The sequence below is a fragment of the Neopelma chrysocephalum genome, unplaced genomic scaffold (assembly GCF_003984885.1).
Source record: "Neopelma chrysocephalum unplaced genomic scaffold, ASM398488v2 Primary Assembly neopelma1_44, whole genome shotgun sequence".
NCBI classification, from domain to species: domain Eukaryota; kingdom Metazoa; phylum Chordata; class Aves; order Passeriformes; family Pipridae; genus Neopelma; species Neopelma chrysocephalum.
Window position 1 is genome coordinate 3,758,838 of NW_020897703.1, and position 62,840 is coordinate 3,821,677.

The following is a 62,840-nucleotide window of genomic DNA, read 5'->3' on the forward strand; positions in this document are numbered from 1 at the left end:
GATCTCCATTTCTCTCTTTCTTCCTTTCTTTCTCTTTCCCCCTCTTTAATTAATCTCTCTCTTTCTCTTTCCCTTTCACCCTATCCCTTTATCTAAAGCCTACTGCCGTGTGCTTATATAGGAGGTCAGGGACTATTGTACCAGTTTCCATGCCAAGTGTGTAATTTAGTAAAAAAACTTCGTAAGCTTTTGTGGACCCTCTGACTTCTGTTGTTCTTTTCGATCACGAGAACCTGTGAATCTGGGGTGCTCCCTTCCCCCGAGGGTGGGACATCACAGGAGTGCAGTTAATGTTCTTGGAACCAAGGTGACAATCTGGCTGCGAAAGCAAAATGATACCCCTCATCTCCTGCAGTTGTTGCTTTTCTCTTGGGACTCTGCAGATCCAGGGTAGCCAGGTTTGATCTGGCACTGGTATGGCAGTGTGTCTGTCCAAAGGCTTCTCTTTTCATCCCTTCACCTCCTGACATTCCCAGGAATTCTGTGTGACCAGGCAGCTGAGAAAGCTCCTTCATCCTTTAATAGGAAAGTACAATGAATACAGGTAATGTAGGTAAAACTGTACATTTAAATTATCTGCAGTCAAGAAGTGAAATACATTCATCCCTTCTGGCACTCTCGCTAATTTATATTTAAAGCAATATGAATTTCATGAGCATTTTAAAAAATCATATTTTAAATTCAATCTGCTGTCAAGTCATCTGATGTTTTGTGTAAAGTCATTTCCCATAAACAGGTTATTGAATATCAAAAGACTTGTCTCATACATGATTTTTGTAAAGAAACAATATTATAATAAAGATGAGAATCTGACCCTCATGTGAGTTGGTGAGCACTTTTTGGATCACTGCAGTTCTTTGATGCTTGCTTTATCCCAGTCAAGGTGGTGATGTGGACAAGGAACATTAAAGAAACAGTCAACAATAATAATACTGTTTTCTAGGCTACAGTAGGTTATTCTGCAATTAACTATTGATATATAAAGAAAGAAATCAGTGTAATTTTTTCCAAACATAAAAGAGAGGCTTGGAAAAAAATGGATTAAAATACCTCAAATCTGTCAGACCTTTTCAGTTGTAGAGCTCATGCAGAGTAATGGACTGGGTAATATAATAAATATGTTGTAAAGCTAAGACATGTTTGTTCAAAACTGTTGAAGAAATAACTGCTATATTTTCTTGGCATGATGTTCTTACCTGTGCTTGAAGATTGCTGTCATTTGGCAGATGCTGCACTATGTAAAACTGAGCATCAAAGCTCGTATGAAGCTGAATCTTTTGCAAAAAGAAATAAATTGGCCTCTGGATGCCACCAATTTCTCTTCCAAGTGCTGACTAATATACCTGGGTTGTAAGTATATAAAATACGCAAGTAAGCTGCTTGAGGTCTCTCAAAGATTTGATGGATCATAGTAGATCAGGCCAGCAAGGTTGAAATAGCTTTTTATTTAATAATTTATTTATTCATTTATTTGAACAATCTCTGTTGTGAAGGAGTGTTTCTCCATCTGTCTATGAAAACTGCCAGAAAAAGTAGTTTCCAAATTTTGCATCCCTTGTATTGTAGTTTATTTTGATGCATCAGTGTAACATAAAGACTGAAATAGTCTCTGTTAAAGGTCATTAGAGGCAACCGGACATTCTGAGATTGAGGTAACTTGAGTTGAAGCCACTGAAGCATTTATGAAATGGCACCATCACATCCCCTCTCTGGTTGCCAGCACCAAAAGGAGCAAACAGCAGCTTGTCTTTGCCCTCTGCACCACGCATTTTATTGTTTTTGGACAAATTCTCATCTGGTTGGTATTGCCTGTTTCTTTATCTTCAGAGGAATTGATGTAACTTAATGTGTGTGTCTGAGAAATGGATTCATGACAAAGAACAGGAGGTGCTGTTCACATCCTGGGTGTTCACGTGGTAGCTCTTTCCCCTGTGTTCCTCTTATTCATAAGATGAAATTAATCCCTGAGGGTCATAGATATCTGGACTTAATCTGAAAATGCTGACACCATTGCCTTGATTTGATTATTGGAGAAGAATTCAGGTAGGAAGTGGAGCATGGACCAGGCATAATGGGGAAAATGGGAATAAAACCAGCTTTCCCCAGCAGGTACACAGCTTTAAAGGAGTAGAAATGTAATGTGTGCTGGTAATGCTGAAGCCTGCAAGTTAAAATTGTTATAATATGAAGCAAATCCACAATACCCACAGCAGGAAGCTCAGTGCATTGCAGGGGAATTAATATACCATTTCTGTGGTCAAAACGTGGGGCATGCTGAATAGCAGCTAAATTGTCTGGGAAGAGCCTAGCCAGAAACTCTGTATTCCTTTGGAGCTCTTGTTCTGAGGGTGTTTGATATCTCCTTTCCCACACCAGGGAAAAACAAAAGAGAAGCTTCCCAGCTTCCGTGCCCTGGGCAGGGCTGATATCTGTCTTGGTTACACCAGTCCTGTGCTTTGAGAGGCTGCTGTGTCGTCAGGTCACTGAGGTGCCTCCTCTGCAGAGACCATGAGCTGAGGGCAGGGAGTGGTGGTCAGAGGTGAGGAAGACATAGCATCCTTTGGTCACTGGCAGGCATGGTGCCGACTCTCTGCCGTGTTCAGCACTCATAGCTGTGACTGGTATTCAAAGAAGTCACTGCAGATGTCACCATCTGGGACAGGTATCTGTAGCTCTCTGCTGCACACAGAGGACAGATGACATGGGAGAAAATTTTATATAATGTAGTATTTCTGATGATAACAATGTCTTGGTGCCTGCTGTGAAGTGTGCAGGAAAGGCTTGGTGGGGAGGTGCTAGGGGTGTCTGTAACCTGCACAGGGGATGGGCATCCCTTCCCTGCAGGGTCAATAGGGTAGGGGGTAAGCTGAGAGTTTCCTATACAGTAAGAATAAATTAAATTGGAGAAGGTATTGTCTTTGAGTTCTTGAAATAAATGGAAAGGACAAAGAAAGTTAATTTCAAGTAGAGGAAGTTCTCTGTGGCCAGGGCTCTTTGTGACAAGGAATCCAGTAATGCCTGAGCTAGAGGTGAGGAGGCACAGGACCTCCTCTGCAAAGCACAGTTGTTCACAAAGCGGCAACAGCACACCTCAGTCAGCTTGGGGGCCTTCAGGCTTACCCACTGTACTGGGATGGGTGGATGTGTGGGAGGGCAGAAGATACAATCAGGTCAGGTGCACCCTGGTGTGTGCCAAACAGTGCTGCTTTTTTGAGGCCCATTATAATGTAGGATGCTGGGAGCACAACGATCAGTATTATGAAGCACTGCTGGATTGCTGTGCCAGGTTTCTGACTCCCTACCAATGGCTCTGTCGTGTCGATAGGTGGTGCAAGTTTGCTACGGTTTCTGGAAATCTGGAGCAGTTTTTCCAAGATTGCAGGATGCGAGTTAGGCTAGTGGGATCGGAGAAGGGAAAGCAGAATACTGCCACCTGCAAGGAAAGGCTGAATCTTAAATATAACCCCTCTAAGTAGCCTGGCCAGTACTAAAACAGTGTCGTGTTGTGTGCATCACTTCCAGGGGCACTCAGGGCTGTGCCTGGGAGGTGGCATTTAGACAGGCCTAGCCTGTGAACCCCCAAGGGTAATGACCATATCAGTGAGAGCCCTGAGTTTGCTGCCAGTGGCTCCCCAGCCTCGCTCAAGCCCAGCTACTGCAGCTGGGAGGGGTGAGCCTGCTCGCTCCAAATGAGCTCCTGGAGAACAAAGGCTGCACGGGGAGGACAGCAAAGCAATTAGACTGTTAGTCTCCATGTTCTGCATGCCATTAAGTGGTTATGATGGAAAGTGAAAACCTTACTGATGCTAAGCAGAAGTGACAAAGCCCCTGGTGTCAGCTAAAGCAGCTAGGGCTGCTAAAAATAAAGAAAAAAGAGGATTTAAACCAAAGCTGGGTGTCTAACAAGTCCTTGCACGCTGAACATGCAATTGCATAGTTTGCCAGTCAGAGGGTAAACATGTCCTGTAAGGTTTGCAAATGGTTGTGTTACAGGTCTGGGAAATCTGGTGTAAATCAGAGGCAGAGTTAGTGGTGTGCAGGAGCATGAAGCCATCAAGACTTCTACTGCCAGAGGAAATCTGTCCTAGTGTTTCCAGTGGTTAACTTTGGGGTTGTGAAGTTGAAATTTATTACATGGAAATATTTGGCTCAGCTTATTCTTCAAAATAGATCCCTATGGATAGCTGTTCACAGGTCCACCCAACAGCAGAAAAAAAATAATGCTCAGGCCCCCCAGTGCTTAATGTAAGGAGACTATGAAGTTGAGGGGAGAGAAATGTAAGTGGTGCAGTCTAGCTGCAGGAATATTTTCCAAAAGGGTTTGTTTCCATGTCCTGTAGCTGGCAGTCACCCTGTCACAGCTGTCCAGGGAATGATTTCTCTTTGCTGTGGCTTTCTAGGTTTTTGAGTGTGTCTGTTTCACATTGAAACAAAAAAAATTCTTTTGGACTGTTTTCATCAAAAATGGAAACATCTGGCTTGGGTGTAAAAATAGCTGGGCATGTTCTCAGTGCAGTGCACATTTTGCTTCTGCTTGTCCTGATGTGCAAGAGCAGTAGGTGCAATTACTAGGAGGAGACTCGGGTACCCTTCAGTCACTGTGGCACTGATTTGCAAAACTCATGGTACATGTGTGTACCTCCCTGACTGCTTTCCCAAGTAGTTTTAATTGAAAGCAGTATACCTTCCAGCAGAAAGGTTTTCTGGAAGAGCAGTATGCTTCAGGAAAATGTTGTTTGGTTAAAAATGTCTCTAACAGCAAGAACACTCCTGGTGATAGAAGCAGTGGAGCTAACAGGGTTTAGACAGCCTTTCTACTATGTTGTTGCTTTTCTATGTTTGTGAATTAATCAAGGCCTTTCCCAGGTAGGATGGAAGAGCAAAGTTAAGGCAGATCATGCTCTGGTATCTCTGTCATTCATGCTCTCCTGCCTCTTCCCTGCTGCCCCTCCCTGCACAGCACAGTTTTGAATGGTATGACAGCTTTCTCCTGCTGCTACTGAAGTCAAGCAGCAGGAAAAAGTGGTGGTGATCTCCATTCACTGTAGGCCAGGAGCAGACCTTGCTGTTGTCCCCAGCTCCTCTGCTGGCTGGGCAGGTCCTGCTCTGGCCCACCACATGACCTGCCTCACCAAGCAGGATGGGTCACTTCACTTAATGGTGTGTGATTCTCTCATTGCTGAATCCAGGCATGATGGCATTCTCCAGTGAAACACGGAGTGCATCTGAGATGGGTGGGTAAAAACGCTGCATTAAGATCTCTTGCTAATAATCCTTGATTAATGTGGTTATACTGTTCTTGTTAAAGACTGTTGCTGGACAGGATTAAGGAATCCTATGAGAAGCAGGATTGGTTGTGAGATATCTCCCTGTATCTTTTAATCTCTCATGTGCTACAGTGTGATGTTTTCAAGTCTTCCTTTTGAAATGGCAGATAGAAACATATTGCTGCTGTCTAGAACCTTTAATCTTCAAATGGAAATAAGATTTTCTTGCAGAAGTAGGCTGCTTTTTCAGATGCTTTCAGAAATGCTGATGTTGTGCCTTGGTTGATCTGGCTAATTAAAAATGAGCTCCTGTCAATCAAAACTATTACTTTAAAAGTAATGGCAATAATGCAAAGTGCAGCTCTAGTAAATCAAAGTTAAACAGAAATGTGCCTCATTTCCTCTGTCTGATTCACTCAGGAAGAATTGAGTTTTTTTATTGTGAGTTTTAAAATTCACAGACCTTTCTGTTACAAATTTTACCCTTTTAATTCCTGTTGTCTGCTTAGATGACCAATGAGTGTTTATTCAAAATACTTCATGACTTGCCCAAAGTTTGGGAAAGGTATTGTGAGGTATTGCCTCAAGGTTTCTGGTGGGCTGAGTCCAGCTGTGTTTGAGGCACCTCCTCCACCTTGTGCTGACTGCATCCTGTCCCCTTGGGAGCACCTCGCTTCAGCAGACACTACATTTTGTTCCATGTAAAAATGGGCAGACTGAACCCATACCTGCAGGCCTTCTACCCTGATGTCAGTCCCTGAGTTGTACCATTCCCCAGAGTCTGCTGTCCTAAATATTCAGAAAACTGACCCTGATGCTGAATCCTTCTCTGGAGAGGCCCATCTCACTGGCTATGACTGGCTGAGAAGGCACCTATTGTAGGCTCCTTGGTTAAGCATGTACATATAGGGAAGTATTTTTACTGCCTCACACCCTTTGTAGTGTATTTAGCTTTTTAAAACCTATTTCTCCATCAAATAGATGAGATGTTTCAGTGAAGATATTCTGAGTACACAGTTTGACTTAGAAGTGCACATATGAAATGCTTATAAAGAAACCAGATTGTCAAGGTTTGAAGGTTATAAGTGTGCAGCATTAGGGTGGTGTCAGATCTGTCCCTGCCTAGCAAGCCTGTTTTCAACAAAGACACAAACCAAAGCAGACCTGCCTTTATATATTGAATTTCTCAAATGTCAGTACACAGGCTCTAGGTTCCTTAATGATTAATTAGACTCCAAATGGCAAATATGACCACCTAGCAGCAAAAACTGGTTAAATGCAAATAGTGAATTAACTCAACCTAAGTTGACACAAAAGACTGAAAACCAGTTCAAGGATTTTAAAATATATGTCTTATCCACCCCCCTCCGCCCACCAAATGTAAAGAACTTGACCTTCCTCTAAACAGCCTTGTTATAAAGAGACTCTGACTTCCCCTTCTTTTCCTATATTTGCTAACCCCCACTACCTCTCTTTGTCACTTAAACTTTCCTATGCCAAAGTCCCCCTGCTTCTGTCTGACCCGAGTTCCTTCCCCTGCTGACTCCTCTTATCTCTGACTGCTGTTCCTGGCCCTCCCATCATTTTGAAATAATGCTCTTTTGTTCTACCTTCGTGCACATTCTTGCACCCCACAGTCCAATAGCACTTCCCTCGTTCTTCAGCTGCTGCCTCATCCCTTCTTTCCATTCTTGCCTCAGGCATTTCTCCTGCCTGTCTGCAGCCCCACCGAACTGTGAGCTAAAAATCCTCACCTGGGAAGATGTAACTGGGGCAAATTAATAGCAGACCTGAATGTATCAGGACAGGCTACTGCGGGCTCAATACCTTTTCCCAAGTGTTGTAAAAGTCAGTCTTCCCTATTACTTCAACTGTTCTCCAGATTTAATTTGACACAAGCATGGTGGCACCAATTTCCTTCATGAGGTCCTACTTCAGCCCATCTCCTCGCAGGAGCCCTGGAAGTTAGCAGGGATCTGGGACAAAGAAGAGGTGACATAGATCCTGCACATATTTACAGCAGAGCCTCTTGCCTTCTCAAGGTGGAGGCCTCAAAGACAGTATCTTCTGGGTATTCCAGTGCTCTTACACCCCTAATTACATTCTCATGACTAAATCATAAGCTGCCTTTTGCTCAGGTCTGCTTGTAACATCTTCCTCTTTTCTGCTTCTGACGCGTGGGCTTTCCCTTTAATGTAGCAGCTGTTCAGTTCCTGCCTGAGAGATGGGATTGAAATACCTTCAGACGAGCAGAGGATCTTTCAAATTCCTTTTGAAATATACCTGGAAATTGCAAATTCAGCTCTCAGATGCAAAGCTCAAGTGCCTGCCACCCAAGGGGAGAAACCAGACACATGCTTCCTGCACAAACAGGCAAATGGCACAGATAGGAGACACAGCCTTTATGTTTAAGGACCTCTGCACTTCAAAATATCACCCCTGTTCTCTTGCAAGGGAGTCTCATGATGAGCAGTATTTTCCTTAGTGCTCAACCTTCCAGTCTTGCAATCAGACTGTTTTCATTAAATAAAATTGGCCTGAAAGCACAGGGGTGTTCATCAGGGTGGTGCAACTGGCCTAAAAAAGAAAAAGATATATAACCCCTCATTTTAAAGCTCTTTGGCTTTAGAGGTCATGACTTTGGAAGAAAATAGGGTGATGATATTGGTGTGCTATTGGCAACTGTTCTCAGCTGGCCCCATGTTTAAAGTGACATGAAAGAATGTTTTCCCCTGGATTTGCCTCTTTGGGATATGTCTCAGTGTGAAAGGATCATTTCGAAAAGTCTTTTTGTTTTGTATGACTTTTACATTTGAAACATTGTTTTTTTTCTTAGACTGAAAGACATGGATTTTTAGCCAAGCTGTTTTGGACACGGCTGTTGACATATGCACATTTAAAAGAGTGCACTTTGGTTAAAGTGCACTACCTGTGAAGGTGGAGGCAGCCTTGTGTCTTTCTGGTCATGGTCACCTGTGTGTTGAAGTACTTTTTCCTTTGCATGATGTGACCACACAAGGAATAAATTAAAACACTGAGCATCCTTTGTGCTCTGTTGGGTCCTCTCCCTTCAAGACCTGATTTTTTGATGGTGAGAAAAGAGAATGTGTCCAAAAAAATAAACCTATATAAAACAGCTCTAAGCTAGGATGGAAAGTGCATAGAATAAGCACCTTTTATTTCCCACAGGGTCTGCAGCAAAGCTGGGAATGATCTGCCTTATCTTTCTAAGGAAAAAAACCCATATTTACTTTTAAAAAAAATTCTAGAGTGTTTAAAAAGTTTTCAACTGAGTTACAAAACAAATCATACACTAGTTACCTTTATGATCTATTTAATGAAAACTGAAGCAAATCTGTGGACAAAGAAAAAGGCTGAGGTCTAGCAGAAATCTGGCAATAAATTTGAGAGCTCAAAAACCTTGAGAGCTGTGTATTTGGATCATGCTTTCATCCAGTGACAAAAAATTATTCAGTCACCTTCTCAACCCTTTGTTGTATGTGATACATTTGTCATTCTACTGCATATTGTGAATTCACCTGGCTCAGATCTATGCACGTATAAACATTATGATGAGAAGGAATTACTGCTGCCACCAGTGCCTGGCTGGCTGCCAGAGAGTTCACTGATTGCTGGGGAGATGCCAGCATTTATGAAAAACGAGTATTCTTTCAAATCACAAAATTGTTTTTGATTGAGGGTGAATTATGAATAGCCGCTGTGTCTGCGATGGCCAAATAAGTTTACTCTGAAATCAGTGCTCAGTGCTCTGATTGGCAAACCACTCGACAGCTATTGAGGTTTCTGGGCCTAATTTTCTGGTGTGCAGAGAGCTGCCAGTTGGGACTTGGCTTGCACAAAGGGAGTCAGGTCCCCAAGACCCTTTGCTGGTGACCAGCAGCCCTGCGAGGCTGCTCCTCTCTGCACTGCCTGACAGTCTCTCCTGAGCTGGCTCCTGCTGCTAATGAGAAGTGGAAAAACCCCTTTTGTCTGGAGGATGTCTGGAAATAGTCTGTATTTCCTTTAGTTGGTCCTGACACCTTCTCCCCTTTAGCACTGCCTTGGTTTGGCTGCTTTGGTGTGATCCTGCCTTGGTTTGGCTGCTTTACTGTGTTTTCTTTAGTTTGGTTGGGCTCGCTTTGCCCTCCTGTGGCTGACAGCAGATATTCAAGAGGTCTGTGTGGTGGCTGCTCTGCATGGACTGATCCCTGACATCAGGCTGGAGTTGCCCATGAGCCCGTTCCTTCTGCTCGAAGCAACTCCTTGGTAATGGTGCTCAGTATGTAGAACTTGCTTTTAAGGATAAACACAAACGTCTTGTCTTACCACTACCTATATTAGCTTTGCCTATATTGTTCTGAACATCTCTGACTGGAGTAGCTAATAGATATAATTGGTTTAGGATTTATTTATTCACCTTGAAATACAACCAGATTTTCATGAAAGAAGCCCACTTTCTCTGAACCCAAATAATTATAACCTCAGACAAAAGAATTCACAGTAGCAAAAGCTTCCCTGGTAAGAAATGAAGCATTCAAAGCCACTTCTCAAAATATGTACAATTCTACCCCAAAATAAGGTTAATATTGTTAGTTTCCTGCTGAAGCGTTCCATCTTCAGCTCTTCAGACACCTGTTGATGTTGATTCCATTGTTGGTTTGTTTTCAGTTGCTGATTTGTTGTCAGAAGGCAATAAGAATGGGTTGTTTTTTACTGTCTCTGAGGGTTGTTGCCTTCTCAGATGCCGCAGGGGGGAGTTGTGTCAGCAGTGTGCAGGATGGCTCCAGCAGATGCATGGAAATGCACCACCTTGCATGGCCCCCGCGCTGGTGGCACGTGGCTTTCTCCATCTGTCCCACCAAGGCACGGGGACACCATGTCCTAGTCACTCTGATTAAGCAGCTGAGACTGCAGGTGATGTTTGACTTTATCCTGAGAAGCTGGAGGTGTCGCATGTGAGAGTGGGAAACAGCTTCCAAATTTATAGCTGCTGCACGTCAGGGTGACTTACTCACTGGAAGGGAATTTTTTTCATTGTAGGATTTTTAATGTGAAGATAAGAAAAACTTCATGCTTTAATAGTGATGAGGAGGAAATGACTGAAATGAGGGATGCTGTTGATGGTTTGCATTTGACCCAAGAGGGCTCAGCAGGTACTGGTTGGCTATGTCTCCAGTTTCAGCATGGTTCAAGGATATTTGGATTTCTAGGTGGGAAAAGGAGAGGACAGCATAAACACACACAAATTAAAGCATTCTTAAGAAATTTGTCTTTAATATATTATATATGGATTAGTAATTAATTTGTATTTCATTTAAAATAGCTAAAATCTATGGAGCTTATGTCAGGTAAGGGTTCTTTTTCTCTGGTATGGGTGTAGTTCCCTATAAATCTCTTAACTGTTTGCAAGGTTTATGAAGAGGAAAGGGGGAAGGTAAAGGAGAGCAAACTTGGTACTGTATGAATTGCAACCCTCTAAAATAAACCACCTGAGATAAATGCAATAGACTAAAGAAAGCCAACTGATAATCCAAGGTAAACCAGCCATTAAAAGAAATAGCAGCTCTCCTTTCCCTGCTGTGGGAACGCTGCTACCCTGGGTAAGCTGACTTTATTTGATACCATGTGCTTGTTCCTCTGCCTATGGTGCCAGCCAAGGGTGACTGTCCCATGCAGAAGCCTGCCTTGCGGAGATACCTGAAGTTAGGGGACAATGATCCCAACACATATACTCCATAGTGTAACGGATTAAGATTTTTAGTGGGTCCTTTTCCCTTATTTCTAACTTTAATTAATGTTCCAAGCATATGCTATTGGCCATGCATCCTCCTCTAAATTCCTGAAATATATTCTCACAGTTTGTTGGGGATGAATTTTGTAAAAAGCTGGGAATTTCTGTTTGAAGCATACCCCAAATCATGTGTTTGATGCACTTCGCATAAAACACACAGAGTTTGGGAGGAAAATTGATTTTTCTTGTTCTATTGTAAGTGTAGGTAATCTTGTCCCTCTTACAGATACAGCATAGTGTTCTACTGCTAACCTCCAAAAAACCCAGAATTATTTCTTTCAGAGTGACAGTGACAACATCTCTCCATTTGATGCTAGAACTGTGTTCCTTTTTCGCACCTCTGTTTATTAAAGAGGGTGTTGAGGATTCTGCACCAGGCTTTTGCAACCAAGAGTCCAGGTACAGTAACAGGTGCATTCAAATGGTGAAAAACCAGTTCCTTGGCTGTGGCAATAATGATTCCACACAGCTCAACTGAAGATGGGTGCTGTGCATTGGAAGATACAACCCTGCCTGCAGCCATGAAATTTCCAAAGCAGGACTGGGATCCGAATGTGATTATGATGTGAGTCAGAATGTAATTATGAATGCAGGAGGGGATGTGGGAGTGCAAACTGTGTTTGATATGGTAAAATCTTCGGTGTGCTGTAGTTCTCAGCCTGAAGTTCTGCACCCATTGAAGATTTCCAAAGTTAGAGCTTTAGAGTTGCTTTAATGTGAAATATTTATTTTTACATTACAAAGAAGATAATGGCCTAGGAAAAAAAGTCTAGGGAAAGTGTTCACAAAACACCAGGATTAGGACTGTGAACAATTGCATAGAAAATTGCTTTCAGGTCCACATTTTAGAGCCAAAGTGGCACGAGTTCTCAGATGTGACAAGCAATCACCGTCTCCTCTTAGATGCTGCAGGGGCTGCTGAGTGCTCAGTGTGTGTTTGAAAATGAGGCCACTAATTTAGGCTTCTGTGTAGGGACTTAATGGCCTGATCTGAGGCATCCACTTCAGAAAGTTTTGACTGGATTCACGTAAATTCCTCAAGTCAGAGTATATAATTTTGTATTTCCTGTGGCCAGTCAGAGACTTAACTCCAGTTTTGCATTTCATATGCTGAGATGGTTTATAGCCTTGGGACGGAGGGAGGTATTTTAAGCAGTGCTATTCAGAGGACTGGTCAACCTCGTAAAACTGACTGGGTGTTTCTGTTCCTGCAAGCAGAGGGGAGCAAAAAACTGAGTGGATGCTTGATGTGACCTGGGGAGGGCTGACTCATCAACATCCTCACTCTCACCCTTGCCAGGGAGCAGGAGCTCAGTGGGTCTAGTCCCACCACCTCGTCCAGCTACAGGTATGTCATTCCTGGTAGGAATTGGCCCAGCTTGTTCTTACCAGCATCTTACCAGATGATGGTGACTCCTCAGCTTCCCCAGGCAATCTCACTAGTGCTTTGTGGTGGCTTCTGTTAAAGAGCATCCACCCCTTCTGATGTTCACTCTAACTCTTGTTTCTGACATCTTAAGTCATTATTTTCCCCCCTTCCTTTAGGAATATAATGCTTAGATGATTCTTTCCTATTTTTGGAAATTCCTCCATGTATGTGACAGCAAGTTATGTTTTCATTCAATCTTCTCCTCTGGGTGTGCAGGATGGTTGAAAGAATTATGACAAATACATCATGTCATGTTTTCTATTCTTTTGACACTCTTGGTTCTCTCCAATTGGCCTGTAGCTTTGTAAATGTAGTATTTCAGCCAAGGTCTAAGGACTGCTGGGTTTGCTGTTATTGTTGCTCCATAGGGATTTCTTACAGATACTGCATTTTAAGTCTGTTTGTAGTAAGATAACTTTGACACATATTAATTTCGTGATTCCTTACAAGCATCCCAGAAGCTTTCCTGAGCCACTGCCTTGCCCTTCCCTGCTTCATGCACATGCTTATCTTTACTAGGTGTAGGCCACTGCGTTTTTCTTCACTAGATTACAAACTGGGTTATGTTTTTAAAACTGTTTGCTCTTCTGCTTTGTCAAAATCATGTTTGTTCTATCTCTGTCTTCAAACTTCCTTAAAGCTTTTGTCATCTGCAGAATTAGTAAGCATGTTCTTTTCCATCATCCAGATTATTAATGAAAATGCTCAAGTCACCCAAGACAGATCATCATGGAAAATATCCTTTCAATTTGACAGTGAACCACTGATACTGCTCTCTGAGGACAGAGTTTCTTCTGCACTGTAGGTCACATATCCTTCTTTTTTAATGATTATATCTGCAAAGAAAGCCTTGCTGAAGGCAAAATATGTATCATCGCTCCTTTATTAAAAAGAAGGAAAGCATGAAATGATCATGGATGCTCACGCAAATTTTGTCCAGTCCTACCATCTGATACCATTAAACCAGGGACAAACTTGATGGACAGAACAAGGTGGAAGAAACAGGCACAAGGGATTTTTCTTTCCACATTTATTTTCCTCTGAGTCCTATGGGATTTGGACAACCTAAGCTTAGACAGAAGAATACATGCTCATCTCCGCCAGTGCATAGGTAAGACTATTTCTCTTGGTTCCTTAGGTGTAATCCTGTACTGCATCCTGACCAGGCTGTCTGTACACAACTCCTAGGCACGGACGTGCTGCCTGGACACGCTCTTGGCGTTGTCCTGCCAGCCTCGACCTACTAAACAAGGGCTGGACCTTGGGAGCTCAGAGCCACACCAGCAGCTTTAATTGCTTTCAACCAGGATTTGAAGCACAGCCAGAAAATGCACCAGCTCTGAAAGCTGCTGTCTCAGCAGGGCTGTATTGACAGGAGGTTTAATGAGGGGAATGTGGATGGACAGACGCTGGAGAGTTGTTTTTAGACTTTTTGTGTGGTTTTAGCCCTTTTAGTGCCCACCATGGTAAGGTGGGCTTCTGCCCTGCCAGCCTGCAGCCTGAGCAAGACAGGGAGGGCTGAGGAAGAGATCTGGAGCAGGAGGCAGCCCAGGTGATCCACCCTGGCCCCTCTTTGGGATTGCACCAGCCTGCAGGGCAGCTGTTGTTGGAGAGAGCTTTGGCAATGGGAGCAAGCAGCCTGCTGGTGTGGAGGTATTGACCCAAATAGGTTCTTTCACCCAGTGTGCAAGAGGTATTTGATTTATTTACAGTTCTGGGCAGAAAGGGGTGCTGGGTGGTAAATCCACAAAGCAGGTATGATGACTACCAAAACTTTTCACTGTTTATACATTTTAGCAAACAAAAGCATCAGCGTTCATTGGCTACAAGTTACCTGGTTCTTTTATTAATTAGTATTCTATTTTCCATTGGTTAATGATTCTTTTGCTTCTTGTGCTACTTAGTCCTCATGCTTGGTCTTTCTCTTCTTTTGGGTTGGTGCTTTCTTGGGTCAGTGGTCTGTGAGTTGGTGGCCACCATCTCCCCTGCCAGAATTACCTGTTACCCAGCTGGATCTGATTCAGCACAGTTGACAAGCTGGCTTTATCTGTTTCTTCCCTGTTTTGGGGGTTCTGCCAGATGTCCTGGTGGCCTGTGAATTCTGCATTCTTTGCATCTACTATCAGTGGGCATCCTCCTCCCCAAGCTTTGTTACCTCCTCCTAGGTCCGAGATCACTGAAACACGTGGAGCCCCTAAACCTTAACAAGGCAATTCTGACACCTGGACATCATTTAGATCTCGCTTGCAGGCTGTTGTCTGTTTCACGGATTAAACCTCCCCTCTTGTTGATTAGTTTTGAGGGGATACAAAGATCAAACGCCAGAGAACACCCTTTCCTACGAAAACCGCGGCGTTCGGGCCCCACGGCTGTGGGGACGAAGGGAGGGCCCGGCCCGAGGCACCGCCAGGGGGCGGCGCTGCCCGCGGGTCCCGCCGCCTCAGGGCCATGGCGGCCGCCGCCTTTCCCCCGGTGTCAGGGCAGGGGCCGCCTCTGTAGCAGCGGGATGGCTTCTCCCAGCTTCTCCCAGCCTCCATGGCACAGCAGGAGAGGTGGCAGTGCCGGCCGGCCTGGAGCTGGGCGAGGAGTGAAGACCCAGGCGCGTTCCCAGGTGTGGGAGCTGGGCGCTGTCTGCCTGCGGAACGGCCGTGCCGGGGCTTCGTGCGGGTGGACGTGCGATAAATACTCTTAAAAAAAGGGCACATGCACCGGACATACCGTAGTTTTAAGCACAAGATCTGTGTGAGGAAAATGTGAGCGCGTACTGACTCACGCTAAATTTTGTAGGTCCAAAAAATTGCTGTCCCGGGGCGTTGGCAGCCTGAGCTGTCCCGAGGGCGCAGTGACCTGCCCTTAGTGGGGTGAAACGTGGGTTTTCCCAAAGCGTTTCCAACCCGTGTTCCCTGTCGGATAAGCAACCTTGGGGATCAGTAACGGCAGAGGAAGGGGAAATCCTGTGAACTGAGCCCCACCTATATGCAGAAAAGAAAATGCGTCTATGCGTCCTTGGATTTTGCCTGTGCTGCGCAGCATCCCACATAAATTAGTGGTGAATCATAACACAATGACGAATTCCAGTCCCTGTGACTACCTCTCTTCCCTTCCTTATCTGCTGGCTGCCGCCTTGCTTCGTGCTGAGCAGGTCACCAGACCATAATAGTTCAGTGGTTCTTGCACAGATGACTTGAAAGTACGGGCTGGGGAAGGGAAAAAAAAAGTAAATATTAAAAGCATGTCATAACTCTAGTGCTGTAGTAAGAAGATATTTCATACCATAAATGTTAGTTGCCGCTAATGGGAAGCATCACATATAAATAACATTCCCATCTGGTTAAATATTTTCCATTGGAAGGTAATTCCCAACTACACACTTTTTCCTGAAGCAGACATTGTCTCCTGCTTTGGCCTGATGCTTTGCCATGTGGGCATGTGGTCATTGATAGTACAGAGTGAGGTATCTTAAGCATTTAGTACCATATTCTTATCTTAATTGATATTCAGAACCCTCTGACTCGTGGGGAGGGGAGGAGAAGGCAGAGTTATGAATTAAAAGCACCTGTGTTTATGAGGCATACAAAGAAAGTTGATTTCTAGTAGCTTCATCTTGCAAGGTATGATACAAGCTAAGCTGGATAAAATGCTAGTTGTTTCTTCTCCTGAGGCACTTGAGTCACCTTTGTGTTATCAGAGGGCAGATTTTCAGTTGAATTGAAGTGCAATACTGGAACTAGCAATAATAATAATTCTTACTTCTGTATTGTTTCAGTAAGTGGTGCTAAGAACCTGTTCCTTGGTTCCCTCTCCTGTGCTTTCAGGGTGAGTTAGATGGATCTGGCATTCACAGCTTTGTTAATCACCAGAACCCCAGGTAAAAATAAGTGGATACTTTAAGTGCTGTAAGATTTTCTACTGACACTCAATAGCACCCTGGATGTTTTTCTTAGCTCTTGTACTGTCTGTGCATTGTAGTAGTTTCATCTTTGCAGCATAAACGTGTCTGAAGCCACATTGAGATGGAGCAGGAAATGGGGTGGATGTTTGAAGGTACAACAATGGGTTTTGTTATGTTTGGCAATTTAATTTCAACCCATTTTATTTGGCTTATTGTGAGTGGTAAATACAGTCCTTGAAAGTGCAGTATTTCAAGTTATGCAGAAAGAAGGAGCATTATGGACTTTAGTGCATCATACCACTCTTTTTCAGGGAAGGACAAATGACATGTACATCTTGTTTGTTTACTCTTGTGTTCCTTTTATTGACGTCAGGGACACAGTTGCATCCACTTGATATTTTCATTTTGAGTTGCTGTTCTCATAGCAGGAAGAAAGATGTGTCTTGGAAACAATGAATTTCAAATGGTGGGATTGTTAGAGATCGAAGGACTAAAACGCTGAAGAAGAGGGAGATGGTCTTTAAGATTTTTCATGAAATATTCTTTTTGACGCTAAAATAAAAAAATTTGCATAGTCTGATTTCTGCCATGCATACTTAGAGCACTCTTCTCCCTAAGTAGAAAAAAGGTAAGATAAAATAGCAAGGCCCTGTGCCCTGCCTTCTGGGGAGCAGCTAAGAAATCTCAGTGGCTGTTACAAGTTTCTTCAATGTTAGTTGGTGTTATGGGGCGTTGTTTGTCAGGTGATATTCTCATTGTCATAGATGTGATAAACCCCTGCCAGAATTTGGCTGGCATCCAGCTGCATGGACCCAGCTCAAACTGAGTGGGATTGCTTGTTAAATGCTGGTTGGAATTCCCACCTGGAAATTGAGGAAAATTAAACCAAACTACCTGGTGCCTAATAAGCTAATTTTCTACACTTGCAAACACAAATCAATTGGCTTAACAAGCACTACATTATTAAAGGGAATTAAGTTCCCCTAGCTGGTAATGCTTTCTGCCCATGTGCTTGCAGACAGCAGATGCTTGTCTTTGGTTTTTCCATAGATGTAGCATTTTTGCTTGCCTGAAGCCCACAGAGTACCCATAAATGCTGATCTTCATCCCATGGAGATGTTGCCGCTTCAGGTGCTCACCAATGTGGGCAAAGGCTGCCTGATCAGAACCATATGTTGAGTGAGGTAGGGAAATTCCTGATCTCCTGGCCTTTTTTGGGTCTCCACTAGGAACCACTTCCATATTGCATAACTTCATTTACACAAAGTGTTTGGCCAGTACCCCTGCTGAGAGCTGACTCGTAACTCTAAAGCACTGGAAAATACTGCAGGCCTTGTCCATGCATTGTTTATTGCATTCCTTACATTGAATCTGCGTGACATAAATTTGTTCCTGGATATGCAAACTCTGCTGTGGTTGTACCTGTTTTAGTTCCAGGGAATGTGTATTTTGGAGGGAAAGATTTATATCTTTCAGGCATGTCTTTGAATCACAGAGCACTATGATATTAATAGTTCTATGTTTTAATATTGCTGTGACAGTTTGCTGAAAACAGATGCATACATTTTCACAAACATGGATATATGAACACTCCCCTCTAAGCTGAGGGAATTATTTTTGCTCTGTGTTCACGCCTTTCAGCATCATGAGTGGCAACACTGACCACAGCTGATGTCACAGAGTCCATGGCTAACAACCAGGAAAGAAAAATCAGTGTTTTCATAGCCTTGTAATGCCCTATATATTTATGTAGTAGATTGAATGTCATGCAAAGTTTGAAACTGCACTTAGCTTTTCTCAGCTCCCTTGATCTGTCTCATAGCTGCAGTAGATGGTTCTCTCAGCTGCTGTCGCTGCCTCTCTAATCTGCACTTTGATTTTGTAGGCATTTCTTATCTGCTGGCTGTGGTCTGTTTGACACGTCCAGCTATGAAAAGAAAAACAGAGTGTTGAGAACTTGTGTGATAATACTTCTGCCACAGTATAAAGGAACTTTATGTTCCTTGCAAACTTGCCATATGCATCCAAAACTGTGTCTAAAAAAATTCTTATAAGCACCAAGTTATTAAATGCCAGTGTTACCCTAATTCATTTTGTGCTCAGTCTTCAATGGATATGAGCTGATGTATCTGTCTTGTATCTGTGGAGCTGTGTGCGTTGTTGGAGAAAAATTCAGAGCTGTGTAGTTCCCGGAGCTTTGTGATGACCTGTTTTTACTAAATCTGCTCATGATGATTAATCTTTGTGCCTGTATGTCTGTATTGTAAGGGCTGACACTGGATTCCCTAAAGCTCAGGCTGACCCTGGAGACAAAACCCTGGGGTCAGAAGCTGCACTGGACAGTGTGGAATTCAGATGACTGAACACAGCCAGTGACTTACCGCAGTGCCCAGGTTGCTGCTGCTCGCCTGAAGGTGGTACACAGGCTGCCCCTGAATTGGGGCGGGTTACAGGGCGTGCTGTGCCATGGGGAATCTAAAGTTCACAGCACCATTGGTGCTGTTCATCCTGAGCAGCAGTGCTGGCTGTGTGTCATGGCCCTGCCACTAGAGCCTTGTGTCACTGCATGGGAAGCTCATACACTGTGATGCGCAGTCTCTGCACCAGCCCTCTGTCTTCAGTGCAGAATCTGTCTTAACTAGGCTCATGCTGTTCTTTAGTATATAAATTTATTTTACTGTGTGTGCAAATTACAATTATTTTACAAGTTACAATCACATAAGCAGGCTTAAAATTTGTCTTCTTTGGTTTGCTTCTGGCTCCATTTGGGAAGCCAACTACCAATGCTCGCTACCATTTTGTCTTCTGACCTGAAAAAACTGGTGCAAAAGAAAATAAGTTGCTTCTGCTTTGTCTCCTGCTTTCCTGTGGTGTCAATGACAGAAACCTGCTCCTTCAGTGGCATAAGGCTACGGGTAAGTGTGTTGCTAGAGCTGTGATATACGTAACCAGCTGTTCATCTTCTCTAAGTGGGGAAGAAAATCACCCAGAGGAGCAATGGCTGTCCCTAAGGCAGCAGCTGATGTGGATTTATGAGCCTGTAGCAGACATAATCAACCTATTTACTTTCCCCAAAGCAGGAAATGAAACTGTCCTGTGGGAACAGACCTTCTGTACCTTTAAGCAATATACATCTTGCTTCCTGGGTGATTCTACTAGATGGGAGTCAAAAGCTGGGTGTTGTGCTGCTTCAGCTGTGGGAAGCTTATTTACCTGCTTGTGGAACAAGATCTGCTGAGGATGCTTGGGGCTTTATATCACCTGGCAGGTATCACAGTCTATCCTAAACCTTTGGAAATAGCTTTCTAATGGATACTTGCCTGCCTGGGGAAAAGACGGTACTCATCCTTTCTTTCTCATTACTTCAGGCTCTAAGCTAGCGCTAGTTTTTCTGAAATGGGGCTACTTTTCCCTGTGAGCTGACTGTCCTCAGCAATGAGCCATTTCAATGAGGAGCAGGGCAGGCTGGGAGGTGAGCCAGGGCTCAGGAAAGTGTGAGTGCCTAGCAGTGGCCCTAGAGAGGGAAATCTCCTTTACCTCTCATGAGACTCGGGAACACAGGAACTGTTCTGAGAGCAACGCCGTCCGTGCCTCTGATTGTTTGGATGCTCTCTTATCGCTGTGAGGCAAGTGCCTGGATGCAATCCTCTCGAGGGAAACCTGTTGTTGTTTCCACTATTTACTCTTTATTGTGGTAGTATCTGAGAACCACAGTCACGGTTCAGAGCCCCTGTGTGAAGGGAATTGATTATGAGCAGGATTGGGATGAAAGGGGATGTTTCCCCGGGGACTGGTTGAAGTTTGGTATTTTTCTCAAGGTTTATGGAAAAATACATTAGCTCCTGAATGAATGTCAGAGCTGTTGCTATTTATGGCCAACCTGAGCAATGTAACTCCTTTCAGCATTTTACTTCAGGATGTGAGCGGCAGAAAGCTGAGTCCTGGAAGAGGAGTTTGTAAGCCAAGATACAAAAGTTTTTCTGCATTCAGGTGGTACATTTCAGTGACAAATTCTGGCATTTTTAGGCTGTACTTGTGGTTTCAGAAAATACTGAAGTAAAACACAGGTTTGAGATATGGAAGTCCTCTTCAAGGAGGGAACTATTTGCTATCTTTTGGAAGATCTAGTAGAGAGTGTGTTTAAACATTTGCATGATGCAAAGTGAGGAAGTTGGTAAATGACTGTGGAAACTTTCATTGTTTTCTGTTAAGTGTGACCTTTTCTTACCCTTCTTTTTCTGTTTTATTTTGTTGGCTGAGTTTGGTTTTGCTTTTTTATTTTTTTTTTATCAGAAGAAACTCCTTGGGAGTTACTGTAGATCTACTTCAAAATTTCTTTGTAATGCACTGGGATTTTTTGCTTGTCTAATTCATGCTGAGAAGCAGTGTAGTCCACAGGAAGCACCATTAATTTCAAGGAACCAATCAGCTGTAATAAGGCTGATTAGTTGAGATTATTAGGTGAGAGGTTTTGCAATATTGAAAGTGTCAAGCTATTACCAAATTTTGCATTGATTTTTCCAATTGTCATATTTTTTGACAATTGTTGACTGGAAAAGGAAATGAGTATTCATGTTCCTTCTTTTGCTGCCTCTTCTTTTAGAGAGAGAAGTAATTCATTATCTCACGGATAGAAAACAATTAAAGTGTTGTGTCTTTCATGACTGACTGATAATGGAGCAACAAAGCAGTGTCTCAGACCCGCAGTTCTTACTGGAGTTCTCAGGAGGGAGGGGAGTACTGTGTGCAGCTGAGCTGGCATAAGAAATGTCTCATTTGTCATGTGCTGGGGGTGATTGAAATCTCCCTGTAAGCTACTCTATTAGATATGCTTAAGCACTACTGAAAAAAATGCAGGCAGTAGAAGAAAATACCACTGCAAGCACAACCTGAATATAGTAATACTTAACTTGTAGGCAGAGCTCCACTTATCTGGCTGAGAGCCAGCTTTTTTATGATACAGGCATCAGTGTTTGTGTAATGTGACCCTTGTCAAATCCAAAAGCTAATATTTGAGTTAGTCCTCTCTGAAGATAAACAGGAACTGTTTGAGTGAGAATTAAGGTGTTGTATACCATGGTCCTCAGAACACTATCTGGGTACTTTACCTTGAATCCAAAGAAATGCTTTGCAGATGCGTATTCAATCTGTGTTCAGAGAAAGTTCTCTTAAAAGCTAGTTTACATAGTTTAAGTATTTGGGGAGGTTATAGCAAAGAGGGAGATCTTGGTTTTAATCAAATGCAAAGCATTCTGGAGTTGATTTTAATCCTTCAACTGGCTTTTCAGGTCAAGCGTTTAGTCTTGATGGTACTAAAGAGACTGTCTTTTGGAGAAGTTCAAACAGGGCTTCTGTATTCCTACAAAGAAGAATTCTGCAATCCCAGTCTGGCTGTGCAAGTGTGTCTGGTCCACAGTTGTCTTCTCCTCTACACAGCACAGACAGAGCTTACACAGCAACCTCGGTTTCAGCACATTCATTCCAAACTGCATCCACATATACATAAATAGAATTAATCTCCCCACAATTGCCTCTCGCTCAGTTTAACCACTGATGATTTTGTTTCTGAAAATGGCATTTCTGACTATGTTACATACCAACTCAGTCAGATTTGAAGACAAGCAGCAACATAAAGACTTACTATCTGGTCAGGATAAATGTAAATAAATCAAAGGTAAAGGATTCCAGGATGCCATTGCTGGTGGGTGTCAGAACACCACCTTCCCCCATCACCAACCCCTAAAAAAAAAATAACTGTAGTTGGGTGGCTGCAAAGTTTAACATAGGTTAGTAGAAGCCTGTGAAAAACAATCTGATGATGCAAATCATGGTAGTACTAGTAGTGAAATATGGATGGAAATAAAAGCAAAAAACTAAGAAGGCAGCAGCCACAGTGATGCAACCGGGGAAAGGAACAACAACAAATGATCACTGTGTTAAATCCAGTTAAGAATGAAACTGTGTGAGAGAGAGACACACACACTAAATGTAGTATGTTTTTCTTTTACCAGGCAGTATTCATGTAGCATTCAAAGCTGAATGTGAAAATCTGAAAATATCATGATGCTATGAAAAGAGGATTATTGTGCAAAAAGAAATTTCTAGTAGTGAGGAAAAAAGCATTTCGTACTAAGGGCAAGCTTTAACTATTGAGATAAGAACAATAGCAACTGTTAATGCTGATAATCATGAACATTTGAGGTTTTCAGGTTCTTGCCAGGCTCACCACATGCTTTGTCAAGTTAAATGCTGGGAGGAAGCAATGTAGCTGGAACTTGCTGGAATGCATTAGGTGGAGAAGAGGAAACCTTATTTCCTGACAAATAACTTTTTCAGCTAATGCTTTTTTTGCAGTATTTGGCCAGCTGCACTATTGAGTGAAAATAGTATGTGGAGAAAGATGGCAGAACTCACTGAATAATATATAATCTTAAAGAATAAAATGTCTCCATCACGGGATACCGCAGTAGGCTGAAGTCTCATCATTACCTACATAAAATTATTATTCTGTGTAAGTTTCTTGAATTCTGTGGATCTCAGGAATGTCAGAAAAGCATCTTTCCGCTTTTTCCACCTCAAGTCCCTGTTGTCATCTGGGTGGCAGAGCCATGGCAGGACAACTGCTGCTGGTGATAAATGTGACTGTGAGCTTTGCCCAGGGCCCCAGTGGATGGGGCCCTGTGTCATGGAGGGGCAGGCACATGCCTTGCTGCTGAGTCCACAGGCAATATTTCATGCTACTTTTCCCAGAGGATTTAGACAAGAAGAAAACCCCTGCAGAGTTTAGCTGATCTCTTCTTTACTCTCATATTGAGCCTTGTACAAAGAAAGTGAGAGCAGACACCAAGTGCTGTATTGTAGTGTAATGATTTGGATTTATAGAACCAAAATAATCTTTCAGGTTACTCCTGTAGGATGATATCAGAGAGGGATTTTTGCCGTGCTTTGTGCTATAACAAGCAAATCAGCTGAGTTCTGAGTTGATATTTTTGTCTCTGGCTTCAGTACTTATTACAGGTAAAACATTTACCACATTTTTTATTTTATTTTAAATTATAGTCTAAAGACGTATTTTACTCTATTACTTGAGGTAGATTAGGCATTAGTGGAACAACAGTGGATTAATACCCCCTGCAACTGCACTGTTCATGCAGGCAAAATTCTCTGTCTGTGTTGCCCAGGAGTATTGTACAGGCAGAGATGATCTCACCCTGTCTGCATTTTGAGCTGACCAGGCACCATATGGATGCAGTTAGTGCAGTGCCCCGTTTGAGCTAGTAAGAGACGTGGCATATTAGCTTGGGGCAACATCTGACATTTAACATGTCTTCCAGTTGGCTTGAAGCACAGGCACAGAGAGCTTGTGTCTGTCTCAGTGTGAACGTTGCCTCTGCCTGAAAAATATTGCGCAAAACTCTGCGTGAAAGACTTGCAAAGTGATTTTGTGAAATCGTTATAAAGTGAAACACTCTCAGTAATATGAAATTACTCCTATTAGAGCTGCAGATTGAGTAGGTCGTGTATGATCAAGAAGCACCAATTCAAGTTCTCTTGTCCCTGATTTTCTATAAACACTGATTTTGTTAGTCTCTCACTGCTGGCATAGATTTTGACTACTGTCACATCATGCAAAAGGGGACTGTTTGAAATTGTTTAGTTTTCAGGCTGGGTGCTGAATATTGTGATAGCATAGGCACTTTAAGAAATATCAGGAGGAAAACTTCTCAGGAACTTTGTCTCTATTACTTTATAGAACGAATTATAGGTGTGCAGATTTCTTCAAAATTAATGAGATTTGGATGCCAAATATTTTTTAGCACAATAATCCTTGTACTAAATAGTAAGGACGGATATGCAGGTGCTGCATATAGAGGTACACGTGTAGCATGTACATACATAGGTGTATGTAGAGTTGTACACTGTAGAGTTGTGTGGCAAGCCAGGTAGCTCTTGAGTTTCCACTCTCATTTGTATCTCTCGATACATCTTCCTCTCTTCTGTAGAAGGAGACTTTCTTTTCAGGCACTGAAATTTGACAGCAGCAAACAAATAGGTGAGGAGACATTTTTCCTTTTGAAGATTAGAACCCTAATCCAGGTTTTTCCTTCTGTTGTCTCCAAAGCTCATCAGCATTTTGTCTCTTCTGCATAGAAAATGATCCAAGTACGGTAGGTATGAAAAACCCAGTATCTATTAATCTGCATCCTGGAAGCCATTAACAAGAATTCATAGCAGAACCTTTCATTTTATCAGAGTTATATAGAAAATTGGAGAGTTTCTGGAAAAGTACAAGAAAACATCAAGAAACAACCTAGGAGATGTTAGGAGTGGAACAGGGGAAAGCTGCTTCTCTTTTGAGGAATGTATGGTGAGAAGGGGACTTGGGCAAGTCTGTTCTGGAGTCAGAGCAGAACCTGGCTTCCACTGTGTGAAGTGGCAGAAAGGCACCACTAAATAAAGAAACTGAGGAAAGCCAGAAAGAACAAGCTGTTTCTCAGCAGATACGTGAGAATGGAGCAACTCCCACGGGAGGCCAAGCATGAAGGAGAAATGGCCCAGCCAGCATGGCTGCCTCATATCCTAATATAGCAGACTTCTTGGCAAAGCAAGGGGGTGAGGCCTGGTGGAGGAGGAGAGCTGGTTTTGCTTTCCCAAAAACCTGTTTGGAGTAGCAAAGAAATCCCACTGGCTCTCTTACAGCGAAGCTGTAACTGGCTCTGTTACATCCTCTGTTAGGATTCAGTGATCTGTCAGTGAAATCCAGCTGTTGGAGATGTGTTCCTCAGTTCTTCTAGCAGATCCTGCCTGCTCCTCGACTGCAGGAGGTCTCTGGTCAGTGGGGAATTAGCTAAATGTCTGCACAGGGGGAGACCCCATCCTGCTGTTAGCCGTATCTCTCCTCTTCCCGCCCCCCACTGGACTCCCCCCGACCTGTCTCCCTCAAGCCTGGTTGGAAGCAGGTAGATGTGGCAGATGTGTGGTGATCTGTGAGCTTGTGCTGCAGACCTGGGGAGGTTCTGTTCCCAGCATGGGCTTCTGCAGGCTCAGGCTGAGCTATTTTGATATGTGTAAGATGTTGCTTTTGCCTATTCCTGAATAACTTTTCTCATACAAAACAAACAAAAAATGTAAGGAAAACAAAAAGCATTGACAACATTCCACAGTAAAAGTCACTTCTAGCTGTAAATCCTGGGCCCTGCCTCTGCAATATGTTTTGGCAGGTAGAGAGAAGATAAATATTGTGCTCATTGCTCACTGACTCTTTGGTCACTTTGTCTCTTACATGGCAGCTGTTGCACAATAACTTCTGATTCCCTACTGTCATTTCCATCCTTTTGAGCTGTAGACCTTATTGACTCTTGTTTTAACTTTTTTCCCAGTTTTTTTGGTGCCTCTTGGTTCTGTCTCATCCTTTCTTTTAAAGCCTTTCTTCGGGGCACTCTGCCAGTGTTTCTCAGTAGCCTTTCAGCTCCTTTCTCCAGTTCCCCACCCTTCCTATTCACTCCTTCCCTCACATGTTCCTTCTCTTATGCACATCCCACTGTTCCATTTCTTATCCACATTTTCCTATTTTTTCCTCCTCCCACACACTTCTTGTCTTAATGTCTCCCTCCACTCCTAGCTGGATGTCAACTATTGTATCATTAAGAAGTAATGGGAACTGATTTTAAAAAAAACCCTGTTGGATTGTTTTTTAGGGTTAGATTTGTAGGATCCTATGCTTTTTAGCAAAAGAATTTACAGCCACTCCAAAATCCATTAAAACATTTCCAAGTTCTCACCTTATTTGAAACTGGATGTCATATATATTACATATCTATGTCATACATAGTGTTTAACAGCTACTGCATAACGTGATCTTGTTTTAATTGAGATCTCCATGCTGCTCAGCCTAACCCAGAAATGCATACTTCCGTGTCCTGCAGCTTGCCTTCCCTTTGGAGAGGTGTGCAGTGGCATGCAGAGGACACAGGCATTCCTCTAAAGAGCTTATGCCTGAACATGCCAACACAAACCCCCTTCTTTTCAAATTTACCTAGGACCTATTTACACAGGTCTTACATGACATGTCACCTCTTAATGTTTTCAGTCGTAACCTGATCTCTGACTTTCTGTCTCCAGCCTTTATCAACAGTAGAAGGGTAAACCTTGAAGGGAAATGAAGGTTATTTAGAAGAAGTCACACAGTGCATACAGCTTTCACTGTGATCGTGTGGAAGTGACAATTGACTCTGCAGATGCAGACAATTTCTGTGTGTTCATTATTTGTTTAGCACTAGTCAGATGTTCTCGCTGCCCCTTTTTCCATGTCTCTCACAGCACTGTGTTGAGTTGTAATGATTCAGGGACCGGGCGGCTGGTTAATGCAGCTCATGTTGTCACCCTCATGGGGCTCGTTTGCCTACAGGCATGTCAGAAGGAACAAGTAATATAAGGGCATATATAACTGTAGTTGGCAGCGTACTGAAAAGATGCTGAAACTCCCTTTAAATGAATAGTGTAGGACATCAGGAGCTAAGTAGCTGAGAAATAAGATAAATTTGCTTGAATGGTGTTGTGTTTCTGCAGTTAGGCTGTGTCTGGTACTTGATGTAAATGAATATGTGTATGAGGTGTGCAGTGTAGACATCCCTTGTGTACTATTTGTTCTTAACACTGTCTCGCACATTTTCAGTATCTGTCACAGTTCACGTCACCCGCACTTCTACACAGCCTAGGCCTAATGGGAGGGAGTAAAGAAGACAAAGCCAGAGTCTCCTCGCTGAAGTTGATGGCACGAGGGTTACAATGACCTTCTGCTCCCTGCATTCAGGAATTTGAAGGTTCAGGGTTTTTTTCTGCAAACCTTTAGGGAAGAGTAGACAAGTCTGCAGCACGACTGACACTGTGTTAGTTGATGTTCTGCTCTTTCATTGTGTGCCTGCACAAGCCTGAGCCTGCATGTGCAGTTTCATACTGGCAAGGCGAGAGTGAACCACGTATCCTTTCTGTTGGTGCAGGCTGGGCTTGGTTTAGCTGTTGGGGATCACGTTGCAGAGCAGTAAGAGATGCTTGCTTGTTCTCTCTCTCTGTTTTGGATTATGACTGTTGACTGAATGTGTGTGTCCTTGGGTTTGCTAATTCTCCTGCAACAGGCACTACAGGTTTTCTGGGGACTTCGCACCAGTACTCAGTAGATTGTAAGAGAAATGTAGGACACAGCCACACACACACAAAATCATGCAATCTCTTGTGATGATCTGGTGTGATCATCTGCTGAGATATTCCAAGGATCTGCAGGGACAAGTTGTTCCAAGGCCAGATTTTCACTGAAGGGAGTAAAGAGTATCACTACTATTACTGAATTTGGACAGTCCCTTGTGTTCAGTGGGTGAGGAAATGTTGGAGAGGTTAAAGCTGTTCATTGGCAGACCAGCAATGCTAGTGTGCAACCTTTCTGCCACCCAGTATTATACAGTTTCCAGTTTGGATCAATTCCAGCTGTCAGATCCCAATTTACTAAGCATGTTGGGAAGGACACAAGTTTTCTTTTAGAAGGTCAGTCTTATTTAGGGTTATTGAAAGCGAGTAAACCTGTTCCACCTTTATGAGGAAAACACTGCTGTGGAGTTTTTAGGAGCCACATGGTTATAATGAATAATGGGTGTTTGATACTTTGTGTAGTGTTTAGCTCAGCCAGAGAAAGAGAAATAGTGGGTCTCTTCTTTCTGCCTTGGTGTTCAAATGAAGGAAAATCAAAGCTGTTATACCAGAGCTATATATCAGCTAACATATTTTAGGAACTGTGGAATGATCATAATTACAAAAAAGTCCTCCAGAAAGGAATTATGACTCATAGTTTATGCTCTCTTTAGTGTTGCTATGGAAAAAGAGGTTAGTGCCAATGGTCATACAGCAATATTAATCTCTGATCTGAAAGAAAAATAAATAACAATCTCTAGCTTAACCCAAAGCAGATTTATTCTCAGTTACTGCAGCACACTCCATTAAAGGGGATAACCATGTAAGAAAAATTAAAGATGACATTGATTATCAGTTCTCAACATGCAGTTAGAGACAGTTCCTTATTTGAATTAGTGTGTACTTCAGACTCACACAAATGACTTGGTGGAGTGAGAGGAAGGGAAAAAAGACTTTTTGATCAAAAGGAGGGCAGGAAAGATCAGCCACCAACCGACAGCTGCAAGCATGCTGATTAAAACTTCTTTATGCATGCAGTTAGACTCAGCCTGGGGTGGATGCTGGTTCAAATGCAGATCCTGAAACAAAGCCGTGGCAAGGGGCCGTTTAGAATGGTGGAAAGTGGCTATCAGCCTTTTTCCGTTTATTTGGGAAAGCGAGGGCTGTGAGTCAGAGCACGGTGGATACTTACGTGCTGAGTCAGCACCCTCCGGGCTGCTCTGGCAGTTGTTTCCTGCCCGTTGTTTAGTTGCCTGGGCAAAACCCTGACCAGGACCGGGGCCAAACAGCTGCGTGCTTGATTTGCTTTGCTATGGGTGAATCTTTTTCTTTGCCTGCAATAAGACTACTCAACACCTTCCTCTTGACACGCAGAGTGAGCATGTGTCTTAGAGGGTCACAGTAAAACTTTTCCACCTGCATACCTGACTTTGTTTTCAGGAGCTGGAGCTGCACTTGTTCCATCATACGCAGTTGCTGACAGCAAAGACCTTGCAGTCCAAACTTAGCTTGAAATTTTGCTCACAATGCACCCTGCAAAGCCTGCCTTTCTGCCACACTGCTGCATCTGCTGTGCTGATGGCAGTAAAACTTTTTTGTTCTGTTGATGAGCTAAACAGATTGGACTGGGGAGATACACAGATCTCATGTCCTGCATCTATGCACACAGCTCTTACTGATGGTCACAGGAGTTGTACATGTGGCCCAAAACCACTGTACAGCTCAGAGGGTCCTTTGAGCTAGTTGAAGGCTTTTCGTTGATTTTCAGGGTTGGGTTGGCCCCTTGTGAATAGTTTGCCCTCTAACAAATTGCCATTACTTCACTAATTCTTCTGAGCTTACCTCTTTTTCAAGAGTGTGGCTATCAGTCATCAGTTGTGTAGCTGTTTGGCTTTACAGCCTACAACAACAAAGGGTTTTCATTGCATCGGTGTAAAGGCTATCAGGTACATTTTGCCTTCTGATCCTTTTCCTCTTCCCTTTCTTCTGTCTGTTGGAGACAGAACATGCTTCATTCAGACCTGCATTCTCTTATTTGACAGTGAAATGGTCCAGAAAACCTGTATCTGTGCCTTTTCACAGAGGAGCTGGCTCGTGCATTAGCATGTGGGGGTCAATGGGATGCTCTTTGCTCTTTCCCCTAAAAGGGCATAGAAATGTCAGCTAGTTTTCTGTCATTGAAAATGGAAGTATCAGCAGCTGCTGAGTGCTGCTAGTTTAAATATTTATACCATAAGGGCTTTATCACACCCTTTTTCTTTGTGCAAAGCTCCCGCCGATTTCAGTGGAGGTGAAACTCCGAATCTGTGCAACAGCTAACAAGTCATGTCTTCCAAGGAATAATGGTACAAGTGGAGCTCACTGTTATTGTGCCAGGAAGCATTAACAAGCAGGTTTTTAAAAAAATAATTATGTAGACAAACCTGTCAGCACAATCATGAAATACCCGTGCATATGCTTGACATCTGCCACCATGACAAGATCCAGGCACATACTTGAGATACTTGAAAGAATACAGTGCTGCTGGTCCCACGTTCTGTCTCCCTGAAATAGTAAGTTTAGCAGACTGATGTTTTCAGTCAGGTCTCGAGAATGGAAGGCAAGGGGACATCTGGGAATCCTGAGCTTGCTTCATCCTCTGGTTTATAAGATAGCAGAAAAGCAGACATTCATGAGTTAACATTTTTCTCTCTTGCAAAGCATACCTTCTTTTGTTTGTTAGGATTACAGACCCACCTGTCCTTGTAAATGTACAATTGTGATGGAGAAAATGTTTAATTTTAGTCCTGCAACTGATGGTGGTGTGTGTACTGTATTCTGAAGTGGATATTTGAGTTAATTCTCACAGATGCTCAGTATCTGCATTTCCAATGGTTTTACTGGATAGCATTGTAATGCTCTTAGAACACTGTGCATGGGATTCATTTCAGCATCTCTGAAAGTGGATAAAGCATGGCCAGGGGTATTGTTTGAATTAAAGCTTAGCAGGACAAACAAACGGGGCATATCTGAAAGCGAAATGTAAACATGATGCTGGAGTTCCTGGTTAGCGCTTGGTGGCTGCGGGAGGTTGACAGCTGCTACATAAAGGTTAAACGTGATTTCTTTGGTCTGTCAGTAAAATTAATCCTGCTAAAGACTATGTGGCACTCTAGAAGACATGAGTTTATCTGTGTGCATAAACAGAATATAGACTTCAATATAAATATGCTTTTAGGACTATTTAAAGTATTAGGAGTATGCTGCAGTCCATTAAAAAATGCAGATGGAGCTAGGAGATTTTGGAAAGTGCCTGACTACATTTAGATGGGCTAGAAATCTGATAAGTATCTGGAAAGTAAAGCACTGGTGTTTGCATTGCTAAATAACAGCACAGAATGAGAAAGAAAATGGTATAGGTACAATGGGGACATGAACTGAAGTAATAAATGCTTGACCTTTAAATTTCATCTTTGCCAGCTTCTCAGACTCCTGCTCCCAAACACTGACATGGCTGTGTTTTATATTATGCTTTTATTTGTCATATTTGTAGTTAGTTACAAGTAAAAATTATTGAAATCCATTGTAGTTAATACAAAATAAAAACATAGCTGCACGAGTTATACCATGATTTTTCTTAGAAACAGTATCTCCTATATGATACCATAGACTTAAGAGCTTAACTCTTAATAGAACTCGCCTACACTAAGCTCTTACTGACTAACTTCCAGTGTGATTTACTGGTTACAGATATTACCCCTCTGGAGTAATACCTGTAAATTATTTCCTAATGGTATTTCTGCTGTAGCTTTCATTTCCCCTGTAATTCGTGATTCTAAATACAAGTTGAAGGAAGCAACCTTTTAGTGCAATGTTAAGTATCAGTAGAATTTTTATATATATAAAAAAATAAAAATAACCCACTGCATAAACAACCAAGGATGTAAGGTAACTTGTGGGTATTGTGCTTCCCTTTCCTCCCTTCCCCCTTACCTTTGTTAAGTGACAGGAATGAACATTCATAGTGAACGAACTACCTTGCAACCTCTCATTTTCAATTACTCTTGAAAAATTACAGACTAGTAATTTTGAGAGTAGGTAGGTGACTTTGATGAAAGTTATTAGCAGAGAATCAAATCCTGTGGCTCTGCAGACTCATACTTACGTAAACTCATCCCTGCCATGAAGTTCAATCCATAAGACATTGCTCCCTTTAGACATGCCTGAAAGGGTATTTCACCTTTTTGAAATGATTGTCCTTACATCCCTGTAATTATCTAACTCTTCTGTGTAGATATAGCTCTATATATGAAATAATTTGTAAAAAGATAAATTATGCTATTTTCAAAATACTCTGAGATACAAAGTTGTGCAGGTGCCAAGTTTGATAGTATATTGCTAAAAAGACTAAGAATTAACTAGTGTTATCCGAGTATATATACTTTAAGCTGGGAGCATAGATTTAATATTGTGGGGGTTTATTTTTGCTTTTTCGCATTTCATAGCATTTCATACTTTCTTCAGACTATCTTCATGTTTCTACCAAACTCCTATTTTTTTTCTGTACCTTAGAGGTACAGCAACTGATCACACATTCATGCTTGCCATTAATATATTTCCATATTGAAAAATATCCTTTTGTTTCCACCTAAACACAGTAATTTCTTCCAATTGAGTAGAGAGAGACTACTGGCAAAAATCTTTCCCCCACTAGAAACCAATTTTTTAGCTTTGCCCTCTAAGCACTCTGCTCTTTTAGTCCTACAGTGCTGTGGAGCAAAGTCCCAAACAAACTACAGATGTGTGCACAGTTACTGAGGCTTTTAGTGTTCATGGAGCATGGCAAGGAAACGGAAATCAAATGTTCTCACTGGTATTTCTACGTTTACATACAAAACTACTCACAGTGCTCTGAAATACTAAGAGAAGAAAAGAGAACAGAAATGTTTAGGTTTTGACTACTCTCCATGCATTCCTCTGACCTTAACTCTAAGAAAGCCAGCTGACCAGCTCGCTTCTACTAGACATACTCTCTTCCCGCTGGTCTCTTACACCAGTTGGCAGCGTCTCTAAATTCATAAAAACCGGTGACTCAGCCTAAAGCAGAGCAACATTGACTTTGTTTACTCTGCATTCCAACACGATGCAATAAATTATCACTGCAGAGAAAAGGATGGAAGAGGTTTAATTGCTGCTGCTGCCTGTGTAGCTGAAACTAGTTATTAGCCTCAATAAAACCGTGCGTATCTGGAAGATGAAGGAGGGCTCAGGATGATTACGCTGTATGGTCTACCTGCAGGACAGCTGCTTGGGCCTTTTCTTCATCAGATTGTTCCATTTCCCCGCTAAATGGGTTGTTTCTTTCATCATACAGTTTCTGGCTAGAAACTTCTAGAGGCATCCCATACTCTTCATCATCATCTTCAACAATGGACAGCTCGATGTTGTTGTTCATCATGGCTTTCCCTTCCATTCTGGCTTCCTGCTCTAGAGAATCGACCACTGCTTTGCCCTCCTCGGTCAGCGAGGTGGTGGGTGTCATATCCGAGTGCATGTCAGCGAAGGACATTTCATCCTCATTCTCAGCTTGGTCATTGCTTGCAGTTTCCGATGGTCTGTCCTCGGCTTCCGCAGGGCTTTCTCCTTCACGGCCTTTCTTCGTGCTGAATGCGAGGGGAGATACTTTGAAACCCGAACTCTTTGAAGAAGAGGACTTCTGATGATGTACAGTAAGTGTTTTCTTGATCTTTTCTCTCCGTTCCGGTGACACAATCTTTGTGCTGATCTTGTTCATCTTCTTCTCGATGTTTTGGCGGGAAAATGCTTTCTTGAGGCTGTCTACCTTCTTGAGGCTGGACCTTTTAAGTTTCTCAGCTCTTGATTCTTCTGTTTTCTCCTCTGCACTGTCATCCACATCATCTTCCTCATGAAACATTTCATCATCTGAACCCAATTCCACTGTGTGCAAGGTTTCTTCCAGTGTTTTGTTCTCATCCACAGGCTCCTCTTTCCCTTCTGTAATGCTGGGAACAGGCTCTTTTGCAAAAACACTGGCAGGGATCTCATTTTCCTCCTGAAAATAATTGACAATATTTGAGTTTTATAGTTCTCGGGACCCAAATTTAATAACCAAAGCACAACCCTGAACAATTACTTCCTCCCCCCCAATGATGAGATGAAGAAAGCTGAACATTTCTTGTTATTTCAGTATATTTAACCAGTAGCAAGCCACTCAAAGGCCACTGAATCATTATATGGTAAAGTTTAAGACTAATGAGCTGTGAGAATTCTCTTTCAAAGTGACTTAGAATGTATGCAGGATGGAAATCCCATTCTTTGTCATTTAAATTAGATACTCTTCAGTAAGAGTTTAGCTGTAAAGTTGTACACCTGTCCCTGGGGAGAAGGTATAAAGTATGGTGGCTAACGAGGTTGTACTGCAGACCCCTGTGTAGACCTACAGAAGTCACATAACCCCACAGAGCTTTCAGTTTCTCCAGCCAAAGATTAAGAATATCTTTGAAGAGATGTTGGTTGCATCTGGGAGGTATCTCAGATGGCAAATGCAACTAGCACTTTTGCTGTATTTCTGGAAAAATGTATGTTGATTGTTGATACTGAGACACCACGCAGTCCATGATGTTTAGAGTATATCCTATTTTAAAGCTATTTACAGAAAAAGAAGCTAGTAAATTTGGTTTGTAAATATTAAAATCTCAATAGGACAACTCTTTGAAACATAAGAATAAAAAATTACAGTATACAGAAATAGACATTATACCACACAGAAAACACGAGTAGTCACTCCTAGCTAACAGGAAAAGTACCGCTTTTTATAAACAAAACGAAGAAAAAGACATGGAAAAAAAGGTTTCTGAAAACAAAACAGGCTAAAGAAGGGCAGAAGCTGTAACTCGTAACGAGGGGTGTCTGCAACTACTGAGCGCAGAAGCTCTGCAACCCCAAGCAGTTCTGAAGCAGCACAATGAACACACTGTTCTGTGGTAGGTTTTGCAGGCATCTGCCCATGCAAAGAAAATGAGGCTCCTCGCACACTCCCTTTTCCTTTCAGCACTGTCAAGCCTTAGATCAGCATAGTCTCTATTCATTACCGTTTTTATCACCTTCAGACAGTGTACATGCCATTTCACTTAGCCACATGGGTTGGAAGGATTTTCTCCCCCCCCTCCTGCCCCCCTCCATATTTATCTTTAGATACAAAAAGCAGTAAGTGCTGAGTGAAATGGTTGTAATAGTCTCAGATCTGTCCCTAGTGGGCCTGAGTGTACAGTTAAGGGGAAGAAAGGCCATATACACTTCCAAGTTCATTCTCATTATTTCAGGACTGAGCATACAGTTGTGATCACTGCAGAGAATAGTGCCCTCGGTTAAATTTGCTGTCAAGGCTGTATAAGGATGTTTTCCGTGGTTGTTGTTTAGCCTAAAGAAAAGGCTCAGGGGGGATCTTATAGATCTCTACAACTACCTGACAGGAGGTTGTAGCCAGGTGGAGGTTGGTTTCTTCTCCCAGGCAACCAATGACAGGACAAGAGGACACGGCTTCAGCCTGCAGCAGGGAGGTTTAGGTTGTACATTAAGAAGAATTTCTTCACAGAAAAGGTGATTAGACATTGGAATGGGCTGCCCAGGGAGGTGATGGTGTCACTGTCCCTGGAGATGTTTAAGGAAAGACTGGACATGGCACTCAGTGCCATGGTCTTGTTGACATGGTGGTGTTGGACTGGATCTCAGAGGTCTTTTCCAGCCTGATTGATTCTGTAATTCTGTTAAAAACAAAGTAGTACTGACTACTTTGTAGCCCTTCTGGAACTAAAGAATATGCAATGTAGATGGGCAGGATTATTTTATACTGCAGATACACAGTATATAGTCATACATACAGTGATTCAAGTATGTTGATTAATATCCCTCAAGGATATAATAATGAAAAGTATAAAAGAAATGGAGAGCTGTTTGACAGTTTGTATGTGCTTTACTTCTATGGTTTCTGCATACCTTTCTGAGACAGCGGCCTCAGTTGGATACACTGACATGGACAAAGCTTTACATGCCCCTTGCCTGCAGTGGAACATCTAATAAAGCCCACACTCTTCTCCTGACACCTATAATGTTGTTCCAACTATCAGCAACAGTGACCAAGATAACAAAACAAAGGAAACCTGCACCAGCTTTAAGTGAAACCAGCTGTAACTGCTGGACAAATATTTATATTTTCTCTCCACTGCAGTTAATGAAATGTGGATTACATGAGAGGGTGCAGCGTTGAATTATTCCCCAGAGCAGGAAAACTCAGTATAAAGCATAATTTTCATATCCAGAGCATTCTTTCCAAACCTAGGTAATCACACACAGTTTTAGATATCTGAACATTCAGGTGTTAAGTGTCTGAATGGTATAGAAAACTCTGATTTTAATGCGTAAAGATGGGTTGTAGCTTTTAAAGTATTTTATCTAGGAAAGTGGTGTCATATGATTTGATCCCAGTGCAGTCTGAGCCAGAGATGGGCCTGTGCAGCCTTTCTCGAGGTCAGTTTAGCTTTATCTACAGTTATTCACCTTAAACTGAAGTAATGCATGCAATCTCTAGAAGAATATGGACATAGATCTGATTTCAGTTTTTATCAAATTTCTGAGTAGAAGAGAGACTGTCAAACTACCCGTATTTATAAAGAAAAAAGAACAAATTAAAATATACTGCATAATAATGAGATAATTATTTAATTAAAAGCAGATCCTAAGTGGTCTTTGACTATCAGGCAGTACTGGCATTCAAGTAATCACCTCTCTGAGCTTTCTGCATGGCCCTGAAAAATATCAGCCTCTGGGCATCTATTTGTCTTCCTGTAAAATGGGAATGACATGCTTTCCTATGTCATGTTTCTAAAAGACCTTAGGATCACAGGAACTATTAAAATGCAAATGAAAAATTAAGTAAAATGCTTTGAAAATACAAGGGTGGTATAGCAGGAATGCTCTGTGGTGGAACAAACACTTCTATGTCAAACACGGTTACTGATAACATGTAAGTGGGCTATTGATAACTTTTTGGTCTAACAAGTTTATATGACAGCTGTATTTTGTTTTGATACATTTTTCAAGCAGTCTGAGATTTCATTTAGGAAGACTAGAACAATACACTGAAAAATGCCAGCTGTTACAAACTGCATAACTATTTTCCATGCAAAAAAAAGGTAGAACTTTGATCTTTTCTTCCTGATCTAATCTAAAATTCTAAGAAAGCAATACATCTTTGTATTTTCCACATCTGAGTTCAAAAACGGCACTTGCATTTTTTTGTTCAGATGGGCTTGACTGTAGGTAGCTAGCTCCTGAATTTTGTTTTTCCATGTAGGAGATAAATAGAATAGTGGAAGTTCTCTGTGTAAAAGAGCTCTTGCTAATACTGGTAATACTTGCATAGTTAAAATCAGTGCCTTCCCTGTGGCTTTGATCAGCCATTCTCGGGAAGTTTCTGTAGGTCATCTCATCCTTATCTTTTACCAGAAGGGAATAAGATCCATAACAGTGTACTTACAAAACTGGATGACCTGAGTGAACAGGTAGTTAATTTACTCAAGGAGTGGTGAATCTCTGATGGTGCATGAGGGAAATCACTGTGCTTTGGTTTGGACTTTTGTTAGATTTGCTGTAGGAGGCCATGACCTTCAAGAACGAGAGACGGCATTTTGCAGTCCAGGCTCCTCTGTACTTTGTAGATGCTGTTATGTGCCTAAATGATTACTAGTCTAAAACTTGTTTTCCTTCACAAAATAGGTCAAAACATGACAAATCCTTCTAAAACCAGCTAGAGCTCCACCTTTGGACAAATACATGCTCTTCAGACCTGGATCTCACCGCAGGGAGGAGGAAATTGCCGCCCACCCACTGCACGTCCTGTGCAGGCTGGGGCGTTGCCTGCACCATCCCCCTGACCTCCCACAGCACAGCTGGGTCAAGCCATGCGAGGGAATTTTGTCATTAATCCATAGCAGAGTATTCTCCCTGCAACGCTCCAGCGGGAAATACAGTAGTTAGATAATAGCATTACTGGTTTGTAATTCTTCTTTCCCTCACTTGTTCATTTTTGAGTTTGAAGTTGCTTTTTCAAAAGATTATTGCAATGACCCAAACAACAAGATACAATCAAATGGCTAATTTCCTGTGCCCTCTTCTTGCTTCATTTTACATGAAGGATTTCCCAACAGCAGCATCTGAAAGGGACTTGAATATTAGTGTGCTTGACCCCAAGCTGCAATTTTGACTTATTTTATCTGTCCCATTTGCATGACATTTAACCAGTAAACATGACATTTAATTGAAAAATTAAACATGAGCTTTTTTTATCTTGCATTTTGCTTTTGCAGCTAAAAAGGCAAACAAACCCCCCACCAAACCAGAACCAAAAAGCTGGTCATGTGGCAAGAACAAAATAGAGGGGAACAATGCCAAAGCTTAACAAGGATTTTTAAAACAGTCACTTCAGTGTTTTGCTAAATTGCTGTGTCATTTGTAATAATTTTTTCATCCTCAAATGCTTGGAATGGAGTTCCCTTAAAATATGTCACCAATTAAAGAAATATATGCAGACAGTCTAGGGAGAGAAAACTAAGAGCATTTTAATGGAAAATATGTAAATAGCTGAACTTTCCTAAACACAGTTCATTCTCAGTGTGTGTGCTGAGGGAAAGCTGATGCTGGAGCATGGCAGCACAGTTTCATAAAATGCAGAGCTGGAGCTCGGTCGTGTGTTTTGGCCATGCTCAGTGCTCCCACTAAGTATGAGGGAGTTTAGGGTATATGGTGAATGCAGAACTGAATCACAAATGTGTATTTTTATTTTCATATTGAGCTGTCTTCCTAAGCTGGAGAAGCTGGTCCTAATGAGAAACATGCTGTGTGAAGTTTGGGGTAGTTTTTTTTCAGCGGAAAAGAAGAATCCCCCAGCTGAAGAGAAGCCTCATACATCCAGATTTCCCTGTTGTTTTTTTACAGAGATCTGGCGTCGATATCGCTTCATTGCTGTGACCTCTCCTTCCTGCAATTGTTTTTCCATGGATTCCTGTGCAGGGCAGGATAGAAACCCAGCCAGCCTTCTGCTTTTTCCTCTGTACAATTATCCTACCAAGGGAGAGGCCCCGCTGACTAGCAGGTTATCCCTCCTCCAGCTTGAAAGGAGATCCTGCAGGGAGATTCCAAGGAGGTGGGCGTGCAGGTAAGGCACCTGTCCAGGTCAGCAGCAGGCATATGGGCACAGCCTGGCAAGCACCCACCACCCCTCTGGGTGCAGCCACTTCCCAGTGGAAATCCCAGCTCCTCCCAGCCTCCACAGGAGAAAGCCCTGGGCGCTGCCTACCCCAGCCATCCTCCCATGCCGCAGGGAGCTCTGCCGACCACCCTGGTTTTCCAGACGGCCACGCTGCCATTTAGCAGCAGGCCACTTCCAGGAGCAATTCCCAGTTGACAGCTGATTTATTATTTTTTTAACTGAATTTGACTGCAGTGTTTCTTTTTTAAAACTTGTGTTCCTTATATGCATTGGCTGGGATTGGTTAAGTTCATTTTCCCATACTGTGGCAACATCTTTTCCAGTGAGAGATGGGAACAGCGTTACCTAAATCCCTGTAAAAGCAATGAAGAACAGACCTGCTGTCCAAAGGCACCGGCCCAGTGATGGGCAGTGGAGAAGAAGTGGATTTTGTTCAACTTTTGTACTCAGACACAGGCCTGTGTTGCTTGTTTTGGTTTTGTGCACTTTAGGACCCAGCATTAATGCAAGATTCAGAGGTTTAAATAGGCCTTATCTTTGGAATACTATTTAGTATCAAGAAACGAGAAAATCCAGCCCTCCCCTGTCGGGACACTGCTTTACCTCTCACACCCTTCTGCATGAGTTTTACTGTTACTTTCACCCAGTGCCTACAAATTGCTGCCACTGGAGAGCCCTACCCGAGGTAATGTCATCTGCCCCACACTCACAGAGCTCTGCTTGTCTTTATGCATTGTCACCTGGAGGAAGACTCTTGTTGCAACAGCGAGGCCTTAATTCTCACACTCAGAGGTACCAGAAATGTTACAAAATTGCCTTCCCCCAGCCCTCGGTGATGCACCACCCCGCGGGAAGTGTTCAAGGTCTCTGAACCTGGAGGCGGGAGCCAGTCATTAGCGAGCGGGGCCTGGGAGATGGCAGTGTTTTGACATACAGTAATGGATCTTAAATTAGTTGCAGAACTGCAGAGAACATGTGTCTTTTAATTTACCCAGTCTCTGGAATAATTTCCACATTCCTTCTGGGGTGGAAACATGCTGCAGGCTCCTCCTCTTCTGGCCTGACAAGCCTGGACTGTAATTTGGGAGAACAATAAGCAGAGAGGTGGGGGCTTCCTTTATGGGGGAATTGCCTGTGCACTAATCAGGCCTGCCAGCTTCTAAAAATTAAGTGCTACTCTGTTGTTTTCGGATGGGTTAAATAGGAAAAAAACCCAGCAACCCAAGGAGCAGAGAGTTAGTGACTGACAGATATAACGCCCAGATGTTTAGTATGAGGCGCTGCTGATGTGCCTGAGCTGTGACCACTCCAGCCGCACGTTCGCTCTCCTTCCCTCCCTCAGTGATTTGTGGAGGTCTGTCTTTATTTTTTAAAAGATGCGAAAGTCATGTCCTGTGTTTAGTTAAAGCTCACAGCGTGTTCTATCCAGACCATTGCTTAAAAAGGGGAAAATATGCAAACTGCTGCTATCACTGGATGGACTCGCAGGAAGCTGAGTTTTTAAGCTGAATCTTTAGCTCATCCCTGACCGGGCCAGATCAGCCTGCAGAGTGAAGCACGGCGTGAGGTGACAGGGAGCTGCAGCGCTGCCCCTCTTCTGCTTCTGAGGGCAGATGCAATGGCAGTTTTTAGTGGCGTTTCTACTCCAAGTTAGCAAAACAGGCTCTTTCCTCAAGTTTGCCAAGAGTTTGCAAAAAGAATAAGGGCCCTTCAAGTTTACTTAAAGCCCCCTCAAACCACATAGCAAAACAACTCTTCCCCAAGTATGCCAAGAGTTAGTAAAAGATGGCTCTTTCGCCTCACTTGCTGAGAATAAATGGTGGCTGTTTTTCCAGGTATGCTGAGAGTTAGCAAAACAAGGTCTCTTTCATCATATTCACTATGAGCTAGCAAAAGACAACTCTTTATCCAAGATTGCCAAGAGTTAAAGAGGAGTCTTTCCCAAAGTTTGCTAAAAGTTAGCAAAAAAAAAAAAAAAGGCTTTTTCCTCAAGTTTGCAAGAGCAAAGAAGACAGCTTTTTCCCCAGGTTTCCTAAGAGTTAGCAAAACATGCTCTCCCCATGTTTGCCAAGAGTAAAAGTGGGCGTTTCTCCCTGAATTTACTAAGTATGAAAGATGGCTTTTTACAAAAGTTTGCTAAGATGAAAAGAGGGGTTTTCTCCCAAGTTTGCAAAGTTAGCAAAAAGACAGCTCTGTGTTTCAAGTTCGCTAAGAGATAGTAAACAGTCACCTCTTTCCCCAGGTCTGCTAGGAGTTAGCAGAGATACGCTTTTCCCTCAAGTTCGGGAGCAAGCTGGGCGGGGCCGGGAGCCTGAGCTCGGCGCTGCGGGAAGCAGGGGTGGCCGCGGAGCCTCTCACCTGGAAGATGAGCACCTTGAAGCGGTCCCGGCGGAGCAGCTGGGCGTGGTGCTGCTCCAGGCGCCGCACTTGGTCGCACTGCCGGTCCAGGCGCTCCCGCACGGCGCGGGTGTGCGCGCACACCTTCCGCGACTTCTCCAGCAGCTTCTCCACCGCTTCCCCCGTCGCCCCGTGGCTGCGGCACAGTTTCCCCAGGTCTCCCTGAATGCCCCGCACCGCCCCTTCCAAACCCCGCTGCCTCTGCTCCATCTGCCGCTGTTGACCTTCCACCGCTTCCAGCATCGAGACGAGTTTCTCCAGCAGGGCCAGGACGGTCAGGGCGTTCACCTGCCCCCCGACCGCCTCCGACGGCGGGAGCGGGGGCACCGCGCTGCCTCCCGCCGCCTCCCCCATGGCTGCGCCGGGACGGGACGGCGGCCGCCGGCGCCGCTATTAAGGGCTGCGCCTTCCCCCTCCCCCGGGGAGGTTTCGGGCAGAGCCCGGCCCCGGCCCGCCCCGGGCAGCCTGGGACCGCCGGGGGCGGGCCGGCACCGCGGACGGCACTCCGGTGCCTCCCCCCGTCCCGTCTCGCCTCCCTTTTTGAACAGCCAGGGGTGTATTCTCGCCCCACACTTTGCGAAAAGCACCAGTTACCTCCTCGCAAGCATCAGTAGATGGCAGGAGATACCGCGAAATGCGCGCGGGGATGGGAGGAAAACTCAGAAGGGGCTGGGAAAAGAGGGGAAAAAAAAGCTGGTGGTGGTGATGGTCCGGGAGAGAGTTTGCGAGTGTAGGCTGGAGTTAAAGCCTGTCGTATAATCTGAAGGAATTCGACTAATAATACTAATTAAAAGTGTTTAAATTATTGCTGTAATCAATGTAACAATTATTACAACAATCGTATATTAACGTGCTTTTAAAAAAGTAAACTGTTACCATAATCCATATATCAATTATTACATTAATCACATATTAATATGCTATAACAATACACAATAATAAAGTATTAGTATTTTTATTCTTATATTGGCCTACTGATAATAATGTGTAATAATTGTTATAATAATTAACTTATTTATAAAATATTCACACGTGGTGAATCAAATCTCCCATCCCTCCTTTCACTGAGTGAGCACCCCATGCAACACTAGACTGGGGGAGTCTTTTATTAATGTAAATATTTTTCCTTGTCATTGTTGTTATTATGACAGTTTTTAATAATTATTTAGATTATGACTATTCTATTCTATTCTAGGTTTTATTAGTAAAAACCCCAAACAACAGTGTGGTGTTGCATGGGATGTGCATGGTGGAAGGAGTGCCAGGAGATTTGATTCACTGCTTGTGATGTGGAGATTAGCAGTGCACTCTGGTTGCCCTGACTGGATTCTCCAGTGTTTCTTCAGTAAAAAAGACTCATAAGGTTAGAGTGGCTGTTATGGGGGAATAGTGATAAACTGGGTGTGGTGGCAGAGGAACTATGTTCTCAAGCACCAAAAGGAGCTATTTGGCATGGAGAAATACCAAGCTGTTTATTCAGAATAATACATAAGCTGTTATCATCAGGGAAAATGTTGCAAAGTTTCATGAACTTGGGTAGCTCATCCATATTCTGATGTTCTCAAGCACAGTCAATTTCTTTTTATTTTCTGTCCTTGATATTTGTTTGGTAACAGGACTTCTTGCTGCAACACAGATGTTTCTAATGCTTAGGTATATAGAACTCTAATATTTGGGTAGCTGAAATACAGTATTTTCTAATATTTGGCTGTATATACTTCCTTCATGGTTTTCTTGCATCCTGTAGATTAAAAATGTCTCTTTGGAGTCCAAATGGCCATGATCCCTGCCCTTTCTTTTGTACACAGAAAAAAAGTAACTAATCATTTTACCATGAAAAAGAATAAAAATTAATGACAAGAATTATGCAAATGAGATAGCCATTTCAAACACCATGTGCTTGAGCCCTGAATGTTCTGCAATGTTACCTTTTTTGGTCCTTGCCTTTTTTTTTTTTTTTTTTCAGGCTGCAACTTCTATTCTTCAAGTTGTGGGAGCTTGAAAAATGCATTTGTGAGTGAGTTTACTTCAGGAAAAAAAAAATCACCGAGTCTGCCAGAGTTGTGCACAGGGAAAGTATGCTGAGACTGTAAAATATGCAGGCTGAGAGGGGAGTGGACATATTTTAAAGGCACAACCTAAACAAAACCCTTCTGTTTCCATGAGCTCTCCTTGGCAGCACTACCTGACCCGCCCTTCCTAGGACATTCATGTCTCCAAAGGGCTGCCGGTGTCTGCCCCTCTCGGTACAGGATCCTGCCCATCTTGCTTCCTCTCTCTCTCCCTTCTTTTTGGCTGGGACAGTGGAGCCGAGGCAAGGAGGAGGCATTTTTGCAGAGAGCAGTAGCTCACCTTGCTCTGGCATGGAACAACTCAGCTGTGTCCATGCCCAGCTACATATCTTCCCTGTAGCAACATAACTTTTTAATTTTCCAAATGAATTTTTTCTTCATGATGAACTGTGGCGAATCCCTGGTCTGGCTGTGGTCCCAGCTGCTGGCCAAGCTGGCTTTCCAGCCCGTCTCTGGTTTGCACTTTGGAGCCTGTCTCCCTGAGCCTTTTTGCATCAAGCTTCTGCTGTACCTGACACGTCTGTGTGGTGGAGGAGAGAGGCAGGCTGCCTTTGGAATCTAAAGAACGCTCCCCTGACTCCTGCTATGAGCCTCCTGCAAAGGTTCTACAAGTTTTTGAGTGTTTAAAACTCCCAGCCCTGTGTGCATCCTGCGGAAAAGGTGTGATGCCCCATGGGAACCAGCACAAAATCTGAAGTATGGTTTCCTGGCTAGTCCTCTGACCTGGCAAAGCAAAGCCAGGGACAGCAGCGTTGATGTAGTTGCAAGGCCTGTTGGCACCCACGGCAGAGGATTCCTCAGGGTCCCTGTGATTTGGGAAGTGCTGTATTGCCCCTGTGCTCCCTGCTCAGCCTTGCTGCTTGCAAGGGTCACCAGCCCTGAGGCAACGTTGTGGGGAAAGGAGGGGTGATGACACCAGGAAATAAGATGGCCCCAAACTGGTACCTCTCCCAGTCTGCTGCTAAATTCCAGGTGTGGGTTTTGACACCAGCTGTCAGCTCTGATTACCTGTCACATTTGTAACAACGCTGTCAGGCTGGCTGAGCTGCCAGCACTTGGAGGAATAGGAGAATTTTTATGCAGGGTTTTGGTTTTTTTTTTAAATTTTATTGATTAATTTGGCAGAGTAGTGGAGGAGTTTTTTTGCCAAGTTTCAATACAGTTTTTACTGTTGAGAAACTTTCTAGAGGAAAACATTTTACATTTATTTAGAAAGAAGAAACATTAAAGAGATTAAATTTATCAGGGTCATCCGATGTAAGTCAAGAGTTCTTTTCATGCGAAATCAATATGCGTGAATTATACGGACAAAAATTGGAGGTTAACTCACTCATTACTCACGTGGTGCTCAGGATAATAAATGCTTGATGCCAGAGCATTACTGATAATTTATTAGGCATAGAGTAATAGGTAAAACAATATGACAGGAAAGGAAGGAGAAAGGAATTAATAAGGAAGGGAAGAACGGCAGGGACCGTACAGGTCATCGTCATTTTATTGAATTTCATGTCCAAGCTATCAGTGACTTTAAAGGTGTGGTGTGAGGCCATCTAACTGTGAAGGTGAAGGGCTGGCTAATGAGAAGAGCTGTGGAAGGTGGGGGAGGGGAGCCCAGCATGGGAAGGCTGATGCCTTGAGGGGGCTGATATCTGCTCCGACTGGACAAGGGAGAAAAGAGAAAATGGATGGGACACAGGATGGGAAGAAGTGGTGCTGCGTCTGCTCGCACCAGGTCCAGCAGTGTCTGCACCCAGCGAGGGGATGAAGACATGAAATTTGGTTGCCTCTTGGTGAAGGGTTTCTCTGAGGGCTGTTCCTGGGTCAGAGTGACATTTCCCTCCCTATGGTCTCCTCCGTCTGTTGCAGTGACATCTGTCATGCCACTGGAACCTCTGCCATTCAGCCAGAGTTGTTTGAAGCTGGTCAAAAGCTTCTGGGGAAATGGAGGCTGGACTGGCTAGTTCATTAAACATGTGTGATAATTGAGCGAGTTTTGTGTTATTGGGCAGCGAGGCTAACAATGCTGATAGGATTTGTCCCAGTTGAAGGCATCTCTCTCCTCAGCCACAGGCTGCTCCTTCCAGAAGCATAGCCCAGAGAAATTAGTCCATCAACCCTTTTGATTTTTTTTTAGAATAAAATTGTATATCTGTTATGAGCCAGTCTCACCAGCAGGACTCAGTTTGTGTTGTGTTCTGAAAGCGTTAGAGAAGCAGAGACTGATTTGCTGCATTGTCTTTGGCACTGGGCAGCCAGTCTGGACTAGTACAACTTGCCCAACTCTGCTGATGGATGCCAGTAACTGCAGTGGATTGTGGATGGCCTCTCCTTCAGCAATAGTTACTAGTGCTTACATTTCGAGAAGGTATCAGTATCTCAGATGTGATGTAGTGTTTTGTGTATAGGAGCAAGCACTGAGCGGGGGAGTAGAAATCTCTTACTGCTTCTCAGGTCCTGAGGCGAGGGAGACAACCCGGGGAGTAGCACACAGTGTGGCAGGTACACAGAATATTTAGCATGAGGTGAGCAAAGGGAAACCCATGCTCAAGGTAGTTTGGAATCTGGGCAGCATGTGGGCCCCAGGACTTCTGCTGGAAGAGAGGAAGGTTGGTGAAATGGGGGCCGCAGAAGGAGGATGCAGCAGCATCCTTGGTGCACTGGCTGAAAGAGGCTCCAGGAAGAGACCACCCCGTCCTGCAGCACTGTCCCTGGGGAACAAGGCATCCAGCCCTCCCTGCAAGGACTCTGTTTGTCCCAATAGCTATCCAGCCCACTCCCAACAGGAGGGATCCTCGGTGCCTGGCTCCTAGCTGGCAACTCTGTGCAAACGAGAGTAACTGCCTTTGGAGAGCCAATATGTGAGAGTGGGAAATTTGGAGAGTCACTGCTGGGAGAAATTTTAATATTTGGGGAAAGAGGGAGATGTGGCTGTCTGATGGGAAATGTATCATCATAGAAAAACATGAAACTGCAATTTTACTCTCTTGTGCAAATGGTATCTAGCAGAACTTAATATGCAACAAAGAAATCCACTTCCACTTTATCAGCCAGACTAAATCATGTTGTGCACAGGAGATTTCCTTTTGCTGTGCGCCAAATAGTAATGATTCTGTGCAGACTTGTAGACAAGGAAAAAAAATAAGCCACATAAAAATACCATATGTGCCAGGCATTTTCTGTGTATTTCCTCAGACATTAATGGAGGGCAGTAATAAACTGCATTTTTTGGCTTTTTTTTTTTTGGAAAAGCAAATTAAGTTTTGTGAAAGGGGAAAAATAGTTTCCTTAGCTTCAGATAAAAGACAATATCTCAGCTGCTCAGTTGGACTTTTTAGCAGCTTGGACAAAAGTGAGGTCAGGACACCAGCAGTTACAAATTGAACAGCATATGGCCAGTCAGACCGAACTTGCCAGTGTATTGTGCTCCTCTAGCAAATATGTGGGGCATGGAGCAGGATGAGCAGCTCCATTAAAAAAAGATACGGAGGTGATATTAAAAGGACATGAAAAATGGCAGGATCTGCAGGATGGGCCATGATTACCTACAGGGAACTGGCTCTGCTTTTGGAGCAGAGAACCAGCTTCATCCTCAAAAGCTGCTCCCACAGCCAAGCCTTTGTGGTGGCTGTGAAGATCAAGGTCACAGGGACCAGGGAGCCAGAGCTTGAGAGAGGGGGCTTTGTTGTTGTTTTTGGTAAAAGGCCTTTCCAAATGGAAGATGGGCTTTTAGGAAGTGTGATTGAAATGCTTACCAATGTTTTAAATTCCTTCAAAAGTGCTAGGTTCTTTGGAAGAAAATGCTGTTTGTTTTCCCCAGTTTCAGATCAGAAGCTATAAATGGAAACAGAGCTACTTTACCCTTTCATTTTTTGGATATTTCTGGAAAAAGAGGAGGTAGTTTTCAGTGGCAGGCAGGATAACTTGTCTGCTTTCTCTTTTCTTCTCACTCAATGAGAATAAAAATTAGAAAGCTTTTAATAATTTGAAGCAGAATACACACGGATGTTTTCTTCTAGGATACTTTTGATTACAAAACTTTCTTAATGATTTATTGTCTTTTGGAATTTCTCAAGGAACATTTAAGAGAGTAACCTTCTTGGAAAGGACAAGGGTGGGCTGCTCCTGTGAAGAATGGCAGAGTGTTCTCATGTTGTTTTATGGAGATTATCTAAGGTAAGAAGAGGTAATTACCTCTTCCTAATGGAGGGGAGATTTTCTAGCAGTAAACCAGGGATTATGATCAGTATTGTGCTTAAAAAGCATCTACCTCTATCCAGAATTGTTATTATTGCTAAAAAGCTGAAAGAAGAGCTTTTCTTACTTTGTAATCAGGTTGTTTGGAATAAGATGATAATGAAATAACATTTAATGGAAGCAGAGCATTAATTATGTGAAAAGTAGGTGAATTGAGGAGATCTGTTTTCTGCAGATAATCTGGGAGACCTGAGTTACTTTTGGCCTGCAGACACACCATCATTCATATCCTTTGAATATTTTATTTGAGATGAGCTATAATGGACTTGGAATCTACAGAGTGTCTCTCTTCATTGCTGAGGCATCTGTCATGTTGTGCCATGCGACTTCATGTTGTTCAAATGACATGGCAAGAGATAACGGTGCAGTGCAAAGCCAAGCGTGAGAAATATGACATGGCATGTCCAAAACAATACTTGCTTTTAGTAGATCAGTTATCCTTTAAAAGCTAGTATTTAGGTTTGTCCTTAGATAATTCAATAGCTCCCATCTCTGGTAGGAATGATGTCAACCTGAGTTACTGTTTCTGATGAACAGCGCTGATGGGACATGATGGCATGAAAAGGATGAAAGAACAACAGACTCCGGGTGCACATCCCAGAGCTCATTGCTGAGTACCTGGCCAAGGCGAGGTTCTTGGGGCTGAGCGCGATAACAATGTGGGGAATAGTCAAACAGGTCTGTCAGGGGCCAGCTGGCCTTAGTGTTGGCCTTTACCCACCTCAGCACTTCGGATTTTTCTTCATCCTTTTACAGAGGAAACCACTAGCGTGCTTGCGTTAAGGTGGTGAAAGGAGAAGGAAAGAAAAGCACCTCCCCAGACGTATCGAAAATGGTGTGAATTTGGGAAATGAAAAACTGTTGAAATTAAATTATTAAAAAACAAGGTTGAACTTATATCTTGACCAACCAGTTTGTTGTGAAAATTGCATCAGTGTGACCTGACAGAGCTCCAGGGAGAAACCAGCCTCTCAGGCTCCTGGGAGAGCTGGGGTCAGAGAGCCTCGAAAAGTGGGGTGCATTTTGGACCTCCAGGGTTACTTCCTCTTCACAGGAATACTTTGAAAACTGTTTATATGTGAAAAGCAGAAATCTAGGCTGGAAGACTCTGAGGTATTTGACAGTATCTTTTCTCCTTCCCTCTTGTTCTCTCTCTCACCTGTTCTCTCTCTCCTCGCAGGCTTTTATATGCCCTGTGCATACTGCTGTCTGTTCTTGGTAGTAATTATTTTCAGTGATTGAAAACACTTATTAACTTAGTTGTAAAAAAATTGCATATTTTTCAGAGCCCCTGTTGAGGTTAGAAGAAAAAAGAAGGTTAAATCAGGTACTGAGCATCCATGGTGCACAGTATTAATACCTTACTTATTACTTCACAGGCATTAAGCATTTTTATTCAGAAGTATTGAATAAGCAGAAAGTCATCTACATAGGACACTGCTAAAATGTCAGGCTGCAAATTAGTTTGTTTATGCAGCAAGCACCGAGGATTTCAGACCTGCTCTCAGAGCTGTCATGCTCTGGGTTACAGGCAGTGAACCCATGTTCAAATCAAAGCCATGAGCAGGGTGAACTTGGTTTTTAACCTGAGCACAGTTCACCAGGAGTTATTTACATGCACTGGCTGCAGAACTGAACCCATGGTGCTGCTCAGTGGTTCAGATGACCACTTGCTTGTGCCCTGCAGCAGCCTGTAGCTCACCCTGGTGCTGTGTACCTCCTCTGGCTGTCGTCTGAGAGAGTTCCCTATTGCCTGCACCAGATGCACTGAGAGGCTGCTGCCGCTGTGAAATGGGTGTATGTCTTTCCCTGCAAAGATTTTAGGTTTATTCTAGGTCACGGATCTCTATCTAGTAAGATGTGATTGTCCACAGGCTCCAGACTTTCTGGAGATCTCTCAGACAGTAACCGCAGTCCAGGATTGCAGCCACGTAAAGGTTGGTCCTGCCTGGAGAAAGGATGGCAAAGCAGTTGCACTGGGTGCACTCTGCTACTACTGAGCCTTTGCCAAAGTCTGTTTTGTTTTGCACTGTCGACTGTGTTTAAGCAAGATCGTGGAAGAACGTTCTGCTCTCTGGGTGGCTGCAGAACTGATGTGGCAGGGAAGCTGGTGGTATCCCAGCCTTCTTCCAGGCTGCCCTCTTGCTGTTCATCAAGTCAGCCCTGAGATCTCTGCTCATGATGCTGGTGCAAGGATCAATTAGTCCTTGTCATGAGGGGTACCCTAAGGAGGAGACCAGTGCACTCCAAACTAGTCTGGACCTGCAGAGCATTTCCTGTCTGTCACCGAGGAACTATGGAAGAGTAATGACCTTGTCGCTAGTGTTCAGCTGGGATGGATGTGAAGCGATGACCCAGATGTGTAAGACTCCGTCCCATAATTAGTCCTCCAAACCAACCAGCTGCTATGCCATTGCTTTTCAATTGGCTCTCACCCTGATCTCATACCCACAGGGTGCTGCTTGAATCATTTCACTGAAAATTCTCATAAGTGGCAACTGTACCTATCCCTGTCTGCCCAATGCCAGCCACAGGCAGGTCCTCAGGTCCCACAGCTTGCCCTGTGGGTGGAGATTCATCTCTTCTGCTCTTCATCACATAGAAAGGGATGATGGAGGGAGCTTGGGGGTTTAGGGCACAGGAGGAGAACATGGGTATCTCACATAGCTTAGGGTTTTCCTCAATATAGGATTTTTGCTAGTGCAGTCCTATTGGATTTTCTCCTCTGAATCTTCTGACAGCATTGGAGGTTGCTGAAAGAAGGGTAGAGAAAATCAATCTTCATCTGGGGAGGACTTTTTCTCCTAGCATGCTTTCTTCATAGAATCTTCCTTTCCAGGTTCCTTATTGCTTGCCAGGAGGAACAGCCACAAATCCAATACTGAATGGGAGTAAGGAAGACCATGAAAGGGGAAAGTTGTAATTGAAGAAATAGAGCATCAGGTTTTTGTTTTTATTTTGGGTCTTTTTTTTCTTAGATAAACTCCCTTGTATAAAACCTATAGGCCCCAGAAGGAAAAAAAAAAATTTATTGGCATTTCGCTTTAGTAAAGTGTGTCCTAAAAAGGATTATATTTAGAAGAACAAAACAAGCCTGTTCCTGACTGCTAAACATGTTTGCCCAACCTCAGAGCTTCACTAATAACTCTGTTTCTTAGCACTAGACATCATAGCAACTATTCTGCAGTGTACTGCTTTACAGTGCTACGGCGGGTTTGTTTGTTTGTTTCTGACTGATCTCCAGGCATCTGAGGATACCCCAGTGGGTTAAGGCAAGCAAGATGCTGTAGTGTGATTCTCAATGCTATTTAGCTTTTAACCCTCATGCACAGATAGAAAGAACCTGACTGTTGTAAATTAGCTACATGTAAATACAAGGACTAATATGAATGGAAATACTGACTTCTTTAGCTGATTCATGTTGAAAAGTACCAGTTAAGTACCAGTTAAGGGACTCAGAAAAATATCTTGTGCTCTTGGACAACACCCATCTGAATGGGAAGTGTAAGGGAGAAAGGAGAGCTAAATCCTGCATTAAAATATAGCACTCTTTCCATCCTCTCTCTTCATCTCTATTTTTTAATGCTGGTAAGTGTTTTCCCCCTGTTTATCATCACATCAGTCGACAGTTTTGTGTAGTGAGACAGCATGTAATTTAAGGTAGCACAATCTAAAGAAGCAAGCAGCATTCTTTAAAGCTGTATATTTTCCCAGATTCAACATTATTGTGCCAGACGGCAGGTCTGCACCTTCTGAAGCTTTAATGAGGACTGAGAGGACCAGGCAAACAGAGCAGAGTGTCCCTCTCCACCCGAATCCTCTCCACGTCATTTGCCATATCCGCATTTGTGAGAATCCTGTATCCATGAGAGCTCTCAGTCTTGAGATGTAAGAGTGTGGGTGTTAATAAAAATGAAGTGGTTTAAAAAAAAAAAAAGAGAAAAAATGCTTCTGGTCAAGTTGCATTCAAGGTGTGTGCCATGGGGATGATGCAGGAGGTTTGCAGTGAGCTGGTGAGTGATTGGAGAAGTGCAGCTCCAGACTGAAAAAAAAAATTAAATTTTCTCCACTGAATACCTTCAGCAAATAATTTTACATCTTTTCCTGTTGCTAACTATGGTAATATTTAAAGAATTAAGGGCTGAATGTAAGAGCATATGAAATACTAGGTTGTAGGAGGTTAAAGAAGTCTTTTGAAGCCTAACTTCCCGAATAATTTTCCTCTTGCAAAAATTTGATTGCCTTTCGAGTAACCCTGTTTAGAATGCATTTGCTGATCGTTATCTTGCGGGCTTACATCCTGTAATGAAATCTTCCCCACCGTCATTCGGAACGCGGTCCTTCCGGAGCTGGCCGGCTCAGCCCCGCCTGTGCCTGGTGCACCAGGGCAGTATCGCCGCTCCATCTCACCCCCCTCCCCTGACATCAGCCGCTTTCCTTCCTCTCCTCCTGCTTGTAAAGGACAGCCAAAGTATTTCAAGTGTTGAAATCCCTGTCTCGCTGAAATTGCTCTCAACTGCCTGATTTCCTTTGCCTTGCAACTTGTAATTAATTAGGAAAAGGTTAATTCTTTACCTCCCACTACTTACTCTCTGATATTATTCAGACCATGGTTATTTTCCCTTTCTCCCTTTTCCCCTGTCTCTCCCATAAAAATGGCTTTTTAGGATTAGTTGGTTTCTGATCTCAACATTTTTGTCTGATTTTTTTTTTCCTTGCACATCTCTATTTAACAGCATATTACCAGTGTCACTTCATGTGAAATCCATGTAATTATTTTTTAGGTTTGAAAGGTTTTTACTTTTAAAGGGCAAACAACCTTTTCCAGCAGTCTTTCCAGGTGCATTAAAACATGTGGGAATTTCCAAACACGGTGGGAGGAGAGGTTTCACCATCAGCAGTGTCTAGAAGAGCTGGCTGGTGTCCCCTGACACTTTCTTTGTGAAGGATGATGGTTGTCTGCAGAGGCTTTACAGCACCTAATTTTAAGAGCATTTTAAAGAAATCTCTCCTTTAGTTACAAAGAGAGACTACCAGGTAAGGAGAGATTGTCTAAAATCTATTGTGTGTGCCCTTCTAGGAAAATTCAAGGTAAGAAATAAAGTTTGAGAAAATGTCAAAACATTTTCAAAGTATTTATTTCTGAATTCAAGGTTTTCTTTTCTCATGAAAAGTATTAATCAAGTTCAGTGTGGTGTCACCAGTTGACTAGATCAGTCTTAGGTATCACAAAAGGTTGTCACCGAATTCTGCTGGGTATTTCCAACAAAATCAGGGGCTGTGATGTGTTCTTCTTTTGCAAATCCTTGCCCTATGGTATTAGTATTATTAATTTTCTTTGTGCCAGGAGAACCGGGGAGCAGTGTGGTGCAGCCAGTACGTGGTGCTTAATTAGGGGCAAGACACCAAATCCTGGCTGATGGCCAGCACTCGTTGCTCTCACCAAAGATCTTCTGGCATGAGGTATTTTCTCTCTGTGAGTGCTGCTCAGTGAGCTCCTGCTTTTCTGCCACTCCCTCCAGAGAATGGCTACAAAAAGTGCTACAGACACAGGGATAATCCATGTCTGAGGCTCTTCTGATGGGACCAGAGGTTTAGTATAGGATGGTATGTCTTAGTTTGGTGAAGGATAGTGTTGCGTAGCACTGTTGGTTTTGTTGCTTCACCATGCTATTAACATATGTTGATATGCACCAGGGAAAAAATCTCATCTAGAAACACTAAATACTTCCACAGAGCAACCAAAGGTATGGGGACATGGGAGAGCAGGTCAAGCCAGCGAGAGGACCATATCTAGCCCTTGTGGGAACCTTGTGGGTTCTAGTAACTCACAGGCAGCTAACACTGTTTTCCCTGATATGGATGAATTTGGATGATGTGGAAGCTCTGGCAATGTAACACAGAGTACCTCTGCAATAAGTGATACACAAATACATCCTGCATCCATTGGACCGAGCTTTAATATTCTCACAATCTGCTGTGTAAAGCACACAGCTCTCCACCAACCTCCTAGTCCCTGGAGTTCTCTTAAGGGTGAGATAAGGACATGGTCAAGAGGTTCCTTCACTGTCTATTTTTGATAGAGAGGATTGGAAGTACTTCAGCTGTGCTGCTGAACTCCTGTTTTTGAGCTTAGTGTTTCTTAGTATTCTGGGTTTTGCCTGCTTTATTCAAGTACTAATTATGGCAACATTAATATACACCAATTTTAATACTGAGCAAACATATACCATTTGTGCAGAAATGCTGCTAAGTCACTTTACAGCCATCCTTGATGGAGGACAGGACAGAGGTGTACAAGGAGAAGAACTGGGAAGATCAGGAAGGGCGTTAGGGAAAATACTGAGTCTGAAATTTGAACTAATTGTTAAACAGTGAGAAGCAGGAGCAGAAGGGAGAAATTCATGCTGTGGTGAATCCCTGGTTACAGTTGACCAGAAGTCAGGAGGTCATGAGAGAAAGAGAGGGAGAAGACAAGGCCCCTGCACTTGCTGTTATTGCACAAAGGAGAGTGGGTCATCCAGCTCAGCATCTGTCCACAAGTCCCCAGGCTGCCCTTCCCCAGTGTTGACCCAGTAGCAAGTGACTGCTAGAGGCCAGCAGCAGTTGGTGTTCATCAGGGGAGCCCTGGTGAGGGATCCAACATTCCTGCCCTCTTCTATTGATTGAAGCCAGAGGTGAGGAATTGGGCTGGCTGGACCTTTGGTGTGCCCTTCTGTGGGGGTCCTGTGTTGTTCATGTAGCCCCTGGCACAGCAGCTGTGACTGCTTCAGCAGGTGACATGTGTTGGGATGAAGCAATTGAGTTCCCTGGGGGAGAAATGACATTGATCATTTGTAGCCAGGCTTTTAAGTGCCATTTGGTAGAGCAAATGCATTTAAAAAATAATACTATTGTAACATATGTTGTATTCTTGTCCTCTGAGGATTGCCTTTCTCCCAGCTTTGAGGAGAGCAGGGCCAGCTCGCCAGGCTGTCCTGCAGGCATGACCCCTGAGCAGCACGTCCTGAATATTACTCACCCTCTTCTGAAATTACTTTTTCACTCTTGGGTGTGGGGTTGGGTTTTGACCTTCAGGCTTCCACCTCCAGCACAACGAGACTTGTCAACTTCTTAGACATGGGCTGTAGAAGACTCCAAACTGAAAGGTTGCCTGCTTGTCTTTTGAGCTTGTGCCAGGCTGTCCTTCAGGTTAGGGCTCCAGAAACTGCAGCACAGGAAAACCAAGTGATGGCTGGATCTCTTGTGGTGACAAGCAGACTCAGTAGGAGTGGTCCTATGCAAACCTGATAGGCAACTATCCTCCAAGGCAGTCAGTTTATTGAGGTTATTTCTGAGCAACTTCATTGTTTTCTCACTCTCCTCATGCTACCTGTGATTTTAATGCTGCCTGCAGGTTCAGGGAGAATTGCCCAGGAGCAGAGGGGGTGTGAAATGGGGGAAAGGGGAGATCTGAGACCTCCAGCCTTTGGTGGTGGAGGGGACAGGGGTCAGCGTGTGTGAATTATGAAAAAGCACTGCAGATAAGCATGAGCACTCTCGCCCTCCTGACTGTTCTTCTGTGGGGGTTCCTCCTGCAGCAGCTCCTGCGATGAACGTGAGTGTTGTTTTTAATATCAGTAGAGTCTCTCTCATTGTGACAGTCCCTCATGGGCCCAGCTCCTCCAAATTGCTGGGGCAGGCTGGCCCCCTGCCGGCCCGGCGAGCTCCATCAGCCTAATTGGGGCTCCCGGCAGGGCTCTGCTGCGCGGAGCAGCTGGTGCAGCCGGGGCACCCTCGGCAGCAGTCGCTGCTCTTAATGAGTTTGTTGCTGTTTCATTAATGAGTAAGTGGCTGTGATTTCATTTTCCCCCTGTACCGGTTTTCCAGACCCCTTCTTGAGAAAGCAGACCAAATCAGTCAAAAGCGACATACAGTTTTCTAGATAAAATTACTTCATATTTTTTCTTTTTGATTTACTTTTAACCAGAGCAGAGTTTTTGAAGGCGGCAAATTGATACTTTTTGCATATATAGTGCTGCATTTGAGACTGCTTTCTCTTGTTAACTAAAACAGACATATCCCTAAAAGTCATGACTGTTCCCAGCTGAGTAACATCACGTATTTCCATGGAGAATTAGGATTTTGAGGAGGGGAGGGCTTTACATACCCTAAACCTAACAAATGCACACAAACCCCACCAACTGAAATGTGTGTTTCTTTGAATACATTTTCCATAGACTTCTGCAAGGTCTTTTGTGATGGGAGCAATAGCCAGGAACTGGCTTCATGCACCACAGATGTCAGAAAGTGAATCTAGGGCAGCAAAATATTTCCCTCTTTGGACAGTGGGGACACTTCCCAGTCCTGGAGAAGCACATGAAATACAGACAAGAGTGGGGAGAGCAAACTGCTGAGCTGGTCTGCAGAGCAAAGGCTCGGCCTGCAGTCCGAGGGAGCCCAGGGTCTGATGGGATTAACCTGCTTATCTGCTTTTCTGCCTTTCAGTTAGGATTTAGTTAACAATTTCCTGGATCTGCATCAGCAAGAAGAAATGGCTGTTCCTGGGATTCAGAAAGGTCACCAAGAGGCCAAAGATATTTAAGCACAGAGTTTGAGACTTTTAAGGTGTTAGAAATGCATAGGCTGGAGTCAAAACCGGAAAGTAGGTTTTTGGCATAAGGAAAGAAGAAGCTTCTAGCAAGGACTGTCTTGCTGTATCTATGTGCATTTGTAAGCAGCAGGAGATGTTCACACTCCTATTTTGTGCCGGCTGTTCGTCCCTTGTGCCGGCTGTTCGTCCCTCCACACCAAACCCACCCCGTGCGCTGCTCCCTTTGAAACCAGCAGCAAAGCTTCCCACAGGCTCGAGTGCTCCCTGGGTGCGTGGTGTTTGGGAGGCCATTCTCCCCGTGCTGCAAAACCTGGGGCCCTGACTTTTTCCACCCCATCTGTGCTTTGCCCACCAGCAGGCATCTGCTAGGTGCCTGCTTTGAAGCGTTACTCCTCTGCAGGCAAAAAAAGCCCCTCAGATTAATGGTCTGCCTAAAAGCTAAAAAGAAAAAAAAAAAGAAATAATTTTAAATATCACATTAAAATGCCATTCCACATGTGAAAGGATCCATTAAAACTTTTTATAGAGCTTTTTACATTTGTTTCCCCTGTTTTACATTTTGTTCTGGATTCAAGTACTGCTCTCTTATAATTCTCCTTTGTAATAAACATTTTTCCCTTGGTTGGCTCTGCTCTAACAGGGACTATTTGCTGTGCAGAGGGACTTTTGCCTAGAATAGTGCTTTTCTTTCCAAAATCACCATTTGCAGGGATACAGCCTGGGCAGGAGCCATGGGCTTGCTCCTGGAGGTGTTTCTGCACAACTTTTCTTAAAAAATTTTTTTTTTTGAGGGATTTGAAGAAGCACACCCAGGCCTCACCCTCTGGTTCTTCTCTTCCTTAGAAGGAAAAGTTTCTAAGGTCCAGCAGGAATCCCTGGAAATATTCAAGGCCAGGCTAGACGGGCCTATGAGAAATCTGGTCTAATTGAAGATGTTTCTGTTCATTGCAGGGGGGTTACACTAGATAACCTTTAAAAGGTCCCTTCCAACTCAAACTGTTCTATGATTCTATGATTTTAATTGGGCAGGTGGTTCCCTCCTCATCAGGACTGTGGGCAAAAAATAATAGAGCTTTAGCCTCCTTTTTATTTTTTTTTTAAGATTTTAATTAATAAGTATTGGAAGAGTATCGACACAAGCTCTACTGTCTGTGGTGGAAGTCGGGAGCTGTGGGACGTGTCCTGCATCCTGCCCAACCTGTTCCCTCTGCCTGGGCTGGGGAGATGCTCCCCATCCTACCTGCCTGCTCAAGGAGTGAGAGGGGAACTGCTCATGGTGCAGCTCTCACCCCAGGCCTCTCCTGAATGAAACCTGCTCCTCATGGCACGTTGTTTATGGAGAATTGGTCATGTCAATTGTTACCTTGTTACTCGGAAAATAATTTTAAGACTTCAAATTTAGACTAGAGTCTACCCCTTAGATGGATACACATTTGTGAAAGCTAAATGCTTGAAACAAAGCCTCTCAGTACACTGGGAATGGCATGGCTGCCCTGATGGGCATTTCTCAGGAGCAGTAAGAGTTTAACATCAGCATTGCCATGCCCCTCTTATGCACAGCTCCTCTTATGTCTGTACTGCCTTGTCACTGTACCTGCTGCTGGGGCTTTCCTGCCCTTCCTCTGGCTGCTTGGCATCGGCACACCTGAGCCTTGCAAACCGAGGGTTGACTTCAGGAATGCAAATAATGTTCCCTGTACATCCACACCATGTTTCTAAAAACCTTTTCCTCTTGTTCCTTGTTGCCCTGGAGGGTAATTACTTCAAAGAGCAGCCCTGTTGCCTGGTATTTCAGTTTATCTCATTACCATTGTGTTTGCCAAGCCAGCCAGCTTTGCCAAAAACAGAATCAAGGTTGTTGGCAGTGCTGGCTGGCTCGAATCTTCACTCCCTCTGCCTGCGGAGATGCTAATTTCCCCTTGATTGCAAACCCTGCATTCATCTTTTGTGAATAAGCCGTGCCTACAGTCACGGCATAATGGCTTTAAAAACCTGGGCCCGAGCCTGCGGGCCCCTCTGCTCGGGCCGCCAAAGGCAGGGCTAATGGATGCTGTTAGGATATTTACTTGCCACTTTTTTGGCCCGGGGTAGCAGCTGGCTGGCACCCACGGCTGGCAGAGGGCAGGCAGGAGCGTCACGTTGGAGAGCTGCTTGGCAGGCAGCGCACCGAGGGGAGGAGCTGGAGGAGGCACAGCGATGCGGATGGACGGATGGACAGACGTGCCAACAGTCGCCAGAACAGAGGTAAGAGCTGACAGCTTCTGGCTCTAGGGGCTTCCCTGGGCTTCAGGAAGACTAGCACAGCCTCAGGACACCCTCAGGATGGTCTTAATATAATCTGATTTCCCTCTTCTCATCTGGAGTTGATTGCAACAAACTATGTGTAAATTTTTTAAAAGTCTTTCATGCAAAATGCTGAGCCAGCAGTAGCGCAGCCACAACCTGAACAATTCATGCTCACTCTGACTTGTGTTGGCCTTGCCAACATGGTCAGAATGGGGCACCAAGTTTTGGAGTGCTGCTTAAAGTCAGTTTAATGGCTAAGGATTATTTTAGTGTTTTTAAGATCCCTAAAATCAGATACTCCTAAAAAAAAAAAAATTTAGCAAAGCCTGGTTCTGTTAAGCCAGGTGTGAGCAACACTTGCAGGGATGTATGGCATGGGGTGGACAGCCACATCCCAGGGCTTTACATCCCTGTTTAAGATAAACCTGCCTCAAGTGATGCTATGGCTGTTGCTAAGCAACAAGTGATGCTTGCTGTAGCAAATATTGCCCTCTTAAAGGTACATTTGGAAAGAGCAATATGCTGTGTGCATGAAATTAATTTGCAGAGGTATGGATTTGTATTTGTTAGTGGCAATAAACTTTGGCAATGCTTCAGTGTGGCATTAAAATGGAATACAATGTGGCATGAAGATATTGCATAGCAAAAGCATTAAGCCCTCCCCTTTAATTAATTGGAACTTAAAGCTGGGATATCTTACTCACCAAAATAAATTAACAGTAAATCAGGTTACAGAATAAATTAACAAATTAAATTGGGTTAGTTGGAAAGTTTAAAAGGAAGAGCATCTGTGAGCTGCTTGCATTGGAAATACAGTTACACAGTCTTGAGTTGGAAGGGAGGGATCACATAGAGATGTAACTTGTCCTAGTGTTGCTTGATTTTCACTCTTTAACATCGAAAGACTGAACCTGTTCTAAACATGGATTAAAACTCAGTAACGGTGTAATGCCCACCAGAGTCAAAGCAGTCATACTGAGAAAGGCTTTTGGCTGCTGATCTTCTGTCTTTGTGAATAGTTGCTAGAGATTTCCAGAGGATAATGCTCCTTTCACAGGCCATCACAAACTCCCTTTTTCATTATCTTAGGCTTCTTTTCCTCCACTTGCTTTTTTCCACCAGCAATAATTTCAGTTTGTCTCCTGTGCCTGCAGAAGATGCTCCCACCCCTTGCTTGCTCCCCAGGGACATACCCCATGTCCAACCTGTGGATACAGCAGCTGTCATCACCCCTTAACGTTGGCCACTGTGGTGACTTTGGACACTCACAGGGACATTTGCAAGGCCTGGGTTGAGGTGCTGCTGGCTGTCAGAGTTGCTAGGAGGGACTGGAGTGATGATGGTCTTGCCATGCTACAGAACTTCCCTGTGCTCCTTCAGTCACCCTGGGCTTGCTCTGCTGCCATGGCAAGGCTGGAGAAACTCTCATCTGCTGGCAGCAGCGAGAAGGGGAACCGTGGCAAGGTATTTTAACTGTATTACTTTCAGGTGGTTGCTACATCTTTTCTAATTAAAATAAAATCATCTTAGGACTCCTGAAATGAATGCTTGGTATAATAGATTCAGAAAGTGATGAAAATGTTTTCATTAAATAGTGAGAGAGAGAGAGAGACCCTGCAAGGCATAGCATTTTATCTCAACTCTCTAATAACATTAATAAACTCTTTAATCTTTGTCACGTTTATGACTTAATGGCAATCCTTAAAGACATGACAGACAAGTAAGAGCTGCCAGGTTCCTTTAACCTATAAGCATTCGTGTTCTTTGCAGGATTTTGATTAAGTGGGAAATTCCTCTGCAAGGGGCTTTATTCTCCATGTAAATCTGTGTGGTCGGTGTAAGTGGCAGAGGATGCTCAGCCCCAGCTGGGACCAGGGGATGGGGTGGCATCTCCCTTTTCCACGACCAGGAGCCAGGTGGCTCCTTCCCTGCCATCAGCCAGAGGTACTTGTCCGTCCTGGTGTGACCAACCCTTGTTGTTTCCCTTCTCCCACCTGTGCTGCCCAGGTGCTGACCTGACCCTGCCGATTGGCTTTGTTTCATTGCTCACCTGGAGGACTTCAGCTCTCCTTTCCATGAAAAGTATGTTTAAAGTGATTGATGGTGAGCTGTATGTTGTATTCTTTTAGGCTGCAGAGCACTAATGATCCCCACCCCTGTTTCTTTTCTCACAAACTCATGGGCCTGTGGTGGTCTGTAATTTCAGACAAATAATATTTGCTAAGAAACAGCATTAGGAGAGTGTCATTTGGTTGCAAGGTCAGCATTCCAGTTGTGGATGGCAAGAGCTGCCAAGTCCAGACTTCACTCTACCACAGTGTGCCATGTGGTCCAAAGAAGCAGGTATCCAGGGGAAAGACAGTATAAATCATGTAATTAGGGGGCAGCACAATAAGATGGGCACTGCTAGGGATCCCCAGCCTTGGGATTTTCTTTTCTTTGTTGTTTGTTTTGTTTTGTTTTCAGCAATCTGGAATTTTCTAACCATCAAGTTCTTGACTACAAAACTTAATTAAAGCTCCTTTAATGCAAGAGTTTTGTGTTTAAACTCCTAGGTTGATTCCCCCCCGCCCCTTTTTTTTTTTTAAGTGTTACATGCAAGTGCAGCCTTTTTTCCTCTGTTGCTGGGGTTTGGATCCATTTCTGCAGCTGCCACCCCACTGCTCCCCATCTGGAAGCACAAGGATGCTCCGCTGGTGGGATGAATCCAGAAAAGTGTCATCAGTGGCACCTTGACCCCCTGGGGACCCTGCACCCTTGGGAGGGCTGTGGCAGCTGCATCCCTTCCCCAACTGGGGCACTACTGTGCCCAAAAACAAAGGCTGCCACACAGTAGAGGTGGTATTTCACACAGATTTGTTTCAATGTTATCTGCTACACACATAAGTACCAGCTTGGTAAATTCACTCTTGGAAATGATAAGCTGGAGCCTCTTTGGTTGTTTCTCAGTCACATGCCAGTAGTAAAATGAAAAATCACCATTAACCCCCTCTTTTATTTGCATAATTTTGATGCTGTCAAAAAAAGAGACAATACTCATGTAGCATAAGGAGAATTTTTAAATAGAAGCATTACATTTTAAAACCCTAATAAAGATAAAAGCAAAATAAACACTGGAATTGGAATTTAGAGAATGAGAGAAGAAAGATTAGGCTGTGCTGATGCAGTAATGAAGGTAGTGGCTGGTAACAATTTTTAATAGCACATTAATGCTGAATTACTTTGGAATTTCTGCAGGAGCCGAGATGACATCCACATAAACACCAAATGAATTCCAAATGATTGGTATTATCATAAAGAGCACCAAATGAATTAATAATGATGGAACACTTAAACTAAAACATTATCTTCTCTAATCTGTTGTCTCTTTTATGCACTGCGCAATTCATTTTTAGCCAACTATGACCCTTTCTTTCGTTTGTCTTTTAATTTAAAAATATATATATTTATTTTTGCACGGATGTTCTGCTCCTGCACTGTGTGAAGTGGGACTTGGACTAGTCCGTCTTCATAACAGTTTTGCGCTGGCATCACAAAATTTAAGAGATAGATGGGAAGACATCTGGACATGAGACGTATCGCTGGGAAAATGACTATGACTAATAAGAACCATAATAATAACGATTCCCTCTTGATGGTCCCACATGTGCAGAGACCTCAGGGCACCCTTAACAGCGTTTAATAAACTAAATGGCTCACTTTACAGCAACGCAATATGTCTCCCCCTCCCACGGAGAAGCCCAACGGGAGAGGAAGCCTGAGCTCGCAGTCTGTGTAGATGAGCCGAAAAAGAACAGAAAGCAGGAGCCTGGGTCTGCTTTTGGGTGCCCCGTGGGTGCCAGGGAGGAGCTGAGCCCCAGCAGTGTTGCTACGTGTGTGGAGGCTCTTTGGGGGCCCCCACCCCTGCCACATGGGGGGTCCTTGGCGCAGCCTGGGGAGGGGACACCAGCAGCAGCATCGCCTGCCTGTGGGCAGCGGTGCCCCGGTCTCGCCAGGTCCCACCCCGCGGCCGTGCGGGGTGTGCGCACTGACATATTAGCAGTCAAATGACATTTAGAGAGCACAAGTCTCACTCTCTCCTGCAGGCCAAGTAAATATCATTAGTAATGATATTAAATCTCAAATTGTGCTCCTGCACTATGGCAACCACTCAGCAATTTGCCATTGCAGCTTGTTCCTAACAATTACTTTCATAGACTTTATTTCTTAGAAAACTATTACTGACCATAATCGTCTACATGGCATGACATGAAAATAAATAATAATTAAAAAGAAGAGAAAAGAAGAGAAAAGAGAAAAGAAAAAAGAAAAGTAAAGAAAAGTAAAGAAAAGGAAAGGAAAGAAAAGAAAAAAGAAAAGAAAAGGAAAGAAAAGAAAAGAAAAGAAAAGAAAAGAAAAGAAAAGAAAAGAAA

The 62,840-nt window shown here is 43.5% G+C and overlaps 1 protein-coding gene across 1 annotated transcript; it reads right to left on the minus strand.

Moving 5' to 3' along the window:
- Positions 1-31,058: 31,058 nt before the first annotated feature.
- On the minus strand, positions 31,059-41,605 carry CAVIN2 (caveolae associated protein 2). Its single transcript, XM_027678140.1, has 2 exons — positions 41,185-41,605; positions 31,059-33,612 (listed from the first exon to the last, which is right to left on the minus strand). Exons 1-2 carry the CDS (start codon positions 41,575-41,577, stop codon positions 32,815-32,817), a joined length of 1,191 nt encoding a protein of 396 aa, XP_027533941.1. The 5' UTR covers positions 41,578-41,605; the 3' UTR covers positions 31,059-32,814.
- Positions 41,606-62,840: the final 21,235 nt, after the last annotated feature.

Coding starts and splice junctions, on each gene's coding strand:
- CAVIN2 (XM_027678140.1), bottom strand. CDS start 41,577: ATGGGGGAGGCGGCGGGAGGCAGCGCGGTGCCCCCGCTCCCGCCGTCG. Junction 33,613..41,184: donor TCAAGGTGCTCATCTTCCAG/GTGAGAGGCTCC, acceptor AATTATTTTCAG/GAGGAAAATGAGATCCCTGC.